The sequence below is a fragment of the Zerene cesonia genome, chromosome 9 (genome assembly GCF_012273895.1).
Source record: "Zerene cesonia ecotype Mississippi chromosome 9, Zerene_cesonia_1.1, whole genome shotgun sequence".
NCBI lineage: Eukaryota > Metazoa > Arthropoda > Insecta > Lepidoptera > Pieridae > Zerene > Zerene cesonia.
Genome location: NC_052110.1, coordinates 1,810,556 through 1,872,416, shown reverse-complemented (window position 1 = coordinate 1,872,416; position 61,861 = coordinate 1,810,556). Strand labels below are relative to the sequence as shown.

The window sequence follows — 61,861 nt, the reverse complement described above, 5'->3', positions numbered from 1 at the left end:
TTTCATAAGTGCCTCCGAGCCGCAACCTAATTTAAGACGTTGTCACGTCAAAAAACACGCTTTAATGATCTTCTCAATTGTCCCACTTGCTCTTATACAGAAGTGTACTTAGTAAAGTATTAAATTATCTGTGGTATATGTAAGGAAATAATGTAATGTTAGTACTAATAAATATATAAGTACTAATAAAAATAATGAGGATAATAAAATCAGCAGCTCAACGTTTTGTATTGAATCTGGCGGTTTAATATGGGCCAAATCAAGTCTAAAGGAGTCAGTTACATACGAACACACAAGTGAAGCTAATAAAACGTGTTAAAATGAGGTTCAATAGATACCATGCCGACACACTGGGAATTTCTGTTGTGTAAATTAATAAAATATAAGCTCTGAACTCTGATCTCATATCCAAATTGCTAAACAATATGAAAAATATATTTATTACTTTGACCTAAAAACTTATTATAGCGATAGGAACTATTGCTCTGCTATCAATAATAAATAATCACCATTAAAACTGTCATCACTCATGAGCTTTAGAATTATCTTTATGAGTTTATTACATTAAAACCAGCAGTAATTTAAACTGCAAGGCGGAGATTAATATCTATTAATTAAAACAAGTCGTCGTACTGAGTTAAGCTGTTCCTTTTTAGAGTTCTGTACCAAGTGAAATCGGGACCCTTTCTATAAGTGAGGAAAAGGTTATGTCGGATTCCTATCGACTAAAACCCCACCGTATCGTTACGAGCTGCTTTTATACATTGTACTCTACGGGGACCTTTTTAAGACTTCTCTGTCTGTTTGTTTTCTATCTGTATGTCTGTCCATCCGTCTGTTATTAGGCTGTATCTCATGCATCGAACTAATATTTAGACAGTTAAAATTTTCAGATATAAATTATTCATGTTGCAGCTATAAGGACAAACAATAAAAATCAAAGTTAATTAACGGTTGACACGGTAATGAACTGCTGGATGGGTGGGACATTTTAATTTTTTTGTAAGCAAATAAAAGAATAGAGAATTGAATATTCCTATCGATAAATTCCTTAGTAGTCAATGGTACTTATAAGGATGTATGTAAATAATTTTTAATAAAAAATACAAAAATAATAAATTTTATATAAATGTTCATAAAATTCTAAACAGTTATAGATTAATAATATTTTTTTTAATTGAGAAATTTACCCGCCGAATTGGTTACGAAATTAATTAAAAAATGAAATCTAAATACTTTCAAGACCACAGACGTATTAAATAATAAATAATAACCCGTGCGTGTTAGTATTCAGGTGGCAATTTACGAAGGTTCCTTTCTGACGTCGACCTCGGACAATATTTTATTTTCCAAGGATTCACACTTTTTAATCACGCTGCAGGTGTCGAGTGCTTTATGTGTCCTGGCATTCAGCTCGTGTTAAAAAATTTGCTTTGCGCATAATAATTCATACATAAATGTGAACATTATACAGTGAATAAAAACTAGTACGGTAAGGAAGATGCTAGACTTTAAGCTTTGTTTTGTATTCTAAATGATTACATTACATTATGTTTTGTTTATTTTGCAAAGTAAGTACCTATATTTTAACGATACAGTAATTATTTATGAGTATAAAAATAAAACTAGCTAGGTAACTAGCTAGTTATCTAGCTAGTTACCAATTTTCCTTTGGCGGCAGTAGGTAATTTTAAACATTACATTAATTTTGATTAAAAATTTCAATAGTTTTATTCTAAAGTCCATTTTAAAATAATGTATTTTACACAAAAAAAAAATCATCATCATAATCTTTATAGGCTCATATTTGATCCCACTGCGCGGACACAGGCCAGGCCTATGAGGGTCCGGAAAAAAATTATAATCAGTTATAATCAACGATGCCCTGGTACGAGTTGACATTTGTCACATGTTTTCAAACTTAAATGTGGATATGCTGGTGTCCTTTCAGTTTCTTTGCCGTTTCGAATATTGGTAATGTGGATAAATGGATGTATCGAACCCCCGATGCTTCGATTAAATTCCAAATTATTAAACATTATGCTGCTACTACTTAAAATAAAATACATTATTACTACTCGTATTAAGTAAATAAAGGCATCGTTTTTCAATAATTATTATTTAAGAGAATAATTGTGCAGCAATCAAATCAATAAGTACATCGTCAGAGAAAGCATGTACTGTATAGCGAGCGTAGAAATTTGGTGACATTAATTAATTATTTTTCTTTTCATCTTTCTGAAAAGTAACTCAAAACAAAATTTAATTACTCTATTAAACAAAAAGAAGTTTAATCTGTTCGCAGATTTGACATTTGACAATTCCATCTGACGTGACATCTGAGTTCTGACATTTTCATAAAATGACATTGTTGACGGAACAACAATTTATCAAGAAAGTGGACAGACTTAAATATTTTAATGAACCGATAGGAAATAATTTATTCTACAATAGTCTTAAAATCTATATATTGAACCGGTTTAACCACAAAATTTAATGTAAGTGTGTCGAAATTGTTTAATACTCATTACTTCTTTTGTCATATCATATTAAATTATATTATAAAGTGATTCATCATTATCGCAACAACTAAATTGTTTTACGTCGCACAAAAAAGTATGTAAGTCTTATATTAACTATAATTAACTTTTAAGTGGAAAGCATAGATATATATCTTACATGTGATATAATTCTATACAGTAGACCATTTGAAAAATATTTTTATTATATCAATATACTCCCATCACATTTCAAAACTTAATATTATATTTTATCTATATTTTATCCCGAATAGAAATACACAAATTTATTATATAATGATTCTATATCTAGGATAAAAGTGGTCATATATATTAATAAAAAGTACAATGTTTATAAACACAAAACTGATATAGTTATCTAATCTACAAAAATCAGATTTCAGATGGAGATGATTCATAATATAAGTGTAGAAAAAGGGAGAAACTATATTTAATAATAATGTCTTAAATTACCTTATTATAGTTAATGTAAAATATATGAAACATAATGCAAAACTAGGCTAGCAGATAGTGTGGGGATCTGTAGATTAAATTTTCTCAGAAACACGTCCAGGTCATGTTCCACTTACAGCTAAGCCTATGGAATCTCTATAAAGTAGACAAGAGACCATTTAATAGGTAATGATATATACATATTACATGTATTATAAGAGTGTTATATGTTGTTTCTTTATAATAACGGTTTTTTTTTCTTTTTCTATCTTATTCATTAATTTCTACACATACATATTCAGTATTTTTTGTAACTTTATAAATAGTTTATGTCCATGAAGGACTATTGGAAATAATAAAATAAATAAATAAATCTTTATTTCTTAGGTTTTTACATTATTGTACAAGTGGATTGTGGCTCAGGCCCTCTTGCTAGGTAATACCTGTGTTAAGATGATGAAATGTAGTTGAAATTAAGTTCATTCATATATTTTATTTACTTTAAATAAAATTTTCATTTATTTATAAACTATCCCTGCCTCATATAAATATTCAATTCATTTAAAATGTAAGTATGGGGAGTTGTCTATTAACACAAAGTATAGTATTCTACAGGATTGACATTTATGTTATGTTCTAGATTTCTTTAGCAAACATCTAAGTGTGGATTGTTAATTACTGACTTGCTGATATCATTACTCATAATATAATCAGAATCAAATTCCTCACGCTTCAAACAACATATTTACAGCCAACATGTGAGTGAATGTGACCCACATAGTGATTCCAGTTGTTGAAAACCTGTTTTCATAGTCCTTTATAAAATCTATACAAAGAAGTCAAATTATATACAGCCATACAACCATTCAAATGTGAACCTCCAGTGGGCCCAGTCACTAAACAATAAGTTTTGTGATAATGGGTCCATTATGTGGTAGGACATGTCCTTTTACAATCGATGAAACTATTAACAAGTGAAACTATTTACAGCTTTCATATCAGAATGTGACTCAATGAGTAGGTCCAGTCATTGAAAACCTTGTGGTTCATTGCTTTATCTCGTCTGTCACCAATCAAACTGTTTGCAGCCAACATGTCAGAACGGGAGCCAATCAGTGGGTCGAGTCGCGACTATGGTGCTACGGCTGCACCACCCACAGTCGGTTTCGCAGACTTCAGTCCTACAGAGTTATACAACCTTAGTGAGGGTATAGCAGATAATGTGAACACTATTAATAGTGGGCTGCGAGCTCTGGAGAAGATGATGAAGCAGATCGGTGGACCGAATGATAGTGTCCAATTGAGGGATAAAATGTGAGTTTTTAATATTTATTTTGCTTGAATGTGCAGTTTGATATTTTAGAAAAGCTATATATAACATCAGCCTACTAATAAGAGCAAGGCAACATTAAAAAATAATGCAAAAATGGATTTATATGTTTTGGCTTATACCAATACCGACAAATTGAGAACCTCCTTCGTTTTCAACATTGTTTGCAACTCATAAATGCAAATGTGGATAATTTGCAGTTATTATAACTATTGCCCTAATTGTAATAGCTAATGATTTTAACTACCTGTGGCATATTGTGACAACACAGTGTTCAATATAATATTGAGGCCAGTGTCATTTGTTCATTTGTAGATATTTGTAAGATTTCACTAGGCAGTCTATGGTACGAAATAAGCTAATTGTTAATTATTATGTATGCTAATTAGGAGTTGTTGATATGGTTTTAGTATTACTATGTATTAAGAAATCATAAAATATTGATTATTTTGTGATTTCATGGTAACATTCTTAGTAAAACCCACTTTTGATTAAGGGCATAGGTCCGAAACTTTTCCCTTTTGCCCGATTTTTGCATTTACCTCTGACTTTGGACCAGGAATTTTGACTGTAACATATGTTTTAATGAGAAAAACAGTTCTAACTGTATTGTGTTTACCTTCATAATTTATGATTACTACTAAAAATGAATATGTCATGTGAATTAAAATCTGATAAACAGAGGCGAGCGCTGTGTAGTATCGCTATAGACGGTTTTTAAAATCTCTTTCAGTCACGACACGCAACAGAAGGTAAACAGTTCTGTGTCAGCGACAGCGAGAGATATCCAACGGCTGGGCGTGGTTGTGAGGCGGGGGGACAAGCCGCAAAAGCTGCAAGTGGAGAGATTGACACAGGCGTTTAGGGATGCGCTCGCGAATTATTCCTCAGTTCAGAAGGTAGGGATATGTTTCAGAGAAATTGAAGACTTAAAGAAAAATGATATTTTTCTAGTGAAGACTAAATACTAATATGATCACTTGCTCAGTAATTGTAAAGAAGATTACATAGTAGTGAAACTTATGAACTCCATAAAGTACCATCTATAACCTACTTGATTGTTAAAAATCAGATTTTTGGACTTTTTTCATTGTTATGAATAAATAAATTGTGAGATAGATAGATTAAAAACTCACGTTCAGTATGTTTTTATAAATAGTTCACGTTATGTACATTAATTTCTAGCAAGTGTCAGAAAAAATGGCGGCACATATGCCGACACAGGCCCGCAACAGAAACGACCCCGAGTTGCTGGAGCGACAAGCCATCGCTGATGATGAAGAGGCCAGCCTACTCGCCAACCAGCAAGCACAGGTGAAAAGCGCACTGGCTCGAAGGACCAAATCCGTTTTCATGCTAGCTTATTAAGAATGAAAAAAAAAAACTTTGCTCTATTGTCCATTTAGGGTTTTTTTTTATTTATAAAAAAATATTTATACTACATAATAATATAAAGCTCAATTCTTGCACCATTTAACAAACAATTGTTTACTCTTGGATAGGTACATCTATTACTAAATATAACAGCACGTGCTTGTAATTATAATGTGTGTGTTTAATGTCAAAAACCCGTTGGCGCTATTCTACTTGCCGTTTGTCGATAGATCCTATACCTGATAGTACGAGATCCGGCCGCGTGATTTATACGTTCATATGTTTGATTAATAAAATATAATTTTTATCAATATTAATAACTAAACCAATGCAGATCCGCAAAGGTGCCCATCCAAATTTGGCCGCAATTAATTCCAATTAAAATGTAATCAATTATTTATTTTTGAACTATTACGTTCACTTGTAATTGTTAAAAGATATATTTCATTATTAGAAAGAAATGTACCTGAGATACCGAAAAAGTTCAAGGTGCCATCTCTCACTTGGCCGCAACCTAATGTCAGCCAGGTGTAAACACCTATATCTCATCATGTAGAGAAAAAATTAATCTTCGATTTGGTATGTATAGCATGATAATACATTATGAACGTATATATTTAACAAAAGTATACCTGTTTACACCTGGCTGACATTAGGTTGCAGCCAAGTGAGAGATGGCACCTTGAACTTTTTCGGTATCTCAGGTAAATTTCTTTCTAATTAAATATATCTTTTAACAATTACAAGTGAACGTAATAGTTCAAAAATAAATAAATTATTACATTTTAATTGAAATTAATTGCGGCCAAATTTGGATGGGCACCTTTGGGATCGGCGTTGGTTTAGTTATAAATATCGATAAAAATTATATATTATTAATCAAATATATGAACGTATAAATCACGCGGCCGGATCTTAGACTATGACAGTTGCCTAACAATGATAGCCGTAGATGATAATACTGTCTAAGTTCTAAATATGAACATATTATATATAATATTATGATGCAATGAACTATTTTCAGGCGCGTCTAGTCCAATTCGAGACGAGCATGCTGCTTGAAAAAGAGGCGTACATGAACAAGATAGAAGCGGATGTGTTGGACGTGAACCAGATAATGCAGGATCTAGCGGATATGGTGAATGCGCAGGCGCAGACTGTTGGTGAGTTTGTTTTATTTTTTTTATTATAGAGTTATAAATTATGGATTGGATTATTATTAATATTCTTCTGATTGGTTAACATAGCATAGGTTTTAAGCTTTATTTTTATTCAAAAATAAGTAGAGTTAAATAAGGTTTAAATAATGATGAACAAAAAATGAAAATCAACTGCTTTACAAGTCATACATGTTTAAAAAATAATTCTATAGAGGAGTTTGTGACCCCTATCCGTCCAGTCAAGAAATTAATACCATTTATCTAAGTCTTTAATATAATCATTTATTGACTTCACCTGCATGTTTGTAAATTTGTATGTAACCAACTCCTTAAGACTCGATTTTGACCTTTTTTAAACGGATTTAATTCAGACTTTATACACTTATTAAGGATAGGTGACAATACAATAATTTCATGAATTTATCTTATTCTCCTGATTAGGACCAACGGGATTCAATAATTTCCATACGCATAGTCTATTAAGGGAAAGTGAGACAGTTTAGTTTATTCTATCATCAAAGCGTGTTTTTTTTGCAACTATATTTATTATTTACACAGTTAAAACAGTAAACATAGGCTATATTTAAAGTCCAATAAAGAGACATCTATATTATTTGTATTGCATTGTTTTATAGACACAGTAGAAAGTCATATAGAAGCAGCAAGCGCTACAGTGGAAGCCGGCGTGGATGAGTTAGCCAAAGCGGCGGAGCAGCAACGCAGATATAGGAAGAGAATGTTCTTTTTCATTTCCATCGCCATTATTTTGGCTATTATACTCATCGCGTGGGTGGTTAAGGCGTTTAGATAAAATTTATGAGAGATTTTTTTGAAAAAATTATAAAAAAAATTACGGATAAACGGCGATAGGATTTTTTTTTTTGATTTTGTACTTTGTAGCAATTATAATTGCAAGTAAAAATTTTAAGCGAAAAGATTATGGAAATGAAATACAAAAATACATTTTCCGAAAAAAATATGTAATTATCTTCATTTGGATATAGCGAGAAGTATATTTTTTTTTTCATACTTACTTCCATACATATTAGTTACGTGATTATGAATACTATAAAATAAATCAATATCAAAATCTTATTGTACTTATGATCTGAATTCTAGGTCATTTGTTAATAAAAACTTTCAGTGCAATACGTAATTAATTTTTATTTGTTATTAATAAATATATACGTCGTCCCAACACCTACTTACACATCCACATCACATTACAGTCTTTCTTGCCTATGGTTTAGCCAAATACTTGTATAATATTTTTCTACTTAATAAGAACGTAAAAATTCAATTTATTTATTATTTACTTAAATCTCACAGTTAATAAACATTTTTTTTTTAAACAAAGACTCCTATTTATTACCTGTGGTCTTATTTTATGCGCAGGTATACTCTTGTCTGTGAAAATTAAATGTTACTATGTAAGTGACGGTGGTCAACTGTTGGTTTAATATTTAAAAATTAATGACCATTTAACAGATTTAATAGATTTTAAACCTAATTTTTTTTTTTGTGCTCGAAATTATACACAGTTTATTATAGTAGGTTATTTTACTACATAAATCAATATAACATGTAGATTTAATTTAGTTTTAATTCATATTTTGTTATGTCCGCCATTTCGAACTGAAATCGTCTTGCTAATTCTGTTTTTATTTTAAATTTATGTTTGTCAAATTAAGAAGGTTTTTATTATTTGGCAAAAAAATGGTAAAATGAAGGCGCAACTAAGAAGCTAATATGCTTACCCTTTATACAACAACTGAAAGAGAAGATTTTCAACTTTTATAAAAAAACTGTACATTTATTTTATTCAAATATATTTTGTTTGTTTTCCATAAGTGTTTATTATGATGTTTATTGTCTGTAATCTTTTGCAACTCACTGATAAAAAAGTTTTATTTTAAAATTGGTATATCCTTGTTATATGTTTTTTCTTAATATAACATCCTTTATATAACGTGTATAACGGTTCTATTTTAAAATTAATATTCCTGCCAGATCCTTATTTATTTCTCTAAATTCTGTAAAATATTAGTAAAAAAAAAATATTTAAGCATTTTTCTCACACATATTTAAACGCTATATACTATGGAAATATAAATCTGTGTATTCCAATTTATTATAAAAAATGAACTAATTTAGGGCCTTAGTAATATGTGATATGTTATTGCTTTCTATAATTCGTGTTTGTCACAGTCATATTCATTTTTGAATTATGCTCTACTTGCACTTTCGTAATTGAAAAGCGTAAGAAATAATTCTATTATAATATTTATATTTGAAATCGATTGAATTTATAAATGTACCTTTTGAAGTAGACATTGTATATTAAGGATTAATATTGTATTATTTCATTCGAAATTAAATAGTTTTAAGTTTAATACATTCCTACGTTCATGTATTGAAACAATGGGAAATAGCGCGACAAAGAAGAAAAAATGATGTCGAGTTGTTAGAAAGAGATATCTATAGACTTCTATTTTATTCGTACCACCCCTTTTGTATGCAACAACAGTATTTATATTGTAGCTTTTTATGAAATATACCTCGAGAAGAAATTGAGCATCTTTAAATTCGAGTCATAACATGAATCAATTATTTATAAGCTTCATCGCTTCTCTAATCTATTAGATAATTTGTTTGTACATTTTTTAATATAGTTTGTAGTAAAATTGTGTAATAAATGAAATCCACTAAACCTGTAACCATATATATATTATAAATGTCTAAAAATTTAGCTGAAAGCGCGAATATCTGCCGCATGAAAGTCTAAAATATTTGATAGATGTTAAATTATAGTATTAACACATCTTTCAAGTATTATAATAGATTGAAACATATATGTAAGTTTTTATATGCAGATAATGCACCATTTTAACCATTACACTATGCATTCAGTATATTATACAGATTGAATATTATATTTAACAGTATTTTAAGTGTACTAGAAAGAAGCATGTCGCATTGTCATAATTATTGACACAATAATAAATTTGTTGAATATTGGAATGAGTTTTATTCAGAAGTTGCATTGCGCGACTTCATTCGCCGGAACTCGAATAAGATTATAAACTTCAATTACTATGATTATATTTATATTTGAATAATTAAACTAGAAAAAAAATCATAAAAGATTCGAACTCGCATCCTTTTCCTTTAAGTAGCAATATATATGTATAACATAATTACGAGTATACTTACAAATTGCAAGAAACTTCATAAATATAAAACAACAGATAATAAAAAGTAAGATATGAAAAAAAAACAAAGTTATATGTACAAATTTATTTCGTTCTATTTGATACAGGACCAGTCTCACCAAATAGAAGTCTGAGGAAGTTATTTCGTACAAATAAATAATTTCAAGTAAACACTGAACGTCATTTGAGTATGTTACTGATTACGCCACAGTTCTAAATAGGTAAATGAGGTATGTACCCTCAATTTTCATGACAATTTACATGAGTTACACTTCGATATTCAAAATCCGGTTATAATAAAACGAAACTTAACTTATTTTAGTAATAACCAATATGGTAACGAGAAATTTTGACTTCCACTTAACCTAAAAGTTATTGTCAATTTATTTACACGAACCAAAAGTTGAAACAATATCGGGCAGTTTTTGTGTTAGGTACTTTAATCCTTATAGTGTTACTTGTCAAAGCTTATTAGATTATAATCGCGAGTCTTTATTGGCAACAGTTCATCCATATATAAGTAGAGATAAATGAACATTTTTTTATGATACAGTATCTCGGTTATGTTTCTTGAGTAAAGGGGGTAAAAGGGGGGGATTACGTATTTTACGACAGTTGATGGCCGTTTTGCCTGAGAGATCTTACAAGCTATGATTATACATATAACTTGTGTTGTGTATTAATGTGCTCGAATAAATACATACAATTAAAAAAATAATTTCTCGGTTTCTACATTGAATCTCTCTCAAACTTCATGTACAAAATGTGTTTTATATAACAAAATTTTATATATATTATATCTATTCCAACTATTTATTGACTTAGTACAGACTGAATCGTAAACAATGTTGCCCAATCTAAAGATATAATAATAACCCCCTAGTAGAGCAGTCAGTATAGATTATTAAATCTTAATGATGTATCAACTGCTTAACTTCATTTCCATTTTTATAAGAAACTAACCCACCCGGCAAACGCTGTTCTGCCTTACTCTGATCATTTAGAGGGATGAAAAATAGATGTTGGCCGATTCTCGTAGATACCGGATAAGCACAAAAAATTTCATCAAAATCGGTCAAGCCGTTTCGGAGGAGTATGGCAACGAAAACTGTGACACGAGAATTTTATATATTAGATTTAGTATACCGTTTTTATCACACATCAATATAATTTTGACATTGTTTAATACAGTTAGGTAATAGAAAAACGAAAATTATAGTAACGGGATTTTCCTGTACGAATTATTTAATTAAGATCGAATGTAGTCTAATATTTCAATGATCATTTGAATAGATTTTAATTTTAAACGACAACTTCTTTTTACTACTATTCCCATCACACTTCTGCGGCCAAAACGATCCACCATCACATAGCATAATTCGGTAATATATCGGGTAAACGGTTTTGCTTTATAAAAATCGCCCTTAACCCAACGGAATAAGGACCCAGTCTTCGCAAGAACTGATATAGGCTGTGAGTACTAAATTGTTTTTTTTTTTTCGATTTACAAATTGTGCGAGTACTATCTAAGTTTGGCTTGTCTTTGTTGCCAGAGCGCGTATTTGCTGCACGCGGCGTCGATCATTTGATTCATATGCCGGGTCAGAGATGTCGCTAGCGGCGTTAAATCGCGGAGCATTTTTTCCTGAAAGCATTTAGGTAATTATCAAATTACATTTTACCTTTTTTTTGTCTTACGAGCAAATTGTTAAGAAAAATATGTTTTAAATGTTATATTCAATGTTGAATCCTTTTTTTTTAGTAAATACTTATTAAATGAAAAACTAATCGAGCCGTTATTCCAAAACCCTATTCCAATAACCTAACCTCACCTCAAACGGCCTCAGCTTCACGTTCCTGAACCTCAGCAGCGCCTCGTAGAACTTGTCCGCCTTGGCCGCGCTCTCCTCCGCATCCCCCGCGCCCCCCGGCCCGCCGCCCCCCGGCCCGCCGGCGCCGGCCCCGCCCCCCGCGCCGCCCGCGCCGCCCGCGCCCGGCTGCGGGAAGCTGCGCCACAGCTCGCGCAGCAGCTCCCCGCCCGACAGGTAGATGCGGCCCAGTTCGGATTTGACGTCCGCGGGGATCAGTTCTGCGCGGAATCAAACGAAATATGATATGTTATTATGTTGTCTTCATTTTTCATATTTTTTGTGTCAAAGCGGGCAACTAAGCTGGTGGTTCGCCTGATGGTAAGCGAGCATGACGCTTGAGCCCATGAACGTTCGCAGTTCGCTTTCGCCTGTGTGAATGCGCTGCCCGCTTTAAGCGCAAAGGGATAAGGTAAGAATTGACCACTGATAAGCCTATCATAGATGGGGCAAACTTCTCATATTTTCGCATAATGAAGGTAATGCAGAACATGGAGTACCAAATAAACAATTTTCAATTTTTCTTTAACATATATTAGAAAAACCCCGGGTTTATATTTCCTGCGACTACGCGGGCAAAGCCGCGAGCAGAAAGCTAGTTATTAATACATATAGGCGGAGGTGAACGTGCCGCACTACTGGCCGCTGGTAGACGCCTGATAGCGGCGGTTCACGCGCATGCGGCATGGTGGTCCCATATAAGCCATAACTAAGCAGAATGTTTATAATCAACGGTGATATTAATAAAGGCGGAGCTAAACGTGCCGCACCGCTGGCCGCCGCTGGGCGCCTGGTAGCGCACACATACTCACGCGCCATGCACGCGGCGTGGTGGTGCCGCATGAGCGCGCCGCCCGGGCTGAGCTCGCCCAGCGCGCCCACCGCGGCCGCCGCGCCCAGCCGCACGGGCCGCGCGCACTGCTGCCCGTTGCTCCACGCCTGGTACGTGCGTATCAATTTAATTTCATCACCATCATCATCATCAGCCCTAAATGTTTCCAATGCAGACTCGGGCCTCATTTAAGTTCAGGCCTTAACCGTTACGAGCAGTGATGATCATGTGTAGATGAATTGAAAAATCTATTTAAAGAGAAATTTTAAAAGAATAGAAAATATTCGATCACGAGCTGGAATTCGTACCGCGTCGTTTTGCCAAACCGTAGCAACGCCTAGCCGCTCGGCCACCCGTGATCACGCCACAGCAATCGAATTTCTTCTTCTCTTTCATTTTTATGTGCCTAAGGGACACCCCACGCCATCTATTGATATGATTAAGCATCACAACCAATAATAATAAATCTTTCAAAATTTGTCATTTATAAAATATTTCAATGCTCTAAAACTGAAAATTAAATTTTAAAAAGGCGCGTTGGATCTATATTCAATTTTGTAATATAAATAATGTTTGTGATGGTTCTTAATCATCTCAATAGATGGCATAGGGTGGCCCTTCCTAAGCACATTCTTAAATGCGTGATTTAAATAGTAATTTTTTGTAATACTACATTCAAAACAGAATATGTTCTATGAATAAAAAAAAATTAAATTAAAAATGATTTACTAAATTACCTGACATATAGATGCCAAGGCAGACAACGGAGGTGGATTGTTGGTATTCGAAGTGGAGTTGCTGATTTGTGAAGATGGACCTAATAAATATCTTTCTACCTGAAAATGCATTGTTTTAAAATATTATTGACGTTTAAATTATTATGATATGAACCTAACCTAAACACTTTTTGGACGTATGGATTAAACTGTAATGTTTAAATAAATATTTGGACACCTTAAATACTTTTTTTCTAGAGGTAGAGTTAATAGAATCTGAGACTTATAAATGTTGCCATAAACTAATTATAATATGGATAAGATTTTATTAGGAAAAACATTAAAAGGGTGATGAAAAATGTCAAACATTCTAGCAAAGGGCACAATCATAAATTCATATTTTATACAAAACTCAGTAGAATCATTGGCAATATAGACAAAATATTTAAACCAACATACTTTAGTCAATTTCAACTCCTGCGCACTATTACTATCGCCCGTATCGTCGAGGTCCTCATAATGTATCTTTTCTAATATCCGTCTCTTTTTATCAACCGGCTCAGAATCATCCGCATGTCTCTTGTCCACTCCGTTCGTCTCTTTGATGCCGTTTTCCAATACTTTATTGTTATTAGTTGATTTATTGCTTGAATTATTACTATTATTTGCCTTTTGACTAGCTTTTAGCACCTAGAATTTGGAAAAATTTAAAATGTATGACTATTTGACAGCAGTTAAGATATAGTTCAGTTATTTAATGTTATAGTGAGTTTTTTCTCAAGTTTATGATAAGTATTTATTACTTATGGGTCTATAATGGGTTATATATTTTAAAGAGCAACGAAAGAGTTTATTTCCGGCTTTTCTCTGTAGAAATTGATTTCTATGCTTTACAGACTTGTGGTAAATGATAAATCTATGGTAATGGCAATAAATGTTTGAATGTCCGTAGTTTTTTACTACACAACTCTAATTTTATAGGTCAATTGTCAGGTAAATTTATAAATAATCAACATACCATTATAGAGTGTTGGTTAAATCTCTTTATCATACTGCGGTGTATTGAATTACTGTCTTTCTCCTTCTCTACTGTATCATCTTCAGGTAGTAGTGGTATCGGCTCCGTGAATTGCGGTAAATCGACCTGAAATTTTTATAATTCTGTGTATTTTCTGTTTAAACAAACTTTTGATTCAACTTGAAAATTACTTATGTGTAAAAAAATACATATTTTGACAGGACACAGCGCGCAGATCACAGGAGCTTATGAATGATTGATTTGATTTTATTTTCATTTGAAAATATATAAACTCAAATGAATACCGTAAGATCCAATGTAGTGTGTTTCATAGCAGATGCAATTGCCTGATCATCCATTTTTGCACATTCCCCAAACAGATCCTTACTTGAAGACGATGCTATGCGATCCCTGAATTACAAATAAAAAAATTGGATGATTTGAAGCCAATGTATAAGGTAATAAAACGAAAATGAAAAAGAAGCAGCTATTCAGTTTTTAATTTTTTGTGGCCCCAGTATCAAAACTAGGAAAAATCTTGGCAAGTTGCCAATTTAAATTAAATTTCCAATTTATTTAAAGTAAATTAAAAATTATTGCTTATTTTGCTAAGAATTACAAAAGCCCTGTATCTTCGCAAATATTTTCAAAACTACCTATGAAAATAATGTGACTGGAAAAACTTGGTCCAAAATTCCGCTTCTGTCATTTTGTTGGGAACATAGTCTATGTGTTTCTTCCTTACAGCCGGGTATGTTTTGAATATTGCGTCTATTATGTCTTGCGTAAGATTATATTTCAGTCCGTTGCAGCCATCGGTCTGCGGTTGAATGTCTGCTAAAAATGCTCCGGAAACACCTGAAATTTAGCCAAATTATGAAAGACTCATTATAATTATAATAATTAACACAAAACAAAATAAAAACAAAAATTATTCACAAAGAAAATAAAAAACTAACTAACGGTACAAATAGGCTAATACAATATAATATAAGGTGACTACCTGCTTGGTAGTGGTTAACGCGTGAGCGTAGAACCGAGGGGGTCCTGGGTTCGAATCCCAGTGAGGACGCACAAAAAAAAAATGTCTCGCTCTGGCAGGACACAGAAGGCTGATCACCTATGTACTTTTCCATACAGAAAATCGATCAATATCACCAGATTAATATCATTTGCCCCGTACTCTACTAGGGGATATGGGATTTCCGGGCGAAGAGTAATTCCAGTGTGAAAAATAGATTGCTAGACAATCTACAGTGTTGCTTTTTCCCACACTGGAAATCCTCTTGTTTAATAAAGTAATCCCCTGGCTTGATACCCTTATAATTATGCATAAACAATGATGGAAAGAGAACAAAAATTTGAGTAGAATAAATCTTTTCCACAAAAAAGGTTGCTTACATGAGTGTGGTACCTAAAACAGGGGGGATATTCTAATATGGGACCAAAAGACAAAACACTAAAAGAATCACATCAATCAGTCAAAAGCACAGAGTTGTTGAGTATGAAATCTCCATAATAAAAAGCAGTTGCATTGAGAACCTCCATTATTTTTGAGAATGTCTCTTAAAACTTTTATACACATATATTGATATGTTTTGGATGATGCATAATGCTTAATAGAAAATTTCTTACCAGCCTCTTGTTTTATATTAGTAGATTCTGTATAATGTTTAAGAGTTGGTGTATTCCAATACTCTTCACTATTAATTACTTTTGATATAACTAAGTCTTCATATAAATGCTTTAGAACAGGATGCAATGATAATAATCTGAAAGGGAAAAGATACAAATAACGAAATTAAATTAATTAACAACAGATTAAAAATACAATTTCTGAAACAAAACATTGAAATTTGAGCTATTCAAGTAAATTTTAATCAACTGAACTAGCAGTGCCCTGTGGTTTTACCCACATAGTGCATGATGTTATATAGCCTAAAGCCTTCCTCAATAAATGGGCTATCTAACACTGAAAGAATTTTTTTAAATCAAACCAGTAATTCCTGAGATAAGTGCTTTTAACCGAACAAATAAATTCTTCAGTTTAATAATATCAGTATAGATTATTATATATGTAGGCAACATTGACACCAATTTTAATTGTTTGTTGTGAAAAAATATATTCAATTGCTATTGTTTTAAAAAAAGGTTTGATGTACATAATATTATTGAAACATAGACCCTCACTTATAGTAAACTAAAATTATTGCAATTTTTAAAAAATATATTTTTTTATCATGAGGCGGGAATCGAATCCGCATCATTTAGCAGAACCATAGCAAAGCATAGCCTCTCAGCTAGCCGTGATTCCACCTCGCCAATCGAATTTCTTGTACTCTTTTGGTTTCATGTGCCTAAAGGACACCCCACATTGTCTATGGAAATGTTTGTGATGATAAACAACCATCTCAACCAGTATGAAACATTATTTCAACGACTACAACATTGTATCATAAGAACACAGGCTTTGTTAAATTTTATTTTAAGTTTTATAGCATTGTAATGCTTAATTATGTAAAAATTTGATAATGAGGCGGGATTTGAACCCACGTCGGCGAAACACGTTCGATAATTTTTTTACTGAAACTAAATACAACAATAAAAGTACTTTGTTTCTATAATAACATAATATGTACGAATAATGTATTATTTTATTAGAACACTAATAATGTATTATTTTCTTGTGTTTGTTTTTACATGAATATTAAACATTTAGAAATTTTAACCATTTTAAGGGATTTTAAGCACAATTTCTAATCATATATAATGCAATATATACAGGAGATAACAATAAAAAAGGCAACAGACGTTGAAATAAAGAACATTATAAATATATTGCATATCAAATCAATATTAAAAAGTCTAACTAATCACAAATATGTATCACATAAAAGACTAATTGCATATTATCTGATACAAGAGTTAACTACACAAATGACATACCTAGATTTCATTTCTAGCTCCCCATCAATCTGCCGTTTAAATTTAGGTAGCAGGTTCTGTAACAGCATCTTCACCTGATCGCGATCCTTTGCCTGAGCATCCGCTCCTGCCGGGTTGACGAAGTGGAACGTGGAACATGTGCCATCGTGGAGCACTACTTGTAATTGCACTTTGGGTTTACCGGCGGGAGATATCTTTTGAGCTGGAATATATGAAAATTTGTTTTTATATTGAAAGGAATGACTGCTTTTCAGGTGCTAACTAGCTGCTCGGGTAGTCAATATTATTTTCTATAGCTTTGCAATTATTAAAAATTCTTAAGTCTAATGTTATTGAAGACAAATACAACAAACTAGCAATCATTAAAAATAGCTGTACTGGAGTTACAAGATGCACGTAAAAGGATTTTCTTCACATAAAAACTGTTCATCCTGACTCCACTGGCTGGGATGTGCTCATTGTTATAAATTTTGTAATTGCTTTTGTTTTATACAATTATTATCCCAACCCATATGTTATCCAATCCAATTCCAATCCTTGAGACATGACTTTGACCCATTTTAAAGGGACAGATTTAATTGAAACTTTGTACACATATCAAAGATCTGGGTCAATATGATAAAGGATCACCAGGATTAAATAATTTCCATACATATACTCTGTTCTAGAGCCAGTAAGTGACAATTTAATTGATTTTATCATTAAAGCAATTTATTCGTTTTTTAAACTATACTAATTCATATATTATGATCCGGAAGGTCTCTTTCAAGAGGTAAGTATGAAACTTATATCAAAATATGTTAAATTATAAATGAAAAATACAAAATATTTAAGTTATAGCTTTTGTTTCATAAATTCCTTCTAAACCAAAATAAAATACCTACAGATTTTGTTTTTTTGTAATTGGTAACTTTGGTAAAGCATTGAAAAATTCTTGATTAGATTTGACTCAAATACATTTTAATAGCTAAAAGGTATTATAACTACCCACTTATATTTTAAATGTGAAAGCTTGTAAGTATCAATGTTTTTTACTATTTCACACAAAAAAGGGTTAATCATATATGAAATTTAGTATAGAGATAAATTATAGTCTGGGTCAGCACATAGGTTACTTTTAACCAGGTACCATGATTTGCATGGTACCTGGTTAAACAATGCAGGTTCTTGTAACCTGCATTGTTTTACCTGCTGTTTAAGATAAATGATAGCTTGGTGTGTACTTATTTTCTAATATGTTATGTGCTTATGATTGCATTTTAAATTAAAATTTAATACTGAAGTTCACCGAAAGTTGATGATTTACGTCATATTGCAAGCCTACCAAAAAGTACTAAATCTCTATATTAGCAGTAGCATTCTCCAAATTGAGGTGTATATGAACGGAACACTTTAAAAGGTAATAATAACCTCATGAAATGGCAAAAATGTATGAATTATATGTGGTTATGTTAAAGCAGAATTTAAATGTTGATATTGTCTTACTTTTAATATCAGCATATTTGTGTGAGACAGCCACAGTGTCCCGATTCTCCAACATCCAGGCCAGTCTTTGATTCATCACGTATAGAGTTCCATCACCTTTTTTGTACCTCACATGATTTACACTAAGTAAAACGTCCTCGGACGAAGTAGTCATGATTTAATATGTTTTAATTTTTGCTAGACAGAAATCAGTTTTCACTTTGAAACGAGTCAAAAATTGTTCTTTCGTCCTTGGCATAGACACTGAATTTTCACAAAATTATTGAAAAATATATGAAATAATTCAAATGTATCATAACACGAAGCTACATTGATTATATTTCGTTTTTATCTATAATAACAATAATACACAACTTTATTAAGGTTCAAGTTGCATTTGCCTACAATCATTTATTCGTTTCATGAATCTTCCGTTTGACAAAATTATCTGAAATGAAATTGACATATCTTTTTTTTAATATCAGATATGGCATAAGGCCTCGCTACAGGCGTAAACTTTTTAAGTTAAAATTTTCTTTCTTTCAGACATCTTTATACAAAAAGGTCTACAAATTTAGTCATTGTAAAATAAGAGAATTTTTTTTTGCTATAGAGACACTAAATTGTATACGATGTAATAGAAAAGTATATATTATGCTGATTATACACATTCGCACAAACACACAAACCCTCAAGTTTGGGACAACACAAAAATTCGTACATTACCTACAGCAATGTTTACACGCAAATAAAAGACCCAGGCTACTGTTATGTGAATGTAGGTATGCACATTGTTTTCACTTATGCATCTAATGTTGATGTTCATTGTGCAATGTTTTCTGACTCGGAATGATGAATTCAAGTACCAATTATTACGGTTGTTATAATAATTAAGTATGCAAAATAAATAAAGGTCATCACACATTGATATGAACACTGGTCACTTCGCATTGTCTAACCAATTCAATTAATTGTTCGTCTCTCATTTTTAAACCGTTTGTAGCCACCCTTGACTAAGGAATGGTTCAACGATATTTCATCTGTGTCCTGTGTACCGAATACTTAATATACTATATAGACGGTCTCTGTGTCCGAGCAAAGCTGGCAAAGTAATAAATAGCAAGGAAAGAAAGAAATAAGGAAGAAAATACAATAGCATGCTATTTTTTGAGGACTGCTTTTTCTAGTGCTAGCTAGCCTAATTCGTGACGAAACGTGCTCGTCTCTCACACTGAATAGATATAGGAAATATTATTAGATCTAAATTTTTTCTTTCATATGCTTAAATGTTGTATTTTTATCCTTATTGACATTGTAATTGCAATTTAAATGTACTTGATTGTTTCTTTCACGTATTTTTTATAAGCATAGAGTATATAGTAAAGTACTATATGGATTACTTATTCTTTGCCTAATTCATACGGGAAATATATGTATGTATTTAATTTCTTGTTAAAGTAAAGAAAATGGTAAATATCAAAGGTATCGAAAAATATCAAGGACACCTTGAATTTTTTTAAAGTAGTTAAATGTGAAATAATAAAATATTGATTAAATAAAATCAAATAGTTAAAGAAATGAACGCAGTATTATTCGACCGCCATTTTATTTATTATTGCCTTGCAACACCGAACATTGACAACCCAAAATGCAATCATGGCGCACGGGGTACTGTGTTTGTAGAATGCTGAGAAGTTTTTACGTAAACACTTCATTATTTTGCGTTTTGATTGGTAAAAGTTTTATAATAAATTGTCCTTATATAGCGAAGAATCTAAAGAAGCATACTTATGTGTTCTAAGATTGAAGTTTTCTCTTGTCCGCAATATCGTCTCTGTACTACTAGACACTTGCAGGTATGAAAATCATGAGATTTGCTGTTTTAGCTATCCTTTCATATATACAGGTATCAGGTTGCATAGCAAGTATGTTGAATTTGATCAGAAAAATGCAGATATCTCTAATTGGAGTTAGTTTACTATGTTAATGTTGATATATTCATTTGTTCCAGATAACTTTGTTGGTGTCATAATGTCAGAGGCGTACGCTCGTGAGATACTACGAAGGAATGTTGCGCAAATATGTCAAACTATAGGATGGAATGGAATAAACTCAACGCCACTGGACATTTTAGTTCATGTATTAGAAAAGTATATTTGTGCATTGGGCACCCAAGCTAACAGGCACGCCGAGGAGTTTAACAGGACTGAACCAAATTTACACGATTTAGGATTAGTGTTTCGTGATTTACATGTACAGCTGCCAGAATTGGCAGAGTACACCCGCTGTGTTCCCCCAGTACCACCTCCTGTCAAAACAGAAAAGTTTCCAAAACCAAAAGAATCAAACTTGAACTTTCTTAAACCTGGTAGTCATGAAGTTGTCACAAGGCCAATGCATGTGCATGAGCACTTGCCTCCAATGTACCCAGAAAAGGAAAGGGATACACCTGTTGTTGCGGGAACTGTTGAGATCTGTCAGAATGGTATTGATAGTATTGAAAATAATCCTTCATGTGCAAGCCCTGAAATATCTGTTACAGACAGCCCAGAAAAACCTAAAGATATATTTAAAAGACCAAATGATCCAATTTCATTACCAAACAGTAAAAGGCCTAGAATACGGTTGGATGAGGAGGAAAGAACGAGAGAAATTAGCAGTGTAATGATGACCATGTCAGGTTTCTTGTCTCCAGCACGGGAAGGTAAATTACCTGAGGCTAGACCACCAACACTCATATCAGAAAGACATCATGAAAAACATAAAACTAATTCACATCATTCGAACGCAATGAAACCACCATTGGTAGATAAATTGGATAAGAAATCAAAGAAGAATAAGTTATTGAATGGAAAAATTGTGAAAAGTAAAAGAAAAGATAAGAGTCATAAAGGTGAAAGTAGTAAATCTAGAGATAGTAGTAAATTGGACAGGTTTCCACCTGGTCATCTTACACAGAAAAATAAAGATGTACATCTAACACATCATAATCATGTGACAATGCCAGCGCCCAAGGTATTGCCTCAAGCAAAACCAACAATGTTGCCACCAACAACAACACCCTTGGTGCCACCACAAGTACCAGAACCATTAAGACCAGTAATTAAGCAAGAACCTATTGAAACACTTCCATCTCCATCTGTTTCTCGAATTAATTTCATTCCCGGGGAAGAAGCAATACCTGTACCCAGGAAAATACCTATTTCTAAATCTCCACTTGTTTCTAATTCTTTACCTGTAAATAAACATCCAACAAATTCACATATATCAGATGTAGAAATAAAAAAGGAGGTAATTGAAGAAGAAGAAAAATTGGCTTCACAGCCTGATAGATCAAAAATTAATATATTTAAAAGAATATCGAACAAATCTAAGGAAGATAAAGGTTCTTCTGAGGTTGTGTCAGAAAAAATACAGCCTGAAAGTGTGATCTCAAGGTTGCAGAATTCTGCACATGAAAATAGTAGGTTGAAGTCTGATGAAAACATAGTGAACAACAATAATAGTAGTCCAGTAGATTTGTCTAAGGAAATTGATATACGGGCCCATGAAGTAATTAGTATTGATGATGATTCCATGGACAATTTACCAATGCCTCAGTCAAGACCATTGTTATATGACCCAAAAACGTCTGGGCTCACAATTAATAAATCACTTCAACAATCACTACCCAAAGATGTACCTAGTGCGAGTCCAAAATTAAAAAGAGAAAAGAAACATAAAGATAAAAAAGATAAGGCTGCAAAGCTAGAAGCAAAACTTAAGAAACAACAACAACAATTAGCTTATGAAATGGTGCAAATGGCTGATAAGAAGAAAATGAAATTTCCCAGTGAAAAATCTAAAACTGGAAGGCCAAAGAATGAAACAAAACTTCCACAAATGCCACCAGGTTTTCCATTCTTTCATTCAATGCCACCTGGGCGAGGGTTGATGCCAGGTCCAGGTTTAATACCTAATGCAGGTCTAATGCCAGGAGGTGATTTCTTAGCTGGCTTAGCAAACAATCCAGCATTAAGGGGGCTTCCTTCACCAAACATGTTGAACAATCCATTTGCTTTAGGAGCAGGACCAGGTCTTATACCTGGGCCCAGTTTTATACCTGGTATACCCAACCATCTTATGCCTTTAGGCAACTTTTCACATTCATCAAGATCATCTGCAGTTAAACTTCCTTCAATGTTTAGACGCCCAAGTTTAGAGGTTATACCAGTAGACAATGATGAAGATAGAATCATCCATAAATCGCCAGGAGCAAGCCGTGAAAAAGATCGACATGACAAGCACAAATCTCCAACCATTCCAAATATTCTACAAAAACAAAAATCTAAATCAAGTAAAGAACACAAAGCAAATCTATATAAAATGCCACCTGTACAGCCAGACATAACAATAGAGTTAAATCCACCTAAGTCGGAACCAATTCGACAAGAGGTACCGAGAGAACCACCCGCTCCACCGCCAGTACGTCTGCCTTCACCTGAAACATCTACACCAGTCCAAAATACAGAACCACTACACATTGTTGAACCTACCCATGTCAAAATGTCAACCCCTGAAATACCCAAAGAAGAGATTGATAGTTCAGAAAGGAAAAAAGACAAATCACATAAAAAAGAAAAGAGAGACAAGGATGGTATTAAAATCAAAAAGAAGAAAGACAAAAAAGATAAAAATAAAGATAAATCGGAGAAGAAAAAAGAAAAAGAAGAAAGGCAAGAAATCAAAGATAGAATTAAGAAAGAAAAGAAAGAGAAGAAAAAGGAAAAATTAGCAGATGGTTTAGTACCTAAACTAACATTGAAATTGGCTTCATCTAATTCAAATTCACCTATGCCACCTAGTTCACCTGACACATTTAAGTTAAATATAAAACCCGTTAAAAGAGAAGAAGAGTCGCCAGTTAAAGAAGAGCCGGTATCTAGAGAAAATAGTAGATCACCAGAGTTAGCGCAAATATCAGCGTTGGTAACTAGACCACCAAAACAGAAACATTCAAAGCATAATCATGTAGCCGAACCACAGGAAGCACAAGCTTCATCGTCGCCGCCAGGCTCTCCACAACGAAAGAATCGTCCACCGTCAAGTCATTCGAAGTACAGAAGGATATTAATAAAACCTTTATCGAAAAAAGGGCATGGGGAGAGTTTAGATGATGATGCAGCTGCTGTTATTGAAGATGTTCCAACGGCGCCTGTAGCTCCGCCTGTAGCAGATAAACCGAGTGGGACATTGCCCACACCATATTATGTTGATGAACATGGGAACAAAATTTGGGTTTGTCCAGCGTGCGGTCGGCCCGATAATGGTTCCCCCATGATTGGTTGTGATGGTTGCGATGGGTGGTATCATTGGATATGTGTTGGTATTACAGAAGAACCTGGAGCGACGGAAGATTGGTTTTGCAAGTCTTGTCTCGCTAAGCGAACCGCTATGGTCTTAGCTGGCGTCACCTCGGGCAAGAAACGGGGGCGAAAACCAAAAGGGGAAAAAGTCAGAGACTGTCATTGATACAGACTTTCGTTGTTACTGAGATTAGTTTTAATTTTCCGTTTTATAGACGCGAGTAAATGGATTGCGATTGTTAATGGATTATTGTTGAATGATATCATGCAGATACGTTTTCATCATTTATAATGTTAATAATATCATAGGCTAGAATTTAAGAATAGATAATAATTGAATATTGACATAAAATGTTGAACATGAATATAGTGTAGGTACTTGTAATAATTACCATAATTTTAATTATTTTTGTTAATTTCTTTAATTCTCGTTCGCTCGGTTAGATCAAGTTTAATGAGAGTGCGGGCGTGTTGTACACATTACGCATATAAACATAGATTTAATATAAGATTCTTTTTATATTGTACAAAAGCTGAATTTACTTAAGAAATTGGTGATGTATAAAGTAATGTAGTGAATATTTAAATAAACAGAAAGAAGGCTGAATGTATTTTCAGCCTATATTTGAATATTTTCATATTATAATTTTAATATAACCCTGTTTTTTTTTTGTTAATGTTGTTCCTTCGGATCTATGTACAGGGCTAGCACAATCTCGCATAGCCTCTCGCTCTACGCGACATCTATTGATCACTAAAGATGGCGTGACGGTGCTTGTCCTAAATTCATTAAACGTGGAGGAGAGGTTACATGTAAAATTTTTGATTTCAGCCAGTGGCCAATTAAATAATATATTGGTACTCAAAAATTGTCGTACATTATTTAGACCCTCCATATATAAGAAAACTACCAAAGTATTTTACATACTGCAATTTATTTAATAATCAAGCTTGTACATTTCGTAAAATGCAACTATCTATACAATCAAAGCCAATATTGAATTTGTTTTTAATTTTTTTAACGGCGCCACTGTAAGTGAATGAGTAAAATACTGCTTTGGCCGATTTCAATGTACCAGATTCTTACATTGTCAACATAAAACAAAAAGTCTTAAGTCTTATAGGTAATTGTATTTATTACACATAAACTGACTAAAAACTCAACAATCAACTACATAAATAAAGTTAATTTTTACTGGCAGATGGGCCTGGAGGTATACTTTCTGGAGGGGGAATAGTTGGTTGCTTTTCTTTATTCCAATCCTTCAATCCCTCAGGTAAAGTTGTATCTTCATCTAATGAACCAGTTCCCGCCACAAATTCTTCATAAGTACTCTTTTCAGGGAATGGTCTAGGACCCAGTAATTCAATCATGTCATCCCTGCTCAGAATCTCTTGCTTCAGTAAGCGTTCCGCAACCTTTTCAATGTTTGTCTTATTTTGAACTAACAAGTCTGTTGTGCGTTTGTGTGCTGAGTTAATTAAATCTCTCACTTCAGAGTCAATTAATTCAGCTGTTTTTTCAGAGTATGGTTTGTCAATAACCATTTCTCCAGGTTGTGGCATTTCAAAGGAAACATTACCCACTTTAGCATTCATACCATAGTGAACAATTTGAGCGTATGCACTCTGAGTAATTTTTTTCAAATCATCCTGTGCACCTGTAGTAATTCTACCAAAGAATATTTCCTCACTCACTCTTCCACCAAGTGTCATGCACATTCTGTCAAATAATTGTTCCTTACTGTAAAGATACTGCTCTTTTGGCAGATATTGGGCATATCCAAGGCCCTTTCCTCTAGGTATGATAGACACTTTAAGAAGGGGATCTGCATGTTCTAAGAACCAACCGGCTACTGCATGACCAGCCTCGTGATAAGCTACAATCTTTCGTTCCTCTGGTTGAAGGACATTAGATTTTTTCTCCATTCCAGCTACAACTCTCTCTATGGCCTGTTCAAAGTTTTTCATGCTTATGTCACTTGATAACTCCCGAGCCGCAATCAGTGCTGCTTCATTGCACACATTAGCAATATCTGCACCAGTGAAACCTGAAATATTAATAAAAATAGTTTTTGAAATGAAAGTTAAGACAAACCTTAAAATTTGAAACCTGTTGGTAGGTAAGTTATTAAAATTTACTTTATAAAACATAATAGGGTACAACAACAGAACACAGAACAGAACTACAATTGAAAATGTAATCCAACTATACATAAATCAAGTAAAGTATTTTTATTATACTAAAAAAGACTATAATACTTTATTTCAACATACAAGCTATTATTAACACACAATATAGATGATTACTATCAGTTAATATTCCATCTACATACCTGGTGTTAAAGCAGCCATCTTTCTAGCTAGATTCTCTTTATTGAGTGAAGTCTTAAGTGGAGTTAAATGCACTTTGAAAATTGATGCTCTACCCTTAATATCCGGTGCTGGTACAAATATCTGACGGTCAAAACGACCAGGTCTCAACAGTGCTTTATCCAGAATATCAACTCTGTTAGTTGCAGCAAGCACAACAACATTTGTGGTTGTATTAAAACCATCCATCTCTACCAACAGTTGATTGAGTGTGTTTTCTTGCTCCGAATGTCCACCAAAACTACGACCACCTCTCTTCCTACCAACAGCATCAATTTCATCAATAAACAGAATACACGGAGCGTGCTTACGAGCCATTGAAAACATATCACGGACTCTAGAGGGACCAACACCAACAAACATCTCTAAAAATTCTGAGCCAGATACAGTAATAAAAGGCACATTAGCTTCTCCAGCAGTTGCTTTAGCTAGTAAAGTTTTACCAGTACCTGGGGGTCCAGTGAGCAAAGCTCCCTTTGGTATTTTTGCACCCAAGTCAATGTATTGTTGGGGGTTCTTTAAGAAGTTTACAAACTCCATAATCTCAATCTTAGCTTCCTCACAACCAGCAACATCTTGGAACTTAACACCAATGTCAGTTGGATTAATCAATTTTGCTGTTGATTCCATTACGCCACCAAAAAGTCCACCACCTTTACGGCCACCTCTGCCCATCATATCAGCAGATCTTCTCATCATATAAATTAAGAACCCAATTATTAACAATGTTGGTAACATGCCTGTCAGGCTGGACGCCTCCACCTCTGTTCTATAAATAACTGGTAAGAAATTCTGTGGTTCAACATTCATTTCTATTTGTGCATTCTCTAAATTTCTCTCAAATGAGTCCACACTGCCTATAGCAAACCAGATAACTTTTCCTTCAAATGTGCCAGGCTGTAATCGCACACGAACCCATTTCTTGTTTATTACCTCTAACTTCTCAACAATACCTTTTTTCAGATACATGTTCACGAAGTCTCGCCAACTTATTTCTCTGTATTTAAGTTCGAAATATGCAATTGAAGCAATTAGGGCTACTACACCCATGGCACCAAACATCATCCACTTTTCACGATCTTGTCCATCGTAACTGCCACGGCCAGAACCCCTTCCTCCAGGAGCATTGGAAAACATATTAATGTTCCATTTTTCTTGAGACGAGCTTGGTTTTGACGGTGGTGGTGAAGACTTCGAGGGTGGGGGAGCATCTTCTTTTTCAGGCTTCTTTTCGTGTTTTTTACTAGTTCCTGGTTGGAAATATTTTTCAAACCCCTTAGGGGGTTTCTTACAGAATTCATACCATTGGTTTAACACAGAATCTAACGCCGGAACTCCTAATGATTGTAGTTTATGTCCTTTGAAATGGAGCTTCGATAGTTGCGATTGCGTTAATCTAAGACCTTTCCACATACTGTTTCGATTCGATTTTTATATACAGTTTATTTATGTTTAAAATAAGCACTTTGCAATACTAAATAGTTAATTATGTCACATGAATCGAGAAGATTTACTCAAGTCTCAGTAAAAACATGGTTAAAAATATCTGTCAATCTTATCTGTCCGTCTCTATCTAATGAGTCTAGCACACAAATCATGAAATGTTGTGAAATACATTTTACTAATAAAAGAGTAATTTGTTAAAATTTTATGTAATCAGAAGTAATTCCTTGTTTAAAGATTTTTCTTCATTACACTATGAGATTATTGTTCAAGTATACTAATTATCTTAATGTGAGAAATAGTCTGGCCCTTTCTCTAGTTTATTTTATCTGTCTCCATATTGCCAGGCCATTTGTACCTATTTTCCTGACATTTACTTTTTTTTAACGTAGTTTCACTAGACAATATAAATAATACCCAACTATCATAGTATAGGGTTGGTACCATTCTACATACATATTTGCTAATAATTAGTGAAAAAGCAAATCAAATTTAATTTTCTAAAACATATTGCTTTAAATTACATTATTAATATACAGAGTCTGGAATTAGGCATTTTTACTACTTAGGATTGAAATTGAAATATACATATTACATGATTTCATATTACAAGACGAAGGAAAAAGCCTTCGTCTTATTATGATTTGATCATATGATTGAGAAACACGGAAAGATATTCCAAAAAATATTTAAGAAAAACAGGAATAGTAAATAATCCAGAGGAGGCAACACTGCAATGAACATTTGACCAAGATCAAGTAAATAAAAGAAGTGAAATTTTACAGCTGTATGATTTAACGAATTTTAGAATAACACTAAACTTAATTTCAATAGTATTATAAGTCTGATGCTCAATTTTAAATAGTGAAATATAGTGACCGTTACATTATCTTATCGTTATGGATCAAGAAAAACCAGAAAGTACTAGTAGTCTTAGCCATGGAAAGAGATCACGACCTTTGTTACTCCAACCCAGCCCGAAGATTGCAAGATTGTCAGCCTATGCAAATTCCACGTCAAGTTCTATGCTCAAAAATTCAAAGAAATTGTCGCCAAATTCGCCGCGGAAAATTAAAGTGTTGTATAACAAAAACGATGTTCCACCACCTGGCACTCCTGTCCCAGATAAACTTGTGCGAAAAGCTGGCCCCTATTTACTCGGCCCTAAGTTAGGGCCTAGCCCTGTTAAAAGTATAGTTCAGTGTTTAGCACGTAAAGAGAAAACTGATGATTTCTATCAGATCAAAATTCTAACATTAAAAAATGAGGGCCAGCCAGAAACACAGGATGACAGACAAGGGAAAATGTTATTACATACGGAATATTCTTTACTATCATTGTTAGAAGATCAAGATGGTGTTGTACACCATTATGGATTATTTAAGGCAAGTGGCATATGTAAACATCATTAACTATTACTTGGAAATAATTATGACTAATATGCATGTAAATTTCGTCATTATTGCTAAATATGCTGTCCATTAAGACTGATGATAACTAAAATTAAGATAAATACATAATTTATTTATCCATTTATGTGAGTGTGATGAGATGGAAATGTATTAAGACTAAATAGCTGTGAGGGATGATTGAATGGAAATTTTTCTGTTTTTTTGGGGTCGGAGCATAAACAAACATAAAACATTATTGTGTTTGTTGGTTTTGCTACATAATCAGATTTCTATCTATTTATTTCATACTTTTATATACCCTATCCTACGAATATTCTAAATATGAAAGAGATATGTTAAATACTCTTTATGGAGATGTAACTTATCAGATCTGTATGAAATTTCAAATAGAAAAAAAATGTCTCGGTCTGGCAGGACACAGAAGGCTGATCACCTACTTGTCCGTAAAGAAAATCGATTAGTGAAACAGATATACATCATCTGCCCCATACCCCACTAGGGGACACGGGACTTCACTTGCAAGTGAAGCCATTTGATGGAGCTAGCAATTCATATTTTTTAATCTTTAAATATATTAACATAACCATCGATGATGAAATATGTTTATACATATGAAAATGGACTTGTAAATGCAACAAGACCTTAATAACATTTCATTTAATTTCAGGATCATGCTCTAGAGGAAGCCCCAAACCCCAATGGACCAGGTTTTATATACACAGGTCGAGTTAGACAAAGACTATTTCTAGTATTAGACTGTGTTAGTGCCCACCAATTTAGTGAAAAAGGTAGCGAGTTGATAAACTTGCAACAGTATGTAACAAAAGTTAAGAAAGTACCTGAAAAAGAAGCCATTTTGATATTCTATGATATAGTGAGGGTAGTCGCTAATTTACATAAGGTTTGTTTTTAAAAATTTATTTCATTATTTATACTCGGAAGCTTTATGGTTTTGAGTTGAGTAGAGTTAAAAAGAACTCACATTTTTGCATCAATAAAGATTTTAATAGAACTCTTGATTATTATTGTTACTAGAAGTACTCCACATTCAAAATTTTCATGTTGGTGTATTGTTGTAGTGCTGCAACAACTTGTTTAAAAGGTTATTAGTACAAGGACAAGTCACCATCTGTACATATGTTTATAATTTCCTTAAATAGAAAGGCTGTCTAGTTGAAGCACCATAACTTAAGCTATTCTTATTTTTAACATATACATAAGTAACCAAAACTTAACAAAAACCTAATATTTTTTCAGAGAAATATAGTACACAGGGATCTTAAATTAGGTAACATAGTGTTAAACCAAAGGACTGGAAGGGTTGTGTTAACTAATTTCTGCTTGGGCACCCATCTAGGCAGCGATAGAGATCTGTTGAAGGATCAAAGAGGTAGAGACTTCTATATTTACATACTTTTTTTATTATTTGATTTTATATATTAAGGAATTTTGTTAATGGTATGTATCATACCGTTGCGGACAAACAAAGTGACACATAATTTATTTATTTTTGATGTATTAAGATAAAATCCTACGCTAGGTTTAACCTGTGATTGCTTCATGTTTATTTACTTCTCCATTGCAGGTTCACCAGCCTACATATCACCAGATGTGTTATTATGTAAGCCGTACCTAGGCAAGCCGTCGGACATGTGGGCTTTGGGTGTTGTCCTATACACAATGCTGTATGGACAATTCCCATTTTGTGATACGAGCCTCGCTCAGCTGTTTAGTCGTATACAAGCTGCTAATTATAATATACCACCGTAAGTTGGAGTTTTTCTATTAAATTTTACGTTAAAATGCTTTTTAATGGAAAACTTACTGACCTTTTAACTGTAGCTTGGTATTTAATATAGACACCCAAATATGTAAATTAAAATAAATTCGAAAAAATTGTGAGTTTACATAACACCCAGCTTTTTTCATGTTTAGAATTAAAATAGGTAATGTATTAATTTATATTCATATAAAACAGTAAGAGGTTTTTGACCTTTTTCATATTTAACATTTGTTCTTTTATAAAATATTTTGAATTTCTGCATACAGATTTCTGGTTTTCTTCATACTGATCATCTGATTTATGTTTAAAATAATAATTCTTTACAGGGACGGTAATCCAGTACATGTTTCGGATAACACAGTGTTTCTGATACAGAGGCTATTGGTGAAGGATCCCAAACATAGACTAGTAGCGGTTCAGGTATGTTTTTTTAAATTTCTATTTAGCTACTAATAATGTGAAAGTAACTTTGTCTATATATATGTGAGAGAATTAAACAGTTTAGTTATTGCGTGGCTATACATCCTGTTAGAATATACTCTATGGTATAGAGTATAGTGTTTATATCTTATATCTTTAAACGAGCAATTCTTGTATATATATATATACATATATAATTGGAATCTCGGAATCGGCTCGAACGATTTTCATGAAATTTAGTATATAGGGGGTTTCGGGGGCGATAAATCGATCTAGCTAGGAATCTTTTTTAGAAAATGTCATATTCGTGTTTTATCGACTTAAACTTACTTTTTTAACAAATAGGAGGCGTTTGCGTAGTCCAAATTTATTATGACTCTTCCTGACATCTATTGGCGAATAATAATACTATTTTTTGGCGAATAATTAAAGTTAAAACAAAAAAAAAATCCGAGCAAAACTCGGTCATCCAGGTACTGAAGTTGTTACAGACCATGCAATGGTTTATATTCCTTGAGTCACTAGTTCGAAGGCTAGTCTCTTCTACCATAGCCTGCGCTAGTTGTGCGCACTGAGTTATCTAATTCTATTAAAATCCTGATTTTAATATATTATGGAGAGTTATATAAATTCTCCGACATATATATTCGGTGCATTGTACTTACGAATATATTGTGGTCAGGAAATTCTTTTGGGAGTTAGATATAACAGAGCGGCAAAAGCAGCCTTCGTCACTATCTAGCCTTCTAACTAACTCCAGACATACAAGTCATATCACAAAATCGCTCCATTGCGTGTAAGAAGACAGTCAAACAATCATCCCTCGCATTTATAAAACTAGCTTTCCTCTTCTGGTTTTACTCATGTGGTCAAACAAAAGTACCAGTTGTCATTTAACATTTATAATATCAGTAAGATTAAGCTACATATAATATCAAATTCAAAAATAGATATGAATAAATAAAAGAACAATTATTTAGAATTCACGTGATAGATTTTCTTATTCATATATTTAACTTGCTACAAACATATTCCTGTCGACGTTAAAACATAATATGTATACTAATTTTATAAAGCTGAAAGTTATTTTGTTTGATCGCGCTCATCTCACGAACTGCTGTTCGATGAATAATGAGATCAGTGTTAGATAGCCCATATATTGAGGAAGGCTAGAATATATGTACCACGGGCGAAGCTGGCGGACCGCAAGTATTATTTAAAAAAAGATATAAAACGAAACCACAGAAATAAATTACCAAAATTGTGCATCAATTCAAATGACATTCAATATAAATAAATTTAATTCAACACCAACCATACTCTATAACAATACACCTAAAATGTTTGCAGGTGTTAGACCAATTATCGAGCATAATAGCGAGCTACATAACAGTGCCAAACCCACCCGAGGACCTGCAAGTGGTACCGGATATACCGCTAGAGGAAGAGAAGGTAAAGGAAAAGGAGCCCGAGGTGGAAAAGAAGCCAGCCTTCCCCGTTGAGGGGGAGAGAAGTCCATCCAATGTGAGTTCAAAACAATATTTATTAACACATCTGTTTCCCAATTTTATTGATATGGAAAATGAAATAAAATACTCAGATGTACTGATTTGAGTTGTTAATGTACATTTTTTATGTATTTTTTGATATCGGCATAATAATAATAATAATAAATAATGTATTATCAAAATGTTATCTTCTTCAATTTATAAAATGTATAAATCCTAATATAATGTAAATTACGTGTCATGTTGTTTGTCCGCGATGGACTCCAAACTACTCAACCGATTTAAATCATATTTGCACAACATGTGCATGTTGATCCAACTTAAATGATAGGAAAGTTTATATTATTTCAAGTGATATCTACCTACATAAAAATCACCTGTGCTCAATTTCAGGACGAGCTCGGCGTATACTGCGTACCATTGCCGGATTTCCTCGCATTAAACTTCCCGTCACCGACGCGAGTGCAACAGAACAGCATACTCATACACCCCACGACGGACGCGCAGAACACAAAACAGATATCCATACAAAGAATAGGCAGGGACGCGCGGCCGTTGCTCCCGTGCGAGATAGCGAGGTACCAGCACATGTTCACGCGGCAGGATTCCAGAACGGTCCAGAACTTTGTGCCCGAACGCAATCCAGAAAGTTCTAGAATTCGAAATCTGGCGCAGCGCATTCCGCGCCTGCACGCGGTCCCATCCACTTCGAATTCCGAATTTCGCGCCATTCCCTGGTCGGAGAGGCGGTTGCAAATGGACAGACTGGATCAGGACTACGGCGTGCGGTTTCCAGATGCTTCTAGAAGTCGAATCATGAATCCGGCGCCCGTGCACTCGGTGAACCCAGAGGCGGTTGTCAATAATCCACGGCCGCCTGTGGACAATAATGATCTCGAATATAATTAATTTCAAATAATTGTTTTTTTTTTCATATAAATATTAATAGGGTTTGGTTATTTGTTAGGTTGTACGTGGTTTTTGGGGGGCAAATGATTATACTTAATTCGAGTATAATGTCATATACTGTAGATAGAAGTTTCCTTTCCTTCTGTTTTATTTTATAGATATTTGATACTTAGAACTGTCGATTGGATATTCAAGACGTGATAATATTTTATCAATAATGTAAACTATTAGTATATTTTTAAATCTTTTAAACTTTACTCGACTTCAAAGATTTTATAGTAATGAATTTAAATTTTACATGAATATTTTCATTAATGAATAAAGCTTTTTGTCCGTCTGCGAAATTCTATAATTTCTATATTAGCAGAGAAACATTCTGTGTTAAAGTTGAATAGTAAGCATTCAGTACACTAGAAAAGTTTTATGTACTCCATCGGCATATTTTTTGTAATGCTTTATATTTTTTTCATTACGTGTTTTAATTGGCCACTTAAAAGTTACAATATATCAGTCTAGAAAGAAGTGTCAGATTTTAAAAAGACTTTATAAATAGATCGATTTGAATCGTCTGTTTGGTGCATTGGTTTACTGCGAGCGGGATAGCAATTCATTGTTAGCCAATTTCCGAATGACATGCTATACGTGAACGGCCGCATTTATACTTCATTTTGTAATTTATATAAATATTAATTAGATATTTTAAAAACAAACATCACCATATTAACTAAATGGTTGATTTTCAAAATCTTAAAATTGTATTGTCTCCTCCTTTTTATATACTGTATATATTAGTTAGATATTTTTATATTTATGTATAGATGTAAATAGCGTTATGTTTTAATTGTAATTAACTTTCAATATGAAATTGCATCGATTACTGACTGTTTACTTAAAATTTGTTGTCCATTGTTTTATACAATTCATTTTTATTTTAATGAATTGAATGCATCATTTGTTTTTATAAGGCCATTTAAACCCTCATGTAAAATTGTATGAGATGTCAAATAATGCTCTCAAATTACTGCAACTCTTGAATTCTGTTATTGTGTTCAATAAATATATATATAATAATCACGGAATATAAAGTACGTTGGGAAACTTAAATTAGAAATGATTTGGAGAATGTTATACAGGTTTACTATAATTTTAAATATTCCCGCCATTAAATTTTAAAACGATAACGAAACGATATGAGAGAGGTGGATATTCAAAACAATTATATTTCTATTTTCCTTGTGCATTAAGCATTTTGTTGTAAGGAATCTAATTTACTGAACTAGTTTTCATGATAACAACATTATGTAAAATTAGATTATAAACAATATACTTCCGAGTCCAAACTGTACTGATTTTATAAACATAACCAAATTCGGCATAAAATCATACGCAAGTACTTAACCATGCCTTCTCTTTCTTTCTTGACTCTTAATTGCTTAGTTGGAGCGAGAAAACATGATTTTAAAGCGCAGTTTCAATATTTTATCCACTTTTACTTATATGTTGATCAGTCGTGTTCAATATTATTTTCTATTTTGTTATTTAGTATTATTATTTTAGCCTCTGTAGTTATATTTTAGATCAATTTTGTTATGTGTTAGCGAAAATGTCAGTATGTATGTGAATAAAGATATATTTTAAAAGGTTTTAATGTTTTATTCCGAAAAACTGGGAAGAAATTTGTTGATAATTTGATGTGTAATATATAAAGCTGAAGAGTTTGTTTAAATGCGCAAATCTTAGAAGCTACTGGGTCGATTTGGATGAAATTTGAAATGGTTTTGTTGTCTTACTGTTCGTATCTCCTTACTGCGCCTTTGCAAATCGTACCTATTCATACCAACTTTATTGAGTTAAATACCTACTGCTCTATAAGTTACATTTACAAAACTTTACAATTTGCTTTCATTGTTGCTTTTTTCCTACATAATGACCATACTAATAACGAGTACGTACCCCGGTAATGTTGTTCGGCTCGTTTTGTTTCTCTGACTCTCTTGCGCCTAAAGAGACTACTTACTTGTAGGGTGAAGACATTTTCCAGAGAACTGGTAATTCTTATATTAATAATACACAAGAATTATATAAATTATAGCTGAAGCCGGGACCAGAAGCTTTGCAAATAAACATAATATGAATAAATCTTTTATGAGCCCCGACGTGTAATTTAAAAATAATAATCTCACAAAAATGCAAATATGTATTGATATATAACAATAATTAAAACAAACAGAAATTCGTTATCAATAAATATAGAAAATAAATAATTAAGCACCTATTTCTTTTAAGCTTTTATAATACTAGATTGAAAAATATCTTAGACATGGCGGTAAGCCATTTTTCAATGTCTGTTACCGTCCGCCCGTCACGGCTAACCCCGCTAAATGAAAACTAATTTTAATATTAATATTTCGTACAAAGAAACGGAATATAAATCACGTTGTTTGCACAATAGTTTGACGCTTGTTTAGAATTTTATTAATTCGTGTTTTGTTCAGTAAATATTTTATTAAAAATTGCGGATTTAGAATGATTTAATAGCAGATTAACTTTTGTAGGACGTGTAGGTACATGTGCACATGCAGGTAGGCTGTTGTGTGTTCTAGGTAAAGGAATAATATACTAGGAACTTGCATCTCCATCTTATTCTAAATTATTAAAAAAAAAATGTTCAAATATGGCCAGCACTTTTTAATCTTTTAATTTTTCAATTTAACGATTTTTTCGGTGTGGCAATTATATAAAGCAATCCAATGTTATTCACAGACAATTAAACTAATATTTAAATTCAGGTATAAACGGTGCTGCACTAAAACAATCATAAAAATCCTATTCAAGTTAAGATCGTAAAGTTTTAAAATTTTTCAAACGTATCCGATGGATGCCATTCATGTGGATTTTATATCCCCGTTACGACGATCGTATGAGCGATTTTCCTTGTTTATTCTTTATTGCTATTTTATTTGAGAACGAAGTGAATAATTGGAAATTTGCCGACGATTGTATATAAGGGCGAATGGGATGTTCTATCTATGTAATAGCGCATCATATCATGTTGTGAAAAACAGAATGTTATTTTTTTTGTAAATAAAACTTAAAATTTATTATAATTTTAAGGTAAAGCTCAGGTGCTATTTATTAAAGTTATTTTTATTAATACAGTAAGTAATATAGATTTATATTACTTACTAGGCACTCGTCCCGGCTCCGGTCGGATATCAAGATTCCTGTTTAATGCCAAGGGAGATCAAGTCAGCTCATACCCTGTCTGTATACCAAATTTCATCAAAATCCGTTCAGTTTTTTCAGCGTGATTGATGGACAAACATCCAAATGAACAAACTTACACATTTATAATGTTAGTGTGATTACATTATTCTATTATTGATCAAACTTTTATCGCCGTAGTAAGGTTGGGTATAAACTAAGTAGTACTAGCAGTTAAGTTTTTCGTATAAAATAGACCTATAGATTATATCAATAATGCAGATATTTCAATTAGTATTATCACAGTTTACTGTTTAATATCAATTTCTGGCTACCCGATCCATTATCTAAAATCTCATGACATTTTAAGAGTAATATTTTAACATTATTACAAGTAAAATACGGATCCAAGGTTTTATTTTCGACGCAATCATTTTTACAAAGCCCCGATAAAGCATTGCCTTGCGGCGATTCGCTCTCAATTGGCCGTATTATTTTTTATTTACTTTCGCATATTATCAGGGAGTCATAGGGGAGTCTTTTGTTATCAATCACAAGTAATATACTTGGATTTAATAGTAACATGACATAATAAAACGTACGTAGTATAGATAGAGTCAGATTAATATTTATGAAATATTTTCAAATGTAACTTAATGAGAAACGCAATTAAAAAATTGTTGTCATATATCATATAAGTAACAATTTTAAGGTCTTTATTATATAATACAAGTTTTTCCCCGCGGTTTCACCCACTTCGTTTATGATGTTTTAAGTGGTGTTCCTCCATAAATAGAAAAACAACACTGAAAGAATTTTTCCAAAACTGGCCAGTAGATTCATTCTCCGAATGCGATTAACATTCAAACATAAAAACATACTCTTCTGTTTAAAATTAATGGTATTATAGATTTTTAAGCAATACAAGACGTTCTTTATAAATATTTACTACAAACATAGTCATATCTTAAATAGCCAAATCTGAAATAGCTGTAGGTACTCCGCACTATGTGCATTATTCAAACGACTTTAAAATAATTATACAAGCGTCATTAAAAAGCATTGTTTACATTTAAAATATTGAAATAAAAAATGGTAATTAAAACGTTCGCTCGATTTAAAAATAAAATGGCAAAGGGTTTTCTCTATACAGCCAGGAATAATCCCGCTCAATTTTTCATAACGTTCCATTTTCAAACCCTGTCATGTAAGTTTACGCAGCTTCGTTTTCAGTTATTTGGGACCGGCATTAGCATATTAGGCGACGCCGGAGGCGACAGATCCGCTTCATACAACCGGCTTTTTGTCAGCAATATCGCTGTATACAGAATGTTCCTCTTTAAATTAATGCGATGTCGGGATTTTGTTTTAAGTCTAGTATCGACTTTGCTTCAACAAGGTTACAATAGATTTTTTAAAATACGCATTGAGAAATAATAGGTTTAATGAGTGATTAATTTCATTTGAATTGGTCAAATATTTACTCCTGTTGATATAATTATTATGTGCATTAACTAGGTAATACAACAAAGCATGTCGCAGGTTACTTGGCAAAATGTATCTAAAAAATATAACTTTTAGATTGCTAGACTAAATTCGCCTTTTTATTAATCTTGCTAACGAATAAGAGAAAATATAAATAAATTTAAAAGCTCGTTAGTTCTCCGAGCATCCCCTATACATTTTCACGTATGAAAGATTACGGAGCAATCGGGTCGGGAGCACAAGCGAAGCAAATATATCATTTGATGTCATCAACTCATAAATTATTTATGTTATTTTTACATACCTGCTTTCTGATATTATAAAATGCGCAGTTATCTATTGCAGACATAAAAATACGCCATTATAAATTTTTGTTGTAATCCGATTGAACCAAAAAATTCATATATATTGGCGTATTGTAATTCATATTTACCTCTATACCTACTCTTATTTTAGTTTTTCCATAATTAATCCATATTTTTGTTGAATTGAGGAAGATTGTGTTATATTATCATTCAATATTTAAAAAATTATACTTGGACACATACACACATATACAGCGAATCAATTTTACAGTCCTTCAGACTTAATTATATCGTAATTGGAGATATTAATCATTAATGTACTTAATTTAATGTTAAAATGTGAATAATTGATCTCATTCTCAAATGCAATACATTTTTGGTATATTATTAATCAAACTCTTTTCAAAATACACAACAGCTGAGTAAAAGATAACAAAGTGTGATAGAGTAAAATATTATTGCGCAAATAATATAATTTAGCGATACATTCACTTGATGGATGCAGAGTTATTTGTTTTGCATAAATATGTTGGACGATGTGGTAAACGAAAGTCAATTATGGATGCGGCAGTTTTAAAGAGGATTGAGGTGTTAAAATTTAAAATTTAAATTATTAGGTTCTTCCTATAAGAGGGTGTGTATATAACAGAGATAGCTTGGGCTAAAGATAACCCAAATAATTAAATATTTTTAAAAAATTTAGCTACATAATTATCGGTTGAATTTAAACTTTAAGTAATTTGTATGCCTACCAACAACCAGCATAGATTTACTAAAGAAGCCTGTCATCGATCAAATAATTTTTAATTGGATCAACAGTTTTTGAGATTAATCGCAATAGACAAAGAATAAATCAAATGTGTCTTCTTTATAATATTAATATTATAGTAATTCTTAGCTCGCAGTGCAAATTGAATCGAGTGTACAAATGTGACGATGCGCATTACGTTTTCATTTCACCGGGTGTCGATTGATGGCCGCCATTTATTTGACTCGCATTGTCTATGCTCATTCTGTTGACACTATTTCATATAGTCTATATTTACGATGGTATATTTTAAGTTTATTTGTAAAATTACGTAATGATAAAATAATAAACGTGTAGTTGTGGAAGAAAGACCTCATTAATTTATGTTAAATTATTAATTGTAAAATTGTTTTAAGTTATAATCTGTCTTTATTTAGCTTTTATTATATGACAAAATAGACAACAAGCTTAGAATAAAAAAGGTACGAACAGAATTTCAGGGCTTCCCGCCCTTATTTTTTTTTTAAGAAATCTTTAAAACGAAATTGTTTAAAATCTATATATATAAAAGTAAGTGGTGTTAGTTACACTATTTATAACTCAAAAACCGATTAACCGATTTGGGTGAAAATTTGTACAGAGGTAGCTTAGAACCAGGAGACGGACATAGGAAAGTTTTTATCCCGGAAATCCAACGGGGACGGGTCTATCTTTCCTGCGACTACGCGAGCAAAGCCGCGGCCGGTAAGCTAGTTATAAGATAAAAAACGTTGATGTAACTTATTGTACATATAAACCTCTTGTTAATATTTGAATTTCTTCAAAGTATCGTGTTACTATGTAAACATTTTAGCGATATTACCGCATTACAAATCCTTTGCTAATGTTCCGTTAATGTAATTGTGGCCTCGGGCTAACTATTTCACGCAAACATGTTTGAGGATTATGTTTACTTATCTAAGGTACGTTCCTAGTAATATATATGTTTTGAAACGTTATTTTTTTTCTTTGGAAAGAAGGAATGGACTGGGAACTATGAGGAAAAGGAAACAGGCCTGTATAACGGTTCTGTAACGATTGTTAGTTTTTAATTTACGTATTACTGTACTTGGTATACACCAAATATTATGATAAGAAGAACATACTTAAAACATATTTAATTTATATAGTATTGCAACCATTCTAGTACTTAATGTGTGTGAAATATAGCACCCTTTCTATTTAATTAAGCAGTAAAGTATATATTTTCTAATTGACCACTATTGATGTGATTCAATTTTAAAGGCAATGTCTATGGAAGTTTTTATGTAAAATAATAATATACAAGAACAAATATATATGAAATAATTATGTTATATTCATTTATATTTTATTTAATTAATAACTTTAATGAACTTATGAACTTAAATACACAAGTTGCTTCATATTACATGGATTAATTAATACCTTAATGTATTGAGTCCTGAGGCAAGGTTCTGGCTTTGTATAATTAACCTAATTACTACCCCTCTTCAACTATTATTTAATTATATTGTCTATTTGTATTATAATAATTGAAACTAGTGTAAATAAAAGTAGGAACTTATCATTGAACCGTTAAAGTTTGTGATTATATTTAACTACTCGTTTATCCCGGCTTCTCTCGGCTTAACCCGAGATAAAAACAAAATGAAATATAAACTTTGACGCTCACTGATAACGTGATTTTTATGAGTTAAACTAATTTTTTACATCACTTTATTAGATCCTTTTATCTTGCAAACTGACAAATTCAATTTCAACTCTTTATCCTGTATTTTAGTAAAGACTAGCGGTCCGCCCCGGCTTCGTATATCCCTAAATTTCATTAACTCAGTGAAATCGAATACTCTTAAATACTAGGTGCTAGTATACTCTTCTTGATGTAAGTATTATTTTAGTTTTTTCAAAAATAGTTTGCCGCGAATCCTTTTTAAAATGCGCATTTAAAATTGCACCTGCGTCCGCCATTTTGTTTGCCCTGACGGATTACCTTGGCTGATTTAAATTTAAGACGCAATAAAACATCCCTCTGAATAATTATTAGAGTTATTATTAGCGAGAGCAATTATAAAAATTACTTGGATTAAGTTTTAATTAACGTTTTTTCCTTTGTTCCGTTAATTTAGCTGTCTTCAAATTACAAAAATTTGGATTACCGTTTTACGAGTGTATCCTTTTTGGGGATTAATGTTTATTTTGTTTTGCATTCAGAATGTTTCATAAGGCTGATAATTTTTATCCCTTTGATATATTTAAAATATTCTACGCGAAATGTGTTTTATATTTATACATAACAATGCTCTCAAATAAAACTATAAATATAATATACATAATACATTTAATAATTCCACATATAACATAATACATGTTATATGTGGTATTATTAAATAAACCATTAATAAGGTTAGTAAATAGCCGACTTTTTGGTTACGATAATAGACAATGCATATTAAATGTAACACGAGTAGTAATAAAAGTAAAACGACTAAAATACACAAAATAATCCTTTAAATCTTTATAAAATTTCTTATACAAAAAGATAAATTAAACGATTCATGTTTTATGTACGAACTGAAAAGGTCCGTAAATTATTTCATATACTATCACTTCAATGTTTTTAATCTGAAATCGCATTAAACTTGATACTTTGTTTCAAATTGCATTTTCTGAAGCCCGTTATAAAATACTATACATAATGCATGTTTCTCTTGCAGCTGGCTTTACCACTACTATGTTTAACTGATTTAATAATTCGTTTTAAAAAATTAATTCAATTTAATTCAATTCTAGCAGAAATGAAAAACGTTCAAATTACAAGAAGCCGCTGTTGAACTTATAATTATTTACTTGTGTGATTTATTATAATCTCTACACACTGAGTCATCGACATTATAAAATCATGAGATCAGTAAAGTCATGAGAATGTAAATGGACACATTAACCACAAGATGATTAGCGATAATAAATTACAAAGGTCTGTTAATTGGTTTAACTCTTTGTAAAGCCTTTAATGGGTTTTTTTTTCCACCTATGTCACTTTACATAGTAATAACTAATAAGCATTTTATTTCGGGGTTGTTCGAATAACATATCATTGAGTTTTAAAACTGTGCATCTACCCCAAAAGACTATTTACTTTAATTAATTAGAACGTAGATTTGTATTTGCATTTTTTAATGTGCGCATAAGTGTTTAGTATATTCCTTCAGATTTTCATATTAAAAGAAATAAATAGAAAAAAAATAAGTTCGAGATCGCATAGTACGAGCTATAAAACAAAGATAGCAACTTCGAGTCAGCAACTCGAAATACAAGCGAGTTAACCGTTTCTCGATTTCACACGCCGCGCCCCGGGCTGAGACGGGATGAGACTTCAGTTTATATTTCAAAAGATAATTGTTTCATATTTTTCTTATCTTATATAGGTTTTTCCGTTAGAAGGTTGTTGGCGTTGAAATAACATTTTGTGTACACTTTTTGGGTGCTTTTTGTCCAATATATTATCTATAGTCTGTTTGATAATTATTATCCTTTAAGTAATATCCGAATTTAACTGAAAAATAAAAGAGCATAGAATGAAAGAATATTCATGATCGTATCAGTATTTTTGAATTATAAATCCGTATTTCGATCCCAAGACTTGCTAAGTGACGTAATGAAAATAATCAGACCAATAATATTATAGCTATGTATCTGTCCTGGATTTTTAATGCTTTTAATTTTGTTATTTGGTGGCTATTTTTCCCTTTTTTTAAGGACAGATGGGCTTGTGCTTATGTTTGAACTTTCAATTATAGAAGATCATTACTAGCACATTAGTGGAAATTCTGTAATTAAACGCGACAAATTACTGATTTCCCTGCATCCGGAGGCCATAATTAAGGAAATGAACGTGTGATGATTTAATTACAATTGTATGGAATATTTACTTGTTCATTTATAATTTACGCAAATTATTTGTTAATTATATGAGATATTCATAAGTAGAGCTTTGGCATACAAAGAAATATGAAAAGTTAATGTCAGATTTTATTTAATTTGAAAAATTAATTATCTATATCTATCAGCAGCATACTTAATGTTTTTTTTCTAATAATGTTGAATGAAAAAATTGTCTGTCTGTCTTGCACTTTACGTAACGATTCAATTGGATGGTTTTAGTGAGATCGCAACTGTAGGTAAATGTACCTTATTTTCGATGATGACTTATAATAGTAGTTAGCACTTGCGATCTCTTAACTGAAAACGGGTCGACATAATACAGTGCGATAACAACAGTGGAGTTTAGTCGGAATTTGATTGGAGTTCATTGCACACTGATGCTGGTCAGTGGGAGTCCGACATATCTAACATAGTTGTCCTGCTCCATATTAAAGAAATAGAAAATTAATTAATTTATGTTATTTAATATTGTATAACTTAAAGTTTCTACTACATGTCTTCTGGAACTTGTAATGATAAAATATGCGAAAATAAATATAAACGAAAATAATAAAACATCGAGGTTAAGCATCGATTGGCACGGTCATAAATTGGATGGGTGACCAAGTTTTCTGCAATTGCTATTATTTGTACAGACGCATACTGGACCCATATTTAATATTCGCTCAAATCGTGAGCTTTGTTTTGACAACAAACTATGTATATTATCAATAGCTCTAATATTATTATGTTAAATATTTATTACAGGTATATATCACAGCCCTCGCTGTATTTCAAACGAATAAATTGTTTATAAAAGCTATAAAACCTGATCTATTGTGTGTATATCGGTTGTGATCTTTGTAAAATTGCTGATTCAAGATTGAACGTGGAGAAATAAATAACAGTTGTAAATTGTGTATTGTTCGCTGTAGAAGTTGTATGTATGCACTATACCTAAAGTGATTTGGAAAAGGGAAACAAAAAAGAAAATGGTACAATAAACGTTTCGTTTTTTATTAAGTTACTATAACAATTTTCTATCCTATAAATGCAGTATACAAGTACCTGTGTTTTTAATTATCTAATACTGATTTTTTCTAGCAAAATAGGGCATTTAAAGTCATCTTTTTGCAATCATATAATGGGTGTATACTCAACTACCGTAACGGACCCGTAACCTATGTTATACCTTATGTTAGATTATGGATCTTAATAATAAAATTGGCCCATATCCTTGCGCTTTCTAGTCATATCAATTATTCCCTTCATCAATCCTTTCCGTATCCCTTTTAAAGTCGGCAACACATGATCAGATGCTTAGGCCCTGTAGACCTCTACGCCTATGCAAATAATTAAATATAAGACATTTAAAATAATTAAATATAAGTTTATAGTATCTAAGCAATGTAGTCAATCTTACCTTTTATTATCTTACTCTTTCATGAATAAAGTGTGTTTTAAAATGCAATAATATGCTTTAATATTCCACTTCATACTTGCCAAAGACGTATACGCACATATTTTAAACAAACAATGAGTTCATACTCCGCAGGGTAATTGAAATGGCAATCCAAAATAGCATCATAGTGAAGATGTCACAGCCAATAGGATGAGTTACTGCAACTTAACAGAATCACTTGAGTATCGTTATATATGGGCTTTGGTGGGTTCAGATAAACGGTAGACGTGTGATACCTTGATTTATGGGCTATGAATTATGGAATACCAATAGCAGTGGAATTTAATCGAGATTAAGATGATATGTGATGGAGTTGGAGTGAACATTGGAACAGTGGGTTGGAAGGCTTGTCGGAAGTTCGTTGAATAACTTCCGTTCTATTTATTTACTTTCGTCATAGGACTTGCGTGGACTAAAATTTTATACTTCGTTGATTTTCGTTGAGATGTGATGTTTTTTAAGACTTTGGATGCGATTAATTCGTCAACTCTTTGATGTAGGGAAAATCTATTTAGACACTTCTGTTTCATTTTTAAAGACCTATCCAATGATCTTTTATTAGATGTTAGTAGTTGCCCGCGGCTTCGCACGCGTTATTTCGGAGTAGTAGATGTTGTTATACATATAAAAAAACTCCTTCATAATCCGTTGCTTAGTTTTAACGATTTAAGCATACATAGGGATATAAGGACAGAGAAAGCGAATTTATTTTTTATTCCCTGGTTACATGTATGACAAAAATACTAATTATCTTTTTGGAGTCTATAAAACAACCTTACTGCATAGGAATAACTCTTTAAAAACTTTTGAACTGGTTGTGTTATTATGTATGTATAGATGCACCATACATAATAAGCCTGATCCGGAGGACTGTTACTTTTTCCTCACCGTTTCTAGTGCATTCCCTCTTTGCAATCGTCATTCCGTTCTTTTCCCACTTAATAGCGGGCAGCTCATTCGAATAGATACTACCTCTGCGAATGTTCATGGGCGTTGGTGATCGTTTACCATCAGGCGAACCAATAGTTCAGTTGCCCGCTATCAAATAAAAACATGTGTATAGTAAATCCTACTAATATTATAAAGCCGAAAATTTGTAAGTATGGATGGATGTTGTTACTCTTTCACATGAAAACACATTTGTATAAAATTATGTACAGGGATAGATCATAGTCTAGATTAGCACATATGCTCCTTTTTTCCCGCGTAACACGCGAGTAACGCCTCGGGTTACAGCTAGTTATCTATCTTAATAAATATACGATCATGAATGAAACTTTGAGGCACAATCGATAATAAGTAATTTATTTAAAGCAACAAACCTTTCAGGGACCCAGCAGCTAAATGTTCCGTATGTTTGATATTCCGATAACGATATATAACTCTGTTGTTCATATCATTACCGTGTAATTAATTATATTGGTACTGCTAGTACGCAGTACATTATTATTTAAATCTTCCACTCAATATAATGAGAAATTGGCTTTTACTTTAGTACAGAGGTGTGCGCCAGTATAACAAAATGGATATTTTGATAACTAATACTTTGAGCGAGATTGAAAAGGATTCAAATTTACTTTTTAATATAGTTATGCTTTTGAGATTATTCACGGGACATTACTATGAGTGTGAAACGACGGAATTGTATAAAATGTTAAAAATAACATATTGCTTGGGATTTGTCAGTATTATTGGAGGGAGTTGTATCTCCGATTTCATATCTAATCGTGTCCTTGTCCAATTCTTCTTCACATTACAGTTCTTGTGCGGTATAATCAAGTCTATGTTCTTCGAGAACTCCATTCTCAAATTCATTACATCGATCTACAAGATAGATTACCTACTAGGTTGTAAAACTATACTTGTGTCGAATCGTATGATATTTATATTGTTATTATTGATATTTTCTGTCGCTGTAACCTTCATTCTTTACTACCTTTCTAATTACCCTATGATAGTTATCTTGTACTCGATTCCAATAGTTTTATCGCTGGTTTTAAGCTATTTACCACATATTATTTTACTGGACATCATATATATTCGTATGAAATCACTAAGAAGATTATTTGAACGCAAATTTGTTAAATTGAACCTGATTGGCAACGAAGACGTTAAATTTAAAATTATTAATATTAAAACCTGTTTGTTGATTTATAAGACGATGTTGGATAATTTTTCTGCAGCTAGCAAGGAGATACAACTTGGGGTAAAATTACAAACATTACTTTGTTCACTATTAGTTAATCGGATAGTTTTGCATTAATTGGTCTAATAATAAATTTTCAATGATTTCAGTTGATGATCATCATACTGATGTGCTATCCTCAGATGTTAATTTTTGTGTATGAAACATTATTAAGTTGTTCTCAGCATGTAAGTATCATGAAATTATGTAATTATGTTTATATATATATATATATATATTATAAAAACTGGATGAATTGAAGATATTCAACATTATTAGACCCTCATCTTTTTCCTAACCCTTTCGAGCCCATTTCCATCATTTATTCCTGTCATTAATCTTTTCTCTACACGTACCTCTCATTTAAATACAGTGAGCTTATCTCTGCAATTTTTTCCAGTATAACTTAAAAAAAAAAATATACCAGTTATACTGCGTATCACTCGTGCCGTGCTTAAGAGTACTAAGGATCAAAGGAACATATAGATTTTTAGTAGCTAATCATATTGAAATTATTTTTTTATTAATTTTTACTTTTGATAAATTCTTAGATGTCTACGTGTACACCCTTGACCGTCAACGCGTCGACCTTTGACGTACACTATGTTTCGTAGACACAATCCGCATTAGCAGAGCGGCGCGTGCTGGCCGAGCGAAGCTAGGGATGTTAACACATAATTTAGAAGAAAGTAATTCAAAAATTGGTTAGGTTATTGTACTAATAACAGAAAAAAAAACATTGTACTAATTAACAAAAAAAAAAACATTCTCATTTAGTAAATACATTTATTTTGCCCTAGGGCCATCAGTTGTGTATACGTTGTTTGTATTTTTATAAACTATATTTTTATGTTGTTTGTAATTTCAGGACTACCTAAACGCGCTAGCACTAGTTGCTAAAATAAACCAAACTCTTTTATTACTTTTTGCACCCGCGATTATTTCTGAATTGATAAGAAACGAATATGACCAAATCTTAAAATCTCTTTGGAGGCAAATGTTGTTTTGTAAAGGTGAGTGTAACCCCCTTGTTGTAGAAATTAGCACATTAACTTTTTTTAAACAAAATACTATATATAATTAAATTTCTAAAACTTTTATGTATTGAAAAACATAGCAATTAGACGAAAAAGTCGTCCAAAATTTATTTCAGAAAGCCAAGAAAACAGACGTTTGAATACACCTAATTTATTTGGTACATTTTTTATGTAATTATTGACATCGACAGATGAAGCACTGCTACGGGAGATACGGCGAGCGTACCTGTACATGAAACTTCGTCCGTTCGAGATCACAATATGGCGAGCGATTCCACTCAACCTCTCCATGCCTATTAGTTATATTGGCGTTTGCATTAGCCACTTGATTGTACTAATACAATTCACAAATGTTCAAAAAACTTTTAATTAATCTTTAGCGTTGTCACTACTTGTACTTATGCGTTACTGATTAAACTTAGCTTAGATTAAATAAAATCTTTTTGCTTTAACTTAAAATAATTACTCTCTTTACTTCGACTTATTTTAATCGAAAATTATATATTATTAAAAATTTAAGCTGCTTGTTTTTTTTTATCATAACCACATAAAAAGTACCCACATTTTTTGCTTATTCAAAATATTTAGTTTTCATTTATCATCTCTTTTTTGAATGTAATATTAAATTATTAAAAACAAACCCTTGTAGACTAAGTAACTACCATTATCCGATAACATTTATTTAGAAAGCTTTAAAACTATTGTTTATGTCAGCACCATTGAAACAAAAAAAAAATTACAAACTTAATACAAACTCGATTAAAACAGATATAAAATATTGAATACCGACATCAATTCAATGTTCTTATCTTTACCACTCATTAATTTGTGTTGTCCACTGTATTTTATCTTCCACTCAGCATAATGAGATCGGTGATGTCATACAATAAAGATACCTTTATATAGAAAATACCTTTTACTTCAGTACTGAGTTGTTCGCCAGTATAACAATATGGATTCTTTGAGTACTAATACCATGGACGAACCTAGAAACGATTCAAATACACTTTTTCATATTGTAATGCACTTTAGATTATTCACGGGCCATTACTATGAGTGTGAAACGACGAAATTGCATAAAGTATTAAAAATAACATATTGCTTGGCATTCGCCAGTTTAATTGTTGTATATTATATTAATTTTTGGATGTCAAATCCTATGGACATTAGAATCTCTATGACAGTGGAAATATTTTGCGGCATAATAGCGTCTATGTTTTTTGAGCAATCCATTCTTAAATTCATAACGTCAGTCTACAAAATAGACAATCTATTAGGTTGTAAAACTGTACTTGTATCGAATCGTATAATATTGATATCGTTGTTATTGATATTTTATATTGCTGCCTCCGTAACATTCTTCCAAATTAGTAATTACAGTACTATATTTGTTGGTGCGCAAATTCCCATTATGGCATCGCGGATTTTCAGTTATTTACCACATATAATTTTATTGGATGTTATATATACTCGTATGAAGTCGCTGAGAAGATTATTTGAACGTAAATTCATTAAATTCACCACGATAGGCGATGAACAAAATAAATTAAAGATAACTAATATCAAAAGTGGTTTATTGGTTTATAGGAAGATGTTAACTAATTTTTCAGAAGCTAGCTCCGAGTTACAACTTGGGGTAAATGTGTACATTCGTTTATTTATAACATATTCATTACAGAATAAAAAGAACATATGATTAAAAAAAAAAATGTGTTCCAGTTGATGAAAATGTTAGTGATGTGCTATCCTCAGATGATGTTTTTCACGTATAGAGCACTATTGTTTTATTTTAAGAATGTAAGTATCATTCATCATCAAAACATCTTAAATAATATACATTGAATTATAAACTTTGTGTACAAAATATAGCTTGGAATCATGCCAGTAAAACAACTGTCATACTACGATTAAATAGCCAAATTAGAAACTGGACTAATTAACTTGACGATTGCAATATTTTATTTTTCATGATTTAAATTTCAGGCCTACCTGGAAGCGATACCACCATTTATCAAAATAAATTTAGGCATCACATTATTTTTTGCACCAGCTGTCTTATCTGAATTGATAAATTATGAATATGAGCAAATCTTAAAATCTCTTTGGAGGCAAATATTGCTTTGTCGAGGTGAGTGTAAACCCCTTATTGTAGAAATTAGCGCATTAACGGCGCAACCGAAAGTGATAGGTTTGACCCTTTGTTAAAAATAGATTTAAACCATTTGATTGCAAGTTTATGTTAACTAATAGGTAAACTATGCTGATAAAAAGCAAAGCGGAAAAATTGATTTAATAATTAGAACACACGCAATGTAATGTAGTTATAAAAATACAAATTCACCTTATGTACAATACTGTTAGTGTTAAATACATTATGCTTATAAAACAATATTGCAGAACGATAGAGAACATTCTAGAATCGCAAACTTACGAATACAATATATAAACATAGGAAAAGCTTCAAATAATTGGTTCCGTATCAATTTTTACATTTTATTATTCATGTCATGTAGTTTTTTTAATGTTACAGATGAAGCACTGCTACGGGAGACACGGCAAGCGTACCTGTACATGAAACTTCGCCCGTTCGAGATCACAATATGGCGAGCGATTCGACTCAACCTCTCCATGCCTATTAGTTACATTAGTGTTTGCATTAGCCACTTGATTGTGGTCATACAATTCACCAATGTTCATAAAACTTCGTAATTGATCGCACTATTCGGGATTGGGACTATTTCAATATTAGTGCTAATACGTAAATCATGAAACTAAGTACAAATAATAATATATGACTAGAGACTTTTGTTATTAGAATTTATCTCTATTCCTTTTCTACAGCTTGCATCAACAAAAAAAAAAAACAAAAATTGCATAAATAAATACACAACACACAAATAATTAAAATATGTATGACTTAGATAAAAATACTTATACAGTACGTACTTGATAAGTCATATAAATAGATGAATAAAGACGATCATTGTGTATTCTTTTAAATTATCCTAATGCTAGTAAGTCATTCCAAAATGGATTGCCTATACAGTAAAGGAGTTATTTCACGAGTAATTAATTTTGTGACATATTCCGGAAAACTATACAGAAATTAGATTTTTTTTTTATGTCATAGCGGGCAACTGAGCTGGTGGTTCGCCTGATGGTAAGCGATCACCACCGCCCATGAACATTCGCAAAGGTAAGGCCTCTGCGAATTCGCTGCTCGCTTTTTTGGGGTAAGGGAAAAGGAATGGATTAACGACTGGAAAGAAGGAATGGACTGGGACGGGTGAGGAAAAGGAAACGGGCCTCCGGATAGATGCCTCTAATGTTAAATTTTAGTATTAAGCCGTGTAAAATTGAATGAAGAAATGAATGTAAGCATACGCAATCAAATTGGAAATCAAGTGACTTTTTTTCAAAAGAGACAAATTTTCTTAACCAAAATATGGATCCAATACAGAAGTTTTTCAATCACTCCCGTTTGTTAAGATAATGTATACCAATATTCTTATGACAAAAATTCGAATTGTTTTGGATGGGTAGGAGACTAGATTGAGTTAACATAACTTTGATGGATATGGACAACAAATGGCTCAAACGCTTTATAAAGCTGACAGTTGCAAATACTTTTTGCTTAGAGTTTTTATTTGTTGCACCCACGATAAAACGTCTTTAATGTTATGCCAAGATATTTAGCTTGTCACATATAATATAATTAATACTATTGTAATACTTCCTTACAGAGTATGATAATACAGACCATTTGCATAGTTGATAGTTGAAGTTGATAAAGCGACCAGTTGATTTTCAAGCGTAGATTTTGAGCTCTTTTGTTTTTTTATTTATTTTTTATTACCTGATTACCTGACTACTGAGATTAATGTTAATTCCAAAAACAACTGTTGTATATCCGCATTATAGCCGAACGAAAAATATTTCATTAATTTGTAAGCGAGTATTATGGATGAAGCGAAAGCAATCAAGCGAATGTTTCGACACTTAGCAATCTCATGATTAAGAGTTTAATATAACTGATTTATTGACCTTACGGAGACCTGTCGTTGGCCACATTGCAAAAGATACGGTGTGTTGTGTATACGAAAAAAAAGAGGAATAAATGCGCTTAGACTTGAGATTTTCTGTATTGTCGTTGATTAAAAACATCATATATGAACGTTGAGAAATTTGATAGACTAGAAATTATGAAGCATTTCAATGCTATAAAAACTAAAAAATAATCATATATGAACGTTATTTTGTAGTTCATAGATAGTTCATATCTTTAACACGTATTCATTTTGTACCACTATGTTTTATTATTTAAATCTTCCACTCAACTTAATGAGATCGGTGAAGTCATATAATAAATATTCAATTAAATAGAAATTACCTTTTACTTTAGTACTGAGTTGCTTTTCGGCATAGCAAGATGGATTCTTTGAGCATTCATTCCAACGCACCTAGAAAAGATTCAAATATACTTTTTAATATCATTATGGCATTTAGGTTAATCACGGGCCATTACTATGGGTGTAAAACTTCGAAATTCTACAAACTATTAAAAATAGCATATTGCTTAGGATTTTCTAGTATAATTGCCGTGGGCTATATTGTTCATTGGACATCAAAGCCTAAATTCGTTGTTATATTTTTCACGTTAGAATTATTTTGCGGTGTTTTCAAGTCAATATTCTATGAGAGCTCGATTCTCAAATTCATTACATCGATCCACAAGATAGATTTCCTCCTTGGTTGCAAAACTGTAATTGTATCGAATCGTACGAAATTTATATCGATCTTATTCACATTTAACATTTTTGTTAGTGTAATATTCTTCTATTTTAATAATTACCCAATTTTATCTATATCCTGCTTAATTCCTGTTGCGTTTTCACTGGTTTCTAGTAATTTACCGCATATCATTTTACTGGACATTATTTATATCCGTATGAAGTCACTGCGAAGATTATTCGAACGTAAATGTGTGAAATTCAACGTTATTGGCAACGAACGAGTTAAATTTGAAATTATTAACGTCAAAACCGGTTTGTTGATTTATAAGACAATGTTAAATAATTTTACTGAAGCAAGCAAGGAGATACAACTTGGGGTAAATGTTTTCACATTAATTTTATCTACTTATTACTAATTACGATTAATATTGAAGATGATTTTACACAACTTTAATCACACGATTTATGATGATTTCAGTTGATGATTATAATACTGACGTGCTATCCTCAGATGTTATATTTTGCGTATGAAATAATATTGTTTATTTCTTATAAAGTAAGTATCACAATACTGTATTTTGAGACGCTTTTACTAGCAACACCTGTTTATATATGACCAACTGAATTAAATTTGATTTAACCCAATTTAAACGAACAATTTAATTCAAACTTTGTGCACGCTACAAAGCTATGTTGTTAATTGAAGGGAGTGATCTACACAATTATTTTAACTATATATATTTATGCCTAAGGTGTATGGACGCAAGAAGCGATGACGAGGAAAATTCAATAATGCTAAAAAATCACGTAGTGATTTTTACGTAATATGAATACTATTATTATAGTAAAACCTGAATATATATTTTTATAAAATACCTACACTATACTAACAATGAAATGATTCTCTGAAGTGGTATTCAGAAATTTTTGAAACTACTTACTACCTTAATGCACTATAATTAGATGTAATTTTATCACATTTCGTTTTGTATTCCAGGACTACCTTGACGTGGTGCCATCACTTAATAAAGTAAATCAAACTCTGGCATTACTTTTTGCACCAGCTATTATTTCTGAATTGATAAGCAGCGAGTATGAGAAAATCTTAAAATCTCTTTGGAGGCAAATGTTGTTTTGTAGAGGTGAGTGTAACCCCCTTGTTGTCGAAATAATCACGAATAGCGCAATATAGAAAATATGGATTGTTTATTTACCTAATCCTACTTCCTATCCTTTTTATATTATAAATGCAAAAGTTTGTGAGGATGGATGTATGTGTGTGTGTGTTTATTGGTCTTTCACGCAAAAACTACAGAACCGATTGCAATGAAATTTGGTACGTAGATAACTGGACAACTGGAATAACACATAGGCAACTTTTATCCCAATATTCCAACGGGATGCAGACTTACACGGGTGGAACCGCGGGGCGCAGCTAGTTATGTCATGCATTGTTCTTAATGTTACAGATGAAGCACTGTTACTGGAGACACGGCAAGCGTACTTGTACATGAAACTTCGCCCGTTCGAGATCACAATATGGCGAGCGATTCGACTCAACCTCTCCATGCCTATTAGTTACATTAGTGTTTGCATTAGCCATTTGATTGTGGTCGTACAATTCACTAATGTTCATAAAAAGCTTAATTAATAATACTTTTTGCATTTTGTCTTTTTGTACTTTATTTAGATTGAATTTGTATTTCACGTTGTGACTACCACAGTATATAACTAAGCATAAAATAATGCCTTTAATCTGTGAAAGAAAAAAATATCGCGGTTGTCATATTATCTCGTTTCCTTTTTTTCACCTTACCTAGTCAATTTCTTCTTACCTATAATCTATAATCCTTTTCTTATCCCTCCTTAAAAAGGGAGACGCACTCGCAGGGGCATGACATAACATTTGGATGTGGTAGTCGAGCACGCTTCGGCACGAATTGGGCCAGCTCGCACCGGGGAAGCACCACACCCTCACAGAAAACCGGCGTGAAATAATAGCTTGCTATTGTGTTTCGTACGGTGAGTGGGGGAGCCGGAGGCCTATTTCCTTCTCCTAGCCCTTCCCAGTCCATTCCTTCTTTCCAGTCATCAATCCCTTCCTTATCCCTTATTCCTTAAAAGCGGGCAGCGCATTTTCAGCGGTCTAAGCCTCTGCGAATGTTCATGGGCGGTGGTGATCGTTTACCATCAGGCGAACCACCAGCTCAGTTGCCCACTATGATATAAAAAAAATAAATAAAATAAAATAAAAAAATAACTCAATAACAGTCTATAATATGGTAATGAAGTATATGCAGTTAACACAAAAAGACGATTTGTAATCTCTTACAGCAAAAAATTTACTATTTTTATAACGCAGTAATAAAACGTATCCCGTATAAGTCTAAAGAAATTTAAACATACTTTGAAATATTTGCGCGTTAAACCCTAAGTAGTGTCCCGAGCTGCTAACATAGTGTATGTACCTCGGGCTCGTGCCTCCCGCGTCTCGCCCTTTGCCCCTCGCACGATATACGTGTCTTTGAATTTTTCACTACATAGCAAAAAGCAAAGTCGCTTCCCGCGTCTTTTCCTTTGTATGTATGCTTAATGTACGATCTTTAAAACTACACACCGGTTGTGAGTTGTGAGTGATTCAAGAGGAAGCTTTATGTGAATAACAACATCTATTAAACTACTGCTAATATGACGCGTGTGAAGCCGCGGGCAAAAGCTAGTTCGTTATAAATGTAATTACAGCGTTTCATTTGTGCATGTGTCATTATTTAGATTCCTAAAAGCATGAAATTTATTGATCAATTTTGCAATTAAAATAATTAATAGCAGTGCACGGTGTTTCGAAGCGCGCGTGTGTATATAAATTGTTTTATTCTCGACATGTTGTCTTATAAAAGTAAAAGCGAGACAAAGTCTATTAATGCTCTAACCAAACTAATGTTTCTCCGCATGCTCTTTGGACATTATTTTGATTTTCAATCTAGAAAACGATACAATCTATTAAAAAGGATGTATTGTGTATCTTATATCATTGCCACAAGCGTATATTTATTCCATTATATAAGTTTCGACGTGACAAACCCGTTATTGTATACAGCAATTGAATTTTATCTCACTATAATGAAGTCGTTTTTCTTCGAGAAAAGAACTATCATGTACTTCTTCCGAACACTCGATTTAGATAAGATTTTAAATTTCGAACCGAGGATAGTTTCAACGAAAATCTACGTTATGTTGTTTGGTATAATTTTAATACAGAGTGCTCTCTTTATTATCGACTCAGATAAATCGTGTTTCGTGTTTCTGATTTCCTTGTCGATATCTTTGAGTTATATGCCACAAATCATTGAAATAGATGTGATGCACAATCGCACAAAGATTCTGAGAAAATTCTTCACTTGTAAGTTTTTTTCGGTAAATGCAATCGGTCGGGATATGGTTGAATACAGAATACAAAATTTGAGAAAATGCTTGCGAGTTTATGAATGTTTGTTGAATAACATGAATTTCGTAGAGAGAGACATAAATGTGACGGTAAGTTGAAAAAAAATATATATATGTATGTCAATTACGACGTATAGTCTAGGTAAGACAAAGATAGTTTCAGTACAACATTGGCTAACAACGTTATAAGTCAATAACATTTTTTTAAATTTCTAAACTGTATACTATTCAATCCAAGGGTTGGTCAGCTATCTTTGTTTCTAACTGCAATGTCACCGACCAATTATCAGTCTCAAATAAAACTGTCAGTGTTTTTTGGCACCAGATATTTATAGTAGAATAAGTTAAATTGGTTCTTTTAAAATTATCTGTGACATAAAAAAAAAAAATCTAAATTATATGAGAAACCTGAGCAAATTTTCATTCCTCGTTCGTCGAAAACCTCCACGGTTTATTTTGTATGTGAAAACTAACATAGCATGAATGTAGATTCAATCAAAATAGTAGTATTTTAACCATCAATAATATATCTTCATATCTGTCTCGGAAAATAAATTATTACAGCAATAGTCAAGCTCACTCACTATCAACGTAAATATTTTTTTTTGTTATTCTTTAAAAGTACACGCAATTAATTTTCTATTCCTTTCAGTTATTTTTCTCGATACTGGTCAACTATCCGGAAACTTTGTCCCAACTTTGGGCAACTATCGTGCTATTTGGAAATCCAGTAAGTTAATGAAGAGTTTGAATTGAATAAATGAAATAACTATCGTTACTTATTTACGGTAGAAAATAAATACTAATTACTATATAACGATACAAATAATTTAGACCGGAAGAGTGTGTTTGTTTGAACGCGATAATCTCAGGAACTACTGGACCTATTTCAAAAATTCTTTCATCGTTGTGGATCCATACCCGAGGAAGTGTTCGTAATACCTGTGCAAACGTAACGGGCGAAGTTGAGGTGGATCGTTAATTAATTAAATAAATAATTATTTCAAATCAGGCAATCTTTTTTCTGAAATTATCTGATCCAAAGCAATATGAATGTTCCAATTTTATAACCTAACTAGCTGTTGACCGCAGTTTCGCCCGCGTGGTCAAAATAAATTTTCATGATAAATGGTATAATTAATCAAAATCCTTTCTTAGCGGATTTCTACATCATCCTGGCTATCTTGATCTAGGTTGTGCGTTGTTAGATCAGTGAGTCAGCCTTTGCGTATTATATTAATACTAGCTGCGCTCCGCGGTTTCACCCGCGTAAGTCCGTATCCCGTAGAAATATCGGGATAAAATGTTGCCTATATGTTTTACCAGTTATCCAGCTGTCTACATACCAAATTTTATTGTAGTTTTTGCGTGAAAGAGCAACAAACACACACACGTCATTACAAACTTTCGCATTCATAATATTAGTAGGATAGGATTCGTCAAAAATCTAATACTGCTAATGTTGTGAACTTTCTTTTAGATCTGGCCATTAAACGACGTGATATTTTTAATTTGTTCAGCATTACTTATGATTGTTATGTTATTTGTGCCTGCTGTTATAGCTGAACTAATTCATGGTGAATATGAAAAAATTATTAAGATTTTGTTGCACCAGTCCGTCTTTTGGAAAGGTATTATAATAATAGATATAACATTAACCTATTCTATTATAAATGTTAAAGTGTGTTTGTTTGTCTGTCCATTGTGATGCAACGAATCACTCCGAAATTTATGAAATATGTAATATCACATGTAATAGTTCTTATTAAGTTACTCTGGTCGCGCGGGCAAAGCCGCATATAATAGCTAATATATAATAAAACAGTATAAAATATCTATTTCTCGAAATTATTGGATTCGAATGCAATCGCTTGTTCTTTTTGTAGTTATTGCTTGTATTCATTTGTGTTAGTACGCAAGATTAGATTTTTCTCTGTATAAGTAAAACGCCGTTATCGCTATAGATCTATTCTACTAATCGGTCAACAAAGAAAAAAACGAAACAAACAGGTAATCTTTTCAGTTTGGTTCTATTTTCTCTCTGTAAAATAAGTGCAATAAATAATAAATGAACAAAGAATTCAATCATTCGAAGACTAGGCATAAACAACGATTCATTTGTTTATTGGCCTTTACTCATTTCAGATGTATCTTTTCGTACTGAAATACGCCGTGCTCTCTTCACGATCACCCACCAACCCCTACAGATGTATATTTTTCGAACAATTCCCTTAAATATCTCTCTACCGATAAACTTTGTTAGCGTATGTATATCTCACCTCATCGTTGCCGCTCAGTTCAGAAACAAAGTATAATGTTTTAAAGCATTATGCTCATAGTAGAAGAGTTACTTTTTATCGAAATATTCCTGTCTAAGTGACTTTCACATTTAGTCGTTTTAACATCTTTGTATTCAACTTTTCATATACAAAAATACTTACATATTTTTAATAAGTATTCTCAAAGCGAAGGTGGTTCTTAATTTTCTCAATTTATAAAATAACTAGCTGCACGCCCCGGCTCCGTGCGGGGAGTCATTTACCATTATTCGAATAATCGTGGGCAAACAAAGTGACACTAAATTGGTATATATATTAAGATTATTATTATCCTATACATGGCTCAAATTAAGTCGATACATAGGTATAAAAATACTATACAAAATATACTATGTTATATTTCGACAGCACAGATTAAGCACATACTATGCCTCGATTATACTATAAATTAACCAAAGTTTAATGTGTAATCAAAAGCTATGCTTAATATTGGCAAATGTAATAATTATATAGAGCTTGGCAGCGATGCATGACAAATCAAATCATTATCAGATCATCAATGTCAACAAATTTGCATATTGTTTGTAAGCGCCGCAGAAACCGGACCATGTTATAAATAAATACCGTTATAACAGAATGAAATAAAGCAGTCATTTAGGAATAATGTAAGCTTACAGATGGTGAAAGAATTTTCCAAACCATACCAGTAGTACTATAGGAGTCTATTTATTTAACCCAAACATACAATCTAATTAATATAAAAAATAAATTTTGCGTGAAAGAGCAACAAACACACACACACACACACATTCTTAGAAACTTTCACATTTATAATATTAGTAGGACTTTCTTATAAGTACTAACTTTTCTTGAAATTCGACCCGAAAAATGTTCACTGAGGTCGACTTTACGAAATTTCCAGTTTGTAGTGCAGTTTAGTGGAGTCGAAAGGTCGATGGAGCTGATTGAATTGGTGATAATTTATAATGTACTAAAGATATTTGTATTTATTTTTTGTGCTATTTTTATCCTTTCTTGAAACTGCCGATAAATCTATTTCATTCAACATAAGTTTTGAACACAATTTTAGTTGATTCATCAATTTTGATCAGATTTTTTTTCTGGTTGAGGTGGCAATGGATGATAACAATATTCTATTGCGTAGACCACACCTACACTCTAATGAAGATATTCTAGGCCGAACGTCATTGAGCTACTGTTTATAATTAGTTTTTCTTCTATTTTATAATAATTGTTCCAAAACTGTTATATGTTATATGACTTAATAAGGAAATCATTTTCGAATTGTTCATTGGCTTTTGTCTTCTACACAAATGACTGTTACGTATTTTGGTGGCAAATAAAAGTGCGCCCATTTTTAAAATAACTAATTAAATACTCATTGTATATATAACTCGTAAGTAATTTGTGTGGTTAGTGCAGAATTTATCAGCTTATGTACTGTTCTCTACTGTTACCGTCTATTCGTATATCAATTGCTTAGGAAGAATACAACACAGAAGCTTAACATCACACATAATGTATGGATACTATCAAAATATAACCATTTAGCCGTGTTTGCAAGAAATCACTTATATAACGAGAGTATAATACGACTACGTTAAGAAGGATATTAAAATCTAATTATAATACGACCAAATTAAATGTCAACAATTCATAGGTATGTTGAACGTGCTTAAACCAATTCCAATTAACTAAAACATCCAAGACATGTATAAACATGTACTACATTAGAGCTCTGAGTTGCGATAACGTCTCAACTCCTTAGCAATTTGCACAAATTGCGCTCAAGTTCAGATGAAATTGAGTCGCACTAGATATCATTAGGAACGGAAACTTTGGCGTTCGAGAGAGAAGCCACATTTTATTGCTGAACTAAGTTTGGATCAGCGGCTTATTCCCAAGGTGCTTTCAAGGATGTGAACAGAATGGCTAAGTACTGGCAGTAGTAACGTAGTTCTTTGTTGATGTTTAAATACATTTATAATTCGGTGTGTGTTGCTTCATTTATTAATATTCCGATCACGACATTGTCACGGATATAATGAGATGTTATTTAGCTTAAATACGATTGCTTGGAAAACCAATTGTTTCTGAGCATTCGTTATATTTTTTGTTACATAAAAAAATGTAAATTATTGTTGAAACATCCAAATAAAGGGAGTACCGATATGTAACAACATTTTATTTAATGAATTTATATACAGTACCTATATACCAGAAAAGACTGGACCGATTTTATTACAAAGACATCTTATCCCATTTTGATGCGTCTTTAAGACACATGAGCTATGATTGGTTTTAAAAATAAGGGCCGTGGTTAAAGCCGCGCGCTCAACTAGAAATTAATAACAAAAAATTTGAGAGGTGTCAAGGGACACCCGGATGGAACGAAGTTCTTTTCGATTAATTAATTAGTGAAGAAATTGTAATAACACATTATTATTTTTAAGTTATGATAATATTTTTTTAATTAATAACAAAAATAATTTTATATAAACGTAATCAGTAGGCTCTGTTCAATGCGAAATAGAATTGAAATATCGGGCTTGCTTTCTATAATAAAGAGAGAGACAGACAGAGAAACATGCGACGCCGCACAGCTAACAATAGCTTACTATAGCAAAAAGTGTCGTGACAACTTTTCGTAAGAATTTTTTCCGTCTAGCCCCCTTTCACAACGCGCGATAAGGAACTTCGTTCCAAAAAACATTCTTCTCACTCGTTTTGGCAGTCGCGAAATATAGAAATCATCAGCATCATTATTAATAATTTAAGCTTTGACTATTTGAGTCTACTACAGTGAACTATCTTACAATCCTGCTTCCTACTAATATTATAAATGCGAAAGTTAGTAAGGATGTGTGTGTATTTGTTGTTCTTTCACGCAAAAACTACTGAAACGATTGCAATAAAATTTGGTAAGTATAT

At 32.4% G+C, this 61,861-nt stretch overlaps 5 protein-coding genes across 9 annotated transcripts; 3 read left to right on the top strand and 2 right to left on the bottom strand.

Annotated features, from left to right (window-relative positions):
- Positions 1–1,374: 1,374 nt before the first annotated feature.
- Positions 1,375–8,608, top strand: LOC119829008 (syntaxin-12). 5 transcript variants are annotated; one of them, XM_038351355.1, is made up of 6 exons: positions 1,375–1,492; positions 4,061–4,286; positions 5,036–5,201; positions 5,488–5,616; positions 6,701–6,839; positions 7,472–8,608. In XM_038351355.1, the coding sequence occupies exons 2-6, from the start codon at positions 4,066–4,068 to the stop codon at positions 7,645–7,647; spliced, it is 831 nt and encodes a 276-aa protein (XP_038207283.1). In that variant the 5' UTR covers positions 1,375–1,492; positions 4,061–4,065; the 3' UTR covers positions 7,648–8,608. The 5 variants fall into 5 exon arrangements, with proteins under 5 accessions (XP_038207283.1, XP_038207282.1, XP_038207285.1 ...); XM_038351354.1 differs by lacking the exon at positions 1,375–1,492 and adding an exon at positions 2,370–2,498; XM_038351357.1 differs by lacking the exon at positions 1,375–1,492 and adding an exon at positions 2,479–2,616.
- A 2,941-nt stretch (positions 8,609–11,549) lies between these two features.
- LOC119829110 (general transcription factor IIH subunit 1) lies at positions 11,550–19,341 on the bottom strand. Its single transcript, XM_038351498.1, has 11 exons — positions 18,914–19,341; positions 17,429–17,630; positions 16,118–16,254; positions 15,139–15,340; positions 14,788–14,893; positions 14,483–14,608; positions 13,924–14,154; positions 13,486–13,584; positions 12,729–12,855; positions 11,881–12,137; positions 11,550–11,693 (listed from the first exon to the last, which is right to left on the bottom strand). The coding sequence occupies exons 1-11, from the start codon at positions 19,065–19,067 to the stop codon at positions 11,571–11,573; spliced, it is 1,764 nt and encodes a 587-aa protein (XP_038207426.1). The 5' UTR covers positions 19,068–19,341; the 3' UTR covers positions 11,550–11,570.
- Positions 19,342–20,515: 1,174 nt separating this feature from the next.
- On the top strand, positions 20,516–24,456 carry LOC119829055 (transcription initiation factor TFIID subunit 3). Its single transcript, XM_038351420.1, has 2 exons — positions 20,516–20,748; positions 20,904–24,456. The coding sequence occupies exon 2, from the start codon at positions 20,924–20,926 to the stop codon at positions 24,401–24,403; it is 3,480 nt and encodes a 1,159-aa protein (XP_038207348.1). The 5' UTR covers positions 20,516–20,748; positions 20,904–20,923; the 3' UTR covers positions 24,404–24,456.
- Positions 24,457–25,155: 699 nt separating this feature from the next.
- Positions 25,156–28,205, bottom strand: LOC119829057 (AFG3-like protein 2). Its single transcript, XM_038351421.1, has 2 exons — positions 26,574–28,205; positions 25,156–26,288 (listed from the first exon to the last, which is right to left on the bottom strand). The coding sequence occupies exons 1-2, from the start codon at positions 28,021–28,023 to the stop codon at positions 25,423–25,425; spliced, it is 2,316 nt and encodes a 771-aa protein (XP_038207349.1). The 5' UTR covers positions 28,024–28,205; the 3' UTR covers positions 25,156–25,422.
- A 578-nt stretch (positions 28,206–28,783) lies between these two features.
- LOC119829023 (serine/threonine-protein kinase 40-like) lies at positions 28,784–35,728 on the top strand. Its single transcript, XM_038351378.1, has 7 exons — positions 28,784–29,438; positions 30,133–30,366; positions 30,723–30,855; positions 31,051–31,231; positions 31,575–31,668; positions 33,019–33,192; positions 33,570–35,728. Exons 1-7 carry the CDS (start codon positions 28,953–28,955, stop codon positions 34,083–34,085), a joined length of 1,818 nt encoding a protein of 605 aa, XP_038207306.1. The 5' UTR covers positions 28,784–28,952; the 3' UTR covers positions 34,086–35,728.
- The last annotated feature ends 26,133 nt before the right edge of the window (positions 35,729–61,861 follow it).

Excerpts from the sequence above, each read along its gene's own strand:
- LOC119829055 (XM_038351420.1), top strand. The coding sequence starts at position 20,924 with ATGTCAGAGGCGTACGCTCGTGAGATACTACGAAGGAATGTTGCGCAA.
- LOC119829110 (XM_038351498.1), bottom strand. The coding sequence starts at position 19,067 with ATGACTACTTCGTCCGAGGACGTTTTACTTAGTGTAAATCATGTGAGG. Across the intron at positions 17,631-18,913 it reads CAAATATGCTGATATTAAAA|CTCAAAAGATATCTCCCGCC; the intron begins GTAAGACAATAT and ends CATATATTCCAG. Across the intron at positions 14,894-15,138 it reads CAGTCACATTATTTTCATAG|GGATCGCATAGCATCGTCTT; the intron begins GTAGTTTTGAAA and ends TTTGTAATTCAG.
- LOC119829023 (XM_038351378.1), top strand. The coding sequence starts at position 28,953 with ATGGATCAAGAAAAACCAGAAAGTACTAGTAGTCTTAGCCATGGAAAG. Across the intron at positions 30,856-31,050 it reads TCTGTTGAAGGATCAAAGAG|GTTCACCAGCCTACATATCA; the intron begins GTAGAGACTTCT and ends TCTCCATTGCAG. Across the intron at positions 33,193-33,569 it reads GGGAGAGAAGTCCATCCAAT|GACGAGCTCGGCGTATACTG; the intron begins GTGAGTTCAAAA and ends GCTCAATTTCAG.
- LOC119829057 (XM_038351421.1), bottom strand. The coding sequence starts at position 28,023 with ATGTGGAAAGGTCTTAGATTAACGCAATCGCAACTATCGAAGCTCCAT. Across the intron at positions 26,289-26,573 it reads GATGGCTGCTTTAACACCAG|GTTTCACTGGTGCAGATATT; the intron begins GTATGTAGATGG and ends TTAATATTTCAG.
- LOC119829008 (XM_038351355.1), top strand. The coding sequence starts at position 4,066 with ATGTCAGAACGGGAGCCAATCAGTGGGTCGAGTCGCGACTATGGTGCT. Across the intron at positions 5,202-5,487 it reads ATTATTCCTCAGTTCAGAAG|CAAGTGTCAGAAAAAATGGC; the intron begins GTAGGGATATGT and ends ATTAATTTCTAG. Across the intron at positions 6,840-7,471 it reads TGCGCAGGCGCAGACTGTTG|ACACAGTAGAAAGTCATATA; the intron begins GTGAGTTTGTTT and ends ATTGTTTTATAG.